General features: G+C 42.3%; 1 protein-coding gene across 1 annotated transcript; it reads right to left on the bottom strand.

Moving 5' to 3' along the window:
• Positions 1–11,982: 11,982 nt before the first annotated feature.
• Positions 11,983–40,646, bottom strand: ISX (intestine specific homeobox). The gene is made up of 5 exons (XM_061466166.1): positions 40,371–40,646; positions 32,334–32,576; positions 18,383–18,534; positions 14,205–14,321; positions 11,983–13,533 (listed from the first exon to the last, which is right to left on the bottom strand). Exons 1-5 carry the CDS (start codon positions 40,540–40,542, stop codon positions 13,297–13,299), a joined length of 921 nt encoding a protein of 306 aa, XP_061322150.1. The 5' UTR covers positions 40,543–40,646; the 3' UTR covers positions 11,983–13,296.
• Positions 40,647–72,089: the final 31,443 nt, after the last annotated feature.

The raw sequence follows: 72,089 nt of genomic DNA on the forward strand, positions 1-72,089 counted from the left end.
AGCCAGTTACTTCTCCTTGGAGTACATGCAGATTAACTTGTAATGCTGTAGTATTGATATAGCAGCTACTCATCTCTTGGGCATCGTGGCTGCTGGCATTTCTGGAGAAATTTTCCTTTCCCTAAATTCATTTAGATGATTTCTTCTGAATCTTCACACATGAGCAGGATGCAGGTGACCAGGCTGGTGGCTGAGAAACAAGATCTTTCAGAGATCAGCCAAGGAAAAGGTCTTTGGCTTCTGTTCAGAAATTAGTGTGGTCTAGATACTACCAGAAGATTTGCTGTTTGTGTTGTATTTAGGCAGCAAAACTCATCATTGTCAACGGAGAAACTCTGAGGCCTGCTTGACCTACCTAGAGTTTTTTCAAGTTGAACATTATTGGTACATAGATCTCAAAGTTGATGGCCTGTGCAGGGAGGGATTTTATTCAGTTCAAGTACAGGCAAGAGGGAAGTAAGAAAGGATGTATGTGTGACACAGGGATGGACAGGCAGTGTTCAGGGAGCGGTCTGTCAGCCACCTGAGCCAAGGGGAGGACCTCTTAGCTCATATGCAGCTCCTGGGCTTGTGTGCCTAAATGGCTTGTAGGCTGACCCTTGCTGCTGTCTCACCAGTTTATTATAGAATCATAGAATCACAGAATAGTTAGGGTTGGAAAGGACCTTAAGATCATCTAGTTCGAACCCCCCTGTGGGCAGGAACACCTCACATTAAACCATGTCACCCAAGGCTCTGTCCAACCTGGCCTTAAACACCGCCAGGGATGGAGCATTCACAGCTTCCCTGGGCAGCCCATTCCACTGCCTCACCACCCTTACAGTAAAGAACTTCCTCCTTATATCCAATCTAAATTGCTCTGCATTGGCCAAAACTAAGCACACCTTGACTGTGATGCCAGCTTACTGTAAGGTGACATTTAGCACGACTGGTGCCTATGCTCTATGCTACCTAACAATGTCAGCATGCCATTTGGCTACTTCGGAGCTGGAAGAGCAGGTCCTGTCCCTAGGAGATGTAATCGATTTGATTTATTTAGCACCTGTGCTCCTGCTTTTAGTTTTCCTGACATGAGTTTAGTGAGTTAAAATCAGATTTTCAAGGGTGGCTTTTCACTGCTAGTGAAAGAGGGCAAAAAAAATTCATCAAGAGTTTCTTGTCTACTGCTAGAAAATGCTTTCCATCACCCCTAGGGAACTGTGCCTGCTGGAGACTGTGAGTGATTCTGGAAGCAGCAGGCAGGCAAATCACCTACTTTATTAGCTATATTTTGCAGTCCAGTATGTTTGTACAGTAAATAATATTTTGCATAAAGTCAATGGCTGATGCTGTGCCTTTTATCATGGACTGCTGTTTTTTACAGCTGCTCTTTTAAGTGTCAGCACTGAGCATTTGTTGGTGTCATCATCCTCACTTTATGTTGCTACGTGTGGCGATATAACCGTTGCAAAGCTTTGTACTGTGACAGGGGTGTCACAGTTATTTGGGAAAGATGCAACCACACTTTGAACATTTTTCACTCTTTGCATGGCCACGTTTATGGCGTTTGTAAAATTCTGTGCGATTTTATGGCAGCTGGGAGATGCTGTGATTTCAGTGAAAAATGGACTACACTGGTTGCAGTGGGAGAGTATTCCAGTGCCACTGAGAGACAAAAAACACACCCCAACTTTCTGAGCATAGCAGAAAACTCTTCTGAGGACAGCAGCAATTAAAGTGTTTTCTGCCTTTGGCATGTAAGTGATTACTCTTTTTGTGGTAAACAGTATTTGCTGCTTTGCACCATATGTATGAGAAAAGAGTGTTGGAAGAAAACCTCTGTAGTTACAAATTTTAATAAAGCAGAACCTCAAGGAAATTATATATTTATAGTCACATATGTAAAGGAGTAATCATGTTCAAAGGCTGCCAAGTCCCTAACGTCAATAATGGCAAAATTTAGTTTGGCGCAAAGGGACGGAGAAGGGGCTTTGGGGCTTGTCTCTGTTTAGGATCCTCCACATTAATTTGTCCCTATTTGCAGGATGTTAACACTCTTGATTGTCAGAATTAAACAGGAGCGTTGTTAAATCCTGCAGTCATTTTTATTCTTTGCAGCTGTGTAACCTTCAATAACTATGGTCTCACCTCTGCTTCTTGCAGGCTTTACTGTTAGCCATAATTGGAGAAAAATGCAGCAAGGAGCTGGGGGTGAGGTTTGCTAAGGCTGCTAATTAGCTGATGCCATCACATCAGAATTACAACCCAATTCCTTGGAGGACTCCGGAGCCTCTTCTCTCCAGCTCTGAGACGCATGCCGAATTTACCTTCAGAAAACAGGGGCAGATGGTTAGCGCTGACACCCTCCAGTTCCCTCGTGGAACGACCTGGCACAGGGTGGTTGGTTTAAGTGCCTTGGCTGGAAATAGAGTTTTCTTTCAAGTTGGTTTATGGGGGCTTTTTTGTGTGCGTTTGTTTTTTGGGTGGTTTTGGTTTTTTTAATTATTATTTTTTGTTTTTATTAACAAGATTCCCAGACTAATTCAACTGAATGTGAAATTTGATGAGGGAAATTTCCTTTCCAGAGCTTCTAATTTTGGGAGGAAAGGCAAAAGAGCAGCAGCAGACCTTCTGACGATGAAACTCAACTGCCATTGATTGTTTTGATTTCATTTGTGTCTATCTTTCAATTAAGCTATCCTCATTGATTTTTCATTTTTTAAAAAGACTTTTTTTTGTCCTCTTTCTTTACGTGTGATTCTCTGCAGGAGCGAGTGTTTCGTGAGCCTGAATGAAAAGATATAGTGCTGCATCCCTTATTTACCATGGTGGATGTTGAAGATAGCCTTCTATGAAGATAAGTATTGCTAAAATATACATGTTACATTGAGGACAATATCCAGACCATGCCTGATATAGGCATTGTGGAGCCATAGTTTAGTGGCTGTATCTGGGCTGCCTGAATTACATAGTCTCCCTATAGACTCTGTGGAGAGATTAAGGCATGCTTGAAATCCAAGAGGCACTGCCACTTACCAATTCGTCTTGGAGGTGGGAGCAGCCAACACCACTGAGGGTATGCGCCACCACCAGTGCTGAAGGTGTGATTTTGTCACTGTTGCACCTCCCACATAAAAAGCCATGGCAAGACCTCAGACCTATTGATTACAGGTTTTATTCACCAGGATGTGCTCCCTAAGTTTTCTCTGCCTTGAGGAAGATCGGATGCACAGCTCTGGTATGGGGCAAAAGAGTAATTCCTTTACAGGCTGTGTCATTAGGAATGACAGGCAGGAATACAAATGCTGTGAGGCCAGAAGGAGAGGAAACATCAAAGTGCCCAAGCAAGACCCAGTAGTCATGGTAGTCTGGCGGGAGAAGCAGGACTGCGGTTTGTCTCCCTGATTCCATGGAAAACAAAAGCACAAGATTAGTTTTCTAGTAAATTCTTACACTAAGAACCAGTTGCTACATAACAGTGTGATAAAACATTTTCTGGGCTAGTGCCTTCCATGTGCTGCAACAGATCCTACAAGAGCTGAGAAGGCTTGGCTTCCAAGAAGAGGAGGAGCTAACTCTCACAGTTCCTTCAGCACTATCGTTCATTGTAACATGAGTACAAATTCAGCTTTATTAAAGCAGGATTTCTAAGGTAGCTCAGTTAAACACAGAAAATATGAGACACACTGTTGTTTTCATAAGAACAGCAGCTTTAATACTGGAGAACAATAAATTGCCTGGAATGATATTAAGTCCTGGAATGCTGTGCTGTGCTGGTCTGCACTCCTAGTGCAACATCAATAGGCCTCCGGCTGTAGTTTTGTTCAGTGAGTAGGTGTTAGAGGTGATTTTTTTTTCCAGTATACACCAATCTCTGGTTCTGCCAAAGATGATGGATGTTTTCCTGTTTTCCTACTAGTAACAACAGGGACTGAAACAGACTCCCACAGCCAAACTCACCATCCTTCCCAGAGCAGTCCCTAGCACCAAGTTACAAAGAGCGGAACAGTGGATTTTTAGCAGGTATAGATCAGAAGGTAGTGTTTTCCACATAGGCCCCTGCTTGTTTTGTGACTAGTCATAGAAAATTGTTTTCTGTGTAATTTAGGGGTTTTAAGAGTCAGCAGAAGCTCATGAGATATGGGGACCATTTTGGATATTTGGGGGTTGAAAATGGATCTACTTTTTTCTTAAGACACCTTGCATCCAATTCAGACTTCAGTCAGTCCTCAGCAAGTCTGGATGAAAACTGGGTGCACTGTGACTACCCAGGGAGGCAGGTGCTTGTGCAAGATGGGGAGATATTACAGGTGGGTGTTTTGTTCTGAAATAGATATAGTCAGTAGGCTGTGACTGAATGTTTTTCACAGAGGAGGAAAAGGATAGTCTTGGTCATGGAGGTTTTCTGGTGGCTGGAGAGACACCACAACTGTCTCACTTGACACAACCCTCATAACAAGATGATGTCAAGGAAAGAGAGGCTGCCTGAGAAGTGACAGCATGTTGGGTTGTTTGCTTGAGCTGGGTGAATGCACAGGAATAACCTGATGCACACAACACAACATGGAATAGCACACGCTGAGAATATCCAGTGCTGATCACCTGGGAGCTGTCTGGTACTGGGCTGGGAGTTAATTTGGGGTTTGATGTAATGTGGCTCGTTTTATGTTCTATCACTCCCAGTTTCTATAAAATAAGCAGTTTTATCAGTGGGATTCACCAGTAGACTGTAAACAGTGTCATTCGAGAAATGTACACGTACATACACACCCATGTTTAAAACACAGGTACATTCATCAGAGTGTTTATTATTCTATATGTTATTCTATCACTGCTTTTTAGTAATGAATGATATAATAGACACTAAAATACCTGCTAGTTTGGTCAATTTTTTTCCATCAGTCAACAAGAGCTTTTTGCTCTGTATGGCACAAAGGATTCTTCTCTCCTCACCATTCAGTCTCTCCAGTGATGCTCTGCACAGCACCACAGGCAAAAGCTGAATAAAGAAAAAGCTATCAAGGTAGATAAATCAGGCACTGAAAAGGGTAGGAAACCCCAAGAGGGTGAAGTGAATGTTCAGCTCTGCCCCTTTTTGTGTTTGAATTGTGTCAGAGTCCTTAATTCCTTAATTAAATGATTACACAATGTTTTGTTGTTTTTTTTTTCCTTTGGGACCAGACTTCATTGAATGCACAAGATGGAAGGATTTACTGAAAAACAGGCCTTAGGTAGGACTTGTTTTATTTTTCCTTATTATTAATAGTGAGCTTTCGTGCCTTAGCTGCTGCTCTGATGTTAGAAGTATTCCCAGCTCACTGGGTTCTCTACAGTGCTCCACTTTGGGGGTGTGAGCCCCACAAACTCACGTTCTTCAAGGGTATGCACCCCCTGTATTGCAGACAGGAACTGGGACACAGGCTGGCGAAGGCCAGGAGCACTTCTGAGCTTGGCATGCCACTGTCAGAGTTTGGGGATCTTACATCTCCAGGCAGGCAGTGCCAAATAGGGTTGTAGTGTGATGCAGCTGAGCCAGGCATATGGAAAAGGAGCCTTGCATATGTGAAACCTGCAGTTCAAGCCATTAGCTGAGCATCACATAGGAACATGTAGGGCCATACCTGCCCCTCACCCTGCCTCAGATCAGCTCTTTTTCCCTGTGTGGTCCACTGCTACCTGCCCATCCTGGCTTCATGAACCCACAGGCATCACCTCTGGTAACACATCCCCAGCAGAGACTCCTCTGCCTATGCCAGTTTTTGTCCTATATTTCCTCTCCAGCCACAGCCCCTCCTTGCCACCTCACCTTCTTTGGTATTGCACTCATGCTATTAGGCTTGAGGAGGTTGCTCCATCATTGTGGTCCTGCAATTGAGGTGATGGGGCATTTAGAAACCAGGGGAAAAAGGCTCTGGTGGCTATCATGACAGTCTGGGCCATGTGTAGGTTCACAGCAAACTAAGAACTGAGCTTGTGGGAAGTTGTGCTGAGGTACCAGAATAAGCATTGTTAGGGAGCATTAACTCCACAAGGAATGTAATTGCTATAATCCGAAGGATACAAAATAAACCTGTGCAAAATTTTACTTTTCAAAAACTGATACTTTGGCCAGATGTCAGTAGCTGGCAAATGAGCACAATTAACAGAAAAGGCCACCTCCATGCCAGATTTCAAGCTTCTGCTCTAAGTGCTGTTCTAAAAATGGGACCAGAATTTTGTCATCATGAGCAAAAGAATGCACTTTCCCCAGCCTCAAGGATGGAATTGATTAGATTTAAGACATTAGCATGAGGCAGACAGATAATGCACAAAAATGTTAAATTTTAAAAGTTAAAATTTAGTAAAATTCAAAGTGTCAGAAAATAGAGGAATTGCACTGAGGAGCACTGTGAAAAGCCATCAGTAAAAGATTAAGTAAACACCTGTGATGCAGGCTGAGATTTAAGACCCCTGGGTGGGGACGTGCTTTTCCTTAATTGTAAGGGTAACCCTGGGAATCATATGGTAGACCCTGAACACTGGATCCTTATCTATTTCTCCTCCACGCAAGAAAGGGAGAAAGCCTCTCCTGAATAGCTCCCTACACCAGCAACTGCTTCACGGCAGTGAGGAAGTCTTTTGCCCTAACTGGTGCCTCTGAAAGTGTGCGCACCTATTGCTGCTGGGAAATCCTGGTAGCATTGTCCAGGACAGCCCTAAGTTCAGAGCAGCAAAAAGAGATTAGCCAAGGGAATAAAGCAAAAGCAGCAATAGCATTTGTTCTGTTAATATGTGGGGGAGACAAAAGAATAGAGCTCGGGAATAGCAAGGCTTCAGAGAGTAGAAAATTATTGCCAGGCAGGGTTGATATTGCTGAGAGCTCTAAACATATTCCTAGCTTCAGCAGTCACAAACAAAGCAAAGGGTGCCATCATAGAGTCAGGAACACGCTTCCTGCAGGGAAAGAAAGAAAAGTGTTAAATTGGCTTTTCCTACTGTTGAGTAGCAGATGAAATGGCTCTTTTCTGCTATTGGAAGTTTTCTAAACATTAAAAGCTTGACAAGGCCTGGGGTCGGTAAGGCTGTAAATAGCAGCATCTATCTTTAATTGAAGATGCTGAAGGATTCAGTGAATTTCTGTCCTGTAAGCTCTACATCATCTGTGTGACAAAGATGAGGAACGCAAAGGCAAAGAATGCAACTATGAGAGTTTTGAAATGCAGAAGAAGGGGCAGCTTCTATGAATTCCTGGCACACAGTTTCTGGCTGGTAGTCTTTAATTCTATAACAGGCTGCAGATCATTCAGGTGGCCAACACATATTGCTTGATACGTTGGTCCCAGAAACTGTCACAGTGCCAATGCAAGCTACCCCATAAGGGGACATCCTCTCCTTGGACGCCTCTGAAAATGGCTGTCAGAGTAATGAATCATTTGCTACTTTGAAACACAGATTTTTTGTTTTCTTTGAGCTTATTGGAAAAAAAATAAATATCTGTTTGGGTTTCCTTTTAAAGCATTTAATCTAAACCCCCTTTGTGGCTTTGACAGCAGGTTCACTTTGATCAAACTCAAGAGTCCTTTCAGAAGCTCTGAAGAGCTGGAATGAAAGGTGTTTTCCCTTCCCATCCTCCTCATTCTGCTGGGCTTCAGGAGGTCAGGGGGTGAGTTTTTATTGCTAACCACTTGAAAATAAAATTAGTCTGTGCAGATATCTTTGGATAGACACTGTAAATGATGGATTTCAGCAAAAGCAAGAACATGTCATGGAAATGGAGTAAAAACTGGCTCAGGAACAGAGCAGGTTTTCATAAAGATTCAAGAAAGGAAAAAGTGCCACAAGAGGCATTCTTGAAATAATCATGCTTTCCCGGTTGGATAAAAGCCCCACTGAATTATTGCACTAACCAGTATTTTTTGAATTAAACCCTTATTTACACCCAGTCTTTTTGGTTGATATCCCTGAGATACCCAGATGTGGGCTAGAAGTGATAGCATTTTCTCATAACACAAAAATGCACGAAGCTACCAAGGGGCAAAAAGGGAGCAGAACAAGGAAACAGAAGTAGACACTTTAGTGAAACCTAAGGCTAAGGGGTGACACGAGGTAACAGAGGAAAGACACTTACAGTCACTTAGCAGAGTTAGATCAGAGCAGGAAAAGGACAGAGAGCTTGATCAACAGGCATGAAGAACCAGATTTTTGGCTGCTTTAAATAATAGCCTTTTTTGACCAAAGGTGTAGTGTGTACCTGTTTGGAGTTGCAGAGCAGGCAGCACCCTCTCTGCATGCTTGGTTTCTGACTGTGATCAGAGCATGTGGTAATCACAGGGGCAAATAAACAAATAAACAAAGTAAAAAAGAAGAAACTTCTAAAAGTAAGCAACCCTCCCCAAGCCCCAGCTCTCTTTTCTGGCCACCCCCACAAACCAACAGCAGCAACAATAACACAAAAGCTTTCTAGAGGCCCCTGGGCTCTCTTACTGTCATACAGTTAAAAGCCAGCCCATCTGAAAATTCCAGTTAAGAGTAAAAAAGAACCCCAAAATGAGTTTTTGATCAGAAGAGCAACCATTGCATATGTGTTTTCTTGCTTGCCCACTGATGTACCTTTCAGTCTGATATGCAGCAAGTTTTCCATATTAAATTGTCTAAGTAAGAATCAGGTAGCCTCATCATCCATTTTTCATGTGTGGTCCTTTTCAAGCCCAGTTTTCCTTCTGTACAGTCATGCCCTCTTCCCCTTCAGTAGCACAGGGCCCCTTCTCCCTGGTAGCTGATACGTGGGCAAAGCTGGTCCCAACCCTGCCAACTTGTTGTGCTCCCCATCCCCTTCTCTCCAATGCATATTTACCACCCCTTCGGACTTTGTCCCAGTCTCCGCCCTCTTGATTGGTGCTAATTAACGTTGGTTCTCGAACCTTGGTCGTCCATCTAATTGTTTTCAATCCAATTGAGAATTTTGCCCTCAATATCTATGTCCCAGAGGGATTTACAAGGAAAGATTAAGGACGACAGATAGCTAGGTGAGCTAAAGAACAAGCTAAGGAAGTCTGAGGGCTCAGAGGTGTCTGTGGTGTGCAAACAGCATCAGCAGGATCATGTCTTCCTTGTACTGAAGAGGACTAATTGCCTTGAAATCGGTGTCCTGGCTTACTGAGGAAAGTCAGTGTAAAAATGGAAATCAAGGCTATAAGCCGGAAGGAGGAATTGTTCAGGTTACAAGGGGTTTTGTGGGGGATTGAAGGATGAAACTGTCACATGAATAATGGAAGCAAAATGTCATGGAGAGCTGTGACACTGCAGCAGGGTCTCCCCCGAGGGGGCTGTAAGCCCTGTCTCTTGAGTCACTTGAAATCAGGTGAGGCAAAACCTCTAAGCATCTACCAGAAATAATGGCCCTTCATTTTTGCCGGGGACTAGGATAAGATGGGTCTCTCCTGTCACTCGTTTCTGAGATGCTATTAGGTTAATGTGACCTGAACCAGCAGACTGTGGCAACAACCTTCCAGGATGGCCATCAATGAAGAGCGCATAGCTCCACGTTGTCATCTCTCATTGCCAATGCCTTGGAAAATTGATTGTCATCTGCTGAGGGAACAAAATGTTATCACAACTGGATTTGAGCCCAAGCTCTATGCCAGGCCCTTTGGATAGAGATGACAGCCACACATTTTTGTTTGAGAAGTAGGATGCGTCTGTTGCGAGATGGTCAAAGTGTTTCTGGCTGGGACAAGGCTGGGACATGTTCTGGGAGATCAGATGGACTGTCTCACTCTGAGACAGTACAGACAGACCCATACACCAGTGGTGAGAAATCTGATGATTGCTTTTTTTTCCACTCACATGCTCAGGGAATGCCACAAACTATTACTCTTAAGTTAGGATGAAACTACGACTGCATTGCTATATGCAGGTCTTGCTATTGTGTGACCAGCTTCCTTGAATGACTTGCGCTAGCAACCCTTTGGCAGGTTTAAGATACATTTATGCCCAAAGCAGTCCTATATGTGTGAAGGACAACGGAGTTTAGGGTGTCACAAAGACTGGTGTGCTCAACCTGGCACTTTCTGGAAACATCAAAGCAAAAAGAAGTGCAAAAAGCAACAGTGCAAAAATAGCATCCTGAAAACCATCAAAACTGTGAAATAAGTGGACTTTCTTGCATGGAAGATAGGTAGAGGGTGCAGAGGGATGGTGTCGTGGTTTAAGCCCAGCCGTAACTCAGACCCATGCAGTCTCTCTCTCACTCCCCCCCTTCCTCCACCCTGCTCCTAGAGGGATGGGGAGGAGCATGGAAAGAATGTAACTCCCACAGGTTGAGATAAGAACAGTCCAGTAACTAAGGTATAACACAAATCACTACTGCTACCACCAATAATAATAATGATAAGGGAAATAACAAGGGAAGAGAATACAGCCACTCACCACCTGCCAACCGATACCCAGCCTGACTGAGCAGTGATCCAGTCCTTCTGGGTAACTGCCCCCAGTTTATATAGTGGGCATGATGTGCTGTGGTATGGAATACCTCTTTGGCTAGTTTGGGTCAGGTGTCCTGTCTCTGCTTCCTCCCAGCTTCCCCTCCTCCCTGGCAGAGCATGAAACTCAGAAAGGACTTGGTCAGACTAAACACTGCTTAGCAACAACTAAAAACATTGGTGTTATCAGCGCTGTTCCCAGGCTGAAAGTCAAAACCACAGCACTGTACCAGCTGCTAAGAAGGAGAAAAATGACTGCTACTGCTGAACCCAGGACAGAGGGAAATCTGCCACTATTAGGTGAGAGGGGATGAAAGCTGGAAGACTAGGAGGTGTTGGGTTTTAACAAGATGCCAGTGCCAGAAACTGCCCCACTCTGTGTCCATTTGTTCTGGTTGCATCCCAAAATAAAATAATGAAATTGGTGAAAAAGAAGTAATAATATGAATTATTATGGCATTTGAACAGCTGCATGTGGATGGAGATGCTACACATATCTGGAAAAATAGATTTTCAGTGGGAAATTCTGAAACTTCATAAATACACAAGAAAGCCCAAGCAAAATTGTTATATGTCAAAACAAACTCCCCAAGTACTGAACTTGCTAGCAAAACAGGAATTCTAAGGCTTTGGTTTTTCAAAATGAAGTTGATGGTATTTGCTCATGACATGAAGCAGTTTCCAGATTCTGGTCAGGCATCATGGCCATGCAGTTATCAGACAGACACATCAAGAGGACAGAAAGTAAGCAATAACCCTAGAAAGCAGTTTGGTTTCTATTAAAAGACTGGTGAAATTAAACCACTCCATATACTGACGAAGAAAAACTGTCACATTATGATAATCCCAGAATCCTCCTCTATGCTACACAAATATTCCCACACAATGATAAGTTGTCCCAGTGTGGGTGCTGGCTTGCAGCCCTTGTCTACTTGGGCTAAGAATCATGGCCCCTTAGCATTAGATGATTACAATGCCAGTGTTTATATTCCAGCTAATCATTGCACAGGGACAATTCACTCCCTGGAAACTGCACTAATGCACAGACTTTGTCTAACCCGGAAACCTTAGCATGAAGACTTTTACTTCTTTAAAGTGAGCCCAGGATTCTTAATCCAGGTGTGTGTGGCTGCAGTTCAGTCACCTAAAGTTGTATGAGGTGAGCACCATTGATAATCCCTGTTGACTTTAATCAGTTAGGTGCTTAAATCCCTTTGTTGGAGCTGAAGTTTAGTCCTGTATCTAACTGGACTGCCCTTTAGTTGACATAAAATGATAGGGATGAAGAGGATATTAAGATCCAAGCAGGGGTGGGAAAAGTCTTGTTTAATATCTGTAAGAGGAGGGACACAGTATATCTGACTTCTGCTGAATAGTTGTGGCCTGGAGAAATGAACCTGTATAGGGTAGGATTTATCTTTTCTTTCTTTTCCTTGAAACAATCACCTACTGCATAGCATACAAGACTCCCAAACCTGAAGTACCAGCCAGACAAGAAAGCTATTGACTCACTGTGATCCACTATGTAACTAAATTAGCAGCTAGAAGAAGGCTGAAGACCTGGCAGCTGTGGTCTGGCTGGAGGGATTTCTGAAGTAAGCAACCTATTCAGAGTCATTAACCTACCTGCACTCCCATGTGCACAGGACAGCCTCCCCAGCAAGCCTTTGGGTCACGATTTGCACTGCTTTTGGACTCTGTCATGAATGGCCACCCTTACAAGTGGTATGTCTGGGAGGGAGACCACATTTTAATGGCTTTGCTCAGTAGCTTGCCCTATGTGTATGCAGTATGTGCTGTGACTGCAAGACAAAAGATTGTTCAACCCTTTAAACAATGCTTTCCAACAGTGCTTCTCATGAAAGTCAGTGCAGAAATTAGTGGTAGGATTGGACTCTGAATAAGCAGGGGGAAAAAAAGCACCATATGTTGGAAGGAGATTAATATTATGTAAATAATAACCCATAGAGTCATCTTGTAAGTGGGCAGGCTGATCTCATTATTGATGTACAATTAAACCAAACTGTGGGGTCAAACCATCCTATTATGTCTAGCAGATTAAGACTGTCTCTTTTCGTTATTGTTTCTGAGAGAGTTTTGGAGCTTTCTTAATTTGGGTCAAAAATGAGAGGCTTCCTAATAAGCATTTTAATTAACCAGCTGAAGAATTCTATTGCCCCCAGAGACTCAAAGTACCAAATCCAGAGCTCAGCACTGCTACGCCTCTCAGACTGTTGTATTTCAGCTCAAACTGTGTTCGTGCCCCTTTATTCAAGTCACCAACACAGCATATCAAACCCACCTCCCTCACACATTGACTACTTTGGGGAAGAAAAGTATCTTCAAAGTCTGATTTTTGACCTAAGCATGTTCTTTGCTCTCCCCAGCGCATGAGGACCAGCATACATGAGGAAAGCAGCATAAACCTGAGGAGGAAAGCCCCTTTGGCTGGACTGTGGGGCTATGCACACCTTGGCAGGCATCTTGCCTGCTTCAATCCACCAATACAATTGGGTCATCCAGCATTGTCTCAGGGCTGAGTAAAACCCCAGTTCTTTTGCAGGGCTGCTCCATGCACCATTCCCTCAGGAAGAGGCTATCATTTGAGTGGGTGGGTTTCTGCAGAGCATGCTGCTCCTCTAGCAGATGGGGAATTCCTTCTTGGTCCATGGTGGCTCTTGCCTGTGCTTGCTAGGCTGCTGTTGCTCATGGTGGCACTCCTGCAGCAAGCTGTCTTTGCATCACAGGCCACCCATCGTCCCAGCAGTCTTGTTCAAGGAGAGGAACCGCACACTCCCAAATTAGTCATGGGTGAGAAAAACATGCCCCAGACTTCCCCTGCTCCCCGTATTCTTCTCTATGTGGAACTGGTGCAGGCACTGCTCCTTTCCAACTTGTGGGGTAGCGGCACACCGTAAGCGGGGAGGACATTGAAAAGCAAGTATGGTTTTGGGAAGGGCAGGAGCTCTAAGTGGTGAGGGATGAAGGAGAGCGTGCTGGGCAGCCAGGCAGTAGTCAGCTGCCCTTGCAGCGGTGAGTAGTATCCCACGGCAGGGATGGTAGCAGCGAGCTTTCTTGGCATCAAGCTTGGAGCCTTTCAAGAGTAAAAATGAAGTCTCAGGTGAATCAATGCAGACTTTTAGTTAAATACAATTTACAGTCAACCTTATCTGCTTCCCTGGTGCTCAGTAATTAAGAAGAAAAGTTTAAGAAGAATAGACTCCCTAAACCCAGTGGTGTGCTGTCACTCAAGTATCAAGGCAAAATACCCTTTTTCTAGCCATAGAAAAACTCCTGAGAGGGAAAGCGCATGTGCCAGCCTAGATCATATTAACTGTCCTGGACTTGGCAAGGATGTAGGTCAGAGGCAAAAATTGCTGGTCAACTTAACAAGGCTGGACGTTGTAAAGAGACACTCTATAAGGAAACATGGCTTTGTCCCTGAAAAAGTCATATTACTTCCTCTTTAGGAAATTTCTGATGGTAAAGATATTTTCAATCAAAATATAATTTAGGGAAGTGATTCAGAAGTAAAAGCGGAAGGACCATCCTGCAAGAGGCACCTCACATCATATTTACAAAACAGAATTAATTTAATGAAGAAATGTGTTATTTAACCATATTTGGCAGTATTTCTCTAAATCATATTTCCATGTTTGTCTTTTCCAGTCCTTCTTCACTGGTATACTCCCATGTGAAGAGATGACCTGGTGAATGATAGCTATCTCTCCCTTAGTGGCTTTTTATGTAGCCTCTGGTACTCACTGTGATACACGACTTGGGAGCAGGGATGAAATCAACTTCTGTCAGATGCTGAAGGCCACCAAAGTTGCCAAATTTTTCATGTTTCCTCCACTTGGCTCGCTGGTTCTGGAACCAGATCTGAATACAGGAAAGAAAGAACGGGTACAGAAATGAACAGGAGATGAAGGAGGAACTGCTCACATCCAACTAATTTTCCTATTCTCTAAGTGAATATCAAAAAAACGTTAACCTCCAGCTCAGCAGAACCAGTGACTGAATCTAAAGGAAAACATCGGGCTTGACACAGCAGCTTTCACAGTTCACATGGGATGACATGGGGGATGTGGGATGACATCCATTTTTCTCTTGCAACTCACAGAAGAGCTAAGATCTACCTATGAAAGAGCTAGGATCTACTGGAAAGACAGAGTCACAGGAAGGAGTATGCCTTACAGGGCTCTCCTGGGGAAGCAGATTCTTTTGCGGTGAAAGCTTTGCGGCAATCAAGGCAAATGGCATTCTGTTTTCCCTAGGAGGTGTGATTTGTCGCGTGACATGGCTTTTTCGCCCTGTTCCCAATTCCCAAATGAATAGACTGGGAAAAGACACACTTAGATGTTTTGCTGGGCTGCAATAAAAATGTGTCGCCAGTGAAGATGTAGTAGCAGGGCTCTTTCTATATTTAACTGGTAACATTTTGAAGTTCACAGAAGAGAACTAAGCACAGACCCAAGGGGATCACTCAGCAGTCTTGAGTGTGTTATCTGACATCTCTTTTTCACTTGAAAGCAGACAGCTAATTTTCTGAGGGGAAGTTTCTTTCATCTGACCAGTCTGGTTTCTGGTGCGGGTACGCAAGTAGTGACTGTGCAGCCACCGTAATGCATCTTGCTGCATTGCTGTGAAAAGTTGAATCCCCCTTTCACAGTAGTTTCTAGCTGGCTTAGGAACTTGCTGCTTGGATGTGCTGCTGCAAGTGTTTCACACAAACACAAGGTGTTAGTGATCAGAACCAGATGCTACTGGATGTAAATATATATGTATTTTAAATCAAATAATGAGCAGCTCAATAATTTCTGCATCTGTTGCCCAGGAAGCAATGCGAATGTCAGGAGCCCTCTGCTATATTGCTGATAGTTAGCAGTATCTGAGGTTACTGAAAGGACAGTTTTGTTTATCTGGGTTTGCATGTGTATGAGAACTGCTTAGTCTGTATAAACTGCTACATTCCCTTTCTACCATGCAAGAATTATATGGTGAAACAGCACCATAAAAATGGCTCCTCTTTAACAGCAACAAAGTGATTGAGGGCAGATGGGGGACTGAAGCCAAAATTCAACCTTTGAAGTGCTCCTTCCGAAGTCTGCACATGGGATAAAGTCCTCACTTCAGGATTTTTTTTTAATTATTATTTTTTATTTCATAAAGGCAAAACAGTATTCACAGACCAAGTGCCTCCTTGTTTTTGCCCATCCAGCTCTCCAATACTCTTACCCGTAAAATGGTTCTTTGTTTTCTTGTGTTTCAGGTCTATTAAGTATCAACATTGATGACCCGAAGTGCTTCTCAAGCAACTTTTTAAGAACTACTGGAGGTAAGTCACCTAGATGTCTGGATTTAAAAATATCTGTCTGTAGCAGCTGCTGTTCAACATTGTCCTTATGGATAAGTGTTTCATCATCGTGTGATACTGTCACCTTACCTGACATTTCCAAGGATAGAGCAGAAATTATGACTGAATATCTATGCCATTTCTGCATTATCCCTGGCAGCCCCACAGTTTCTAGAAAGTAGCAGATCAATATAATTGTTGACTTGATTGTTTGTTTTTTTTATTTTTAATGGACTTTTATTGAGTTTCTAACAATCCTTAATTTTCCCGACCAAAGCTTTGGCCTGTATCCTTCTGCTTTGCTTATTAATTTTTTATAATTTCTTTTTTCTAATATTTACTCATACAGCATTCTTCACTTTGTGTTGCATGTAGGCATGCACACATGCAGGAATATAATTCCATCTATCCACTTAAACTGTTTCACATCAATGATACCTTTGTTTCTTGATTGGAGGACAGAGGCTTTTTCACAGTTATGAAATGCTTCACTTGGTTACCCAATAGTTGCTCACTTGTTTTTTTTGTTTCCAGTTAAATTATCTTTCTGAGGTGATTTGGCTTATTCTGCTTTTAAGTTTGTCAAAACTATTATTTCAAAGTACAAGAGCATGTACAAACTCTTTGCATGCTGTTTTGTTTATATGTGACAAATACAATCAATCAAAATTATAGAATCATAGAATCGTTAGGGTTGGAAAGGACCTTAAGATCATCTAGTTCCAACCCCCCTGCCGTGGGCAGGGACACCTTACGCTAAACCGTATCACCCAAGGCCTCATCCAACCTGGTCTTGAACATTGCCAGGGATGGAGCATTCACAACCTCCCTGGGCAACCCATTCCAGTGCCTCACCACCCTAACAGGAAAGAATTTCCTCCTTATATCCAATCTAAACTTCCCCTGTTTAAGTTTGAACCCGTTACCCCTTGTCCTATCACTACAGTCCCTAATGAAGAGTCCCTCCCTAGCGTCCCTATAGGCCCCCTTCAGATACTGGAAGGCTGCTATGAGGTCTCCATGCAGCCTTCTCTTCTCCAGGCTGAACAGCCCCAACTTCCTCAGCCTGTCTTCATACTGGAAGTGCTCCAGTCCCCTGATCATCCTCGTGGCCCTCCTCTGGACTTGTTCCAACAGTTCCATGTCCTTTTTATGTTGAGGACACCAGAACTGCACACAATACTCCAGGTGAGGTCTCACAAGAGCAGAGTAGAGGGGCAGGATCACCTCCTTCGGCCTGCTGGTCACGCTCCTTTTGATGCAGCCCAGGATACGGTTGGCTTTCTGGGCTGCAAGCGCACACTGCCAGCTCATGTTCATTTTCTCATCAACCAACACCCCCAATTATAACAACTTGTAACTTGTGCTAAGATACTGCTTATTTTGAGTCCTGTAGCTGGTTTTCCCTTGATCCCTTGGTTGACCTTGATTCCCAAGATGAGGTCAAACACAGAATTTCCCATGTCATGTATAACACTGTAAACTGGGAATTCGCCATCTGCCGTTCATACATGAGGGGCTTTTTCTTCTTTTGTCTACATCTCAGGTTGATGTTTCCCACGATAACTCTTCTTTATTTTTCAGCCTACAGATTATAAATATTTTCTAAACAGAAGATTGCCCTGTTCTTTCATGTGATTTGCTGTTCTGTTGGGAACACTGACTAGTAGCCCGGCTTGTGCTTTATACCGTTGGAAATGCATTGTGGGTACAATGATATTGTTAATGGGCATATTATGGCTATGCTGTTCTAATTCTCCCTGTCACCTAACTATAAAGTAATGTCATCATGGTTAGTCAATAGTCCCAGACATGTCATAATCAATAAACTGCTTGGTGTTGAAATTTAATTGTTACAGTGGAATATGTGCATGGAAGTACACTGATGATTCTAGCCTTATGGCAAATACAGAAACTGACTCACGCAAAAATCATCACAACAGTGCCTGGTAAACAACACCAAATTCCAATACACAGTGGAATGTATATTTTAATGTAGCAGATTTCATATGCAGTAAACATTTGGGGTCAATTTTAAGCACAGTCAGCAAGACTACATTACAGCTGGGGGGAACTGAATTAGTTTTCATGCACTGAAATTACAGCCAGGGCATTTATAGCCTGTGATATCAAAACACAGAACATTAAGAAAGCATTTTCATTTGGGCAGTTATTTTTATTTTCTTGAAACCCTGTAGAAGATGGATGTGAATGACAGTTTGTACTGGATGTACATTAGTCTATAAAAGGTTGAAAAATGATTAATAATTATTTTCATAAATGGCCCTTCTGTCAGTACAGAGTCCAACAGGTTGCTCATAACCATCTGTAACTCCTATTTGCTATGCATTTAGTATGCTTAGAGCTCCTGTTAACCCTTTGATTAATCCCATTTGGTTAGTACCAGCTGAGTGACAAATACTTTTTTCCCTATTTGTAAAAGCAGAGCAGTGATACTGGCCTCTTCTGTAAGGTAACAGAGAGGTCACGTATTTCATTAGTGTTGTCAGCCAGGCATAAACTATTAAGAATGTACTCTGAATAAAGAATTGCTGCAGTGAGCATAGCCTTTTGGAGACAAATGTACCTGAACTCTGGCTTCTGGGAGGTTTATCTTTGCTGCCAGTTGATTGCGAATATGGACATCTGGGTAGTGAGTCACTTGGAAAATCTTCTCCAGTTCCTGGAGCTGCTCGGCTGTGAATGTTGTCCGGATTCTCCGCTTGCCTTTCCTCTCAACTGTGTAAACAAGAAAAGGTGTATTGCATTTTATAGGAAAGCGCCAGAGGCCCACAAGAAGATTCAGAAATCCAGCAATCTCTGTAAATTGCTATGCAGGTGGGATGGCACCTCCAGCACCTTCTAGAGATACGCTTACAATAGGTGACTGTCTCCTGAGCCAGCAGTGAATGTGAATGAATTACTTTGTCATTCAAGTCAAAGGAGCCCATTTGCAGTGCTAATTCCATGGATCCACTGCACGTAAAAGGCTAGAAACCCCTATGTATTTTAACCACACTAGCCCTGGATTTGTCATGAAATTCCATTAGTATTGGACCAAACTTTGAACCCTTTTTGTTCCTGTCACATGCACACATCTGTTGCTAATATGCAATCCTGTATTAACTATTTGTGAAGAAACCCTTAATGTAAAGAGAATGGAAGAGTAGATACTGTATTTTGTCTTGGCACTGTTCTCATGCCTGTAAGAAATCACCATCTTTCAGCTCATAAATTTTCCATTCCTATCTTTTCCCATCATGCTGGTCTGTCTTACTTTCCTCAAGCTGTGAGGTATTATTTTATTCCATTGTCACTCTACTCATTTTGATGAATTTTCTCATCCTGCAATATCAAAGAGTACTCAAAATGCATGAATGCTGTAGAGAGAAGTCAAGCATTCCAAACTGACTGATGTTTTCTTCCCATACCGTTCCTCTGGCAGTATTTAGGCATAGCCAGCATTTTCACTTCAGTGTGACAGTGTCATTAAAAATGTTACCTTACAAAGAAAATTCATGGTATACTCCTCATTGCACTATTGTGGTGCGGGGACTTTCTAAACAAGCTTATCCTTAAGAACTGCAAGGCCTTAAAAAACATGGAGCAGCCTACCGGGAACTTTGGCTGCTGTGAATTCCTAAGGGGACTCCCAGGCTGCTCTATTGCTTCACCTGCAGTAGTGGGACCACACTAAACACTTCTCTCAGCACTCCTACACATGTGCTCATACACCAGAGTACGTTATTCAAATTATGAACTCAGTATGCCACATGGTGTAAATTTGAATATAGTCTAGGTTGCTCTGAAATGATGCTTGAAGGCCTGATATCTCGCAAGGATGAGGAGAAAGGAGCAACAGAAGTGAGCTCTAAGGCAGATGATCTGCAGAACGTGGAGTTCCGCCTCATCCCAAAGCTGGAATCCTCTCTGATGCACAAATGGCACTGGAAGTATCTTCTAGCCAATATTGAATGACCAGTGTAGAAAACTATCCCCTAAGTGTTGTGAGTCACAGGATTTTTTTCTGCTGAGGTTGGAAAACTGCAGCCTGATAGGAGCATAAAAATTCTAATATCACTTGTAACTATGATAAGCTTGCTACTCAACGACCTGAAGTAATTGGCAATGACACCACATTGCTTGAGAAAATTACCTTTTTGAATAACTGCTTTGGTCGTATATGGTCTCATGACAACTACCAATTTATACTCTGTAACTAGATGCAATACACTTCCTAAAGGGAATGGTTAACCAGAGAAGATTACCTTAGTCCCTCAAAGAGACTTTGCTTTATGTGCCCCTTTTGCTCAACCATTGGCATAAACTTTTCCTTTCGGAGGCTAAAATGGTGAAAAAAGGTAACTAAATACCTTGGCCAATATAACCTGGGCACTGTGCCAATCAGAAAATGACATTTTTCGTTCTGTAATTGAAACCTCATTGTAACTCTGTTGAGACAGAAAATAAGGGATTAAAAAAATCTGTCCACTGACTTAGTACGAAGGTGCCTAGGACACAGTACCTGGGGACCAGTAAAGAGAATACATTCCATTGTATTTCATCTTCACTAAAACCTCTTGGGTACTTTGAAAGGAAATCAGACATGTAAGAATAACAGAGGAGCATTATTTATCATAAATAACTGTCAATACTCATGTATCCCAGAAGCAGCCTAATAAAGATGATGTCCAACACAGTTAAATCTGTATCATTAGACTTTTCACTGGGCTGTGAAGTACTACACATTAGACTGCAGTGCTGGCTTCAGCCTCAAGAGAAAAATGTTATTTACATTGAATCTTGCTGGCACTACTCTGACAGACATCTGAAATGAGAAATAATTTTGTGCGTTTATGCTGAAGTTAGCAATGGGCACCCTCTCCTAAGAAGCCCTGATTACAAAGCTGCATCTACTTGAACCTTCCCAAAAAAAGGCTGTAAGGGGATTTATTGCTATATAGATTAAAAGGGAAATATCAGTGTTGATAATATAAATCTCAGGGCACTATATGTCCCCTGTAAATATGAAAGAGCTAACAGTTCATAAAGGTGTGTCTTGTCAGGAAGACTTTCACCTCATACCTCTCTGGTGTGAGGCTGGCCTCCATATCGTTCTGGGAGATACTGCGGAGAGGTAAGTTGGAGTACCAAACTTATATTTTGTCAAGCACGTCATGTTCTGTGATATGGTAATAAATCTCTCAGCTGTATGTGCATCATGACAACATATGGTATTTAGATTTCTCTAGCACAAGGCATTTCATATAGCAGATCTTGCAGCAAGTGAAATTTGCCCCAACCTTGTCATGGTCTCAGAAATTTGAGGCCTCCCTGAGATGCCCTTTATGTATCCCTGAACACTGAGCTGAGCTCCTGCTTCAATGCAAGATAGAAGAGTGGCTCCACAAACCTCGGAGAAGCTGCAGTCTACTTCCATCCCTTCAAGAGTGGAGCAAGAGATCCAAGCTCAAACTGTGATCACCTCCTTGCTCCTGTGGTCTCCACTGTACATAAACATCTGGGATGCTGGCAGGGTTCTTGTCCTGACAGGTTTTGTACACCCTGGCATTCTATTCAAGCAATCAGAAAGCCTTCACGAGAATGAGAACAAACCTGCCCAGCTCCTGGAAGATTTCTGAACTAGCAAAAAATCCCAATGCTCCTTTTAAAAAAAAGTATTAATGAACTGAAATACAATTTCATGACTAAGCAAATTAAGAACCAACTGTCTACATTTTAAAACCTAAGATGTCACATCAAATAATAAGTAAAAAAGGTAGATTTTAGTATTCCATCAGAATGTATCAGCCAACTGTATGAGCCCTCATTGTAGCAGACACCATACAAACAGCATTTATTAGTTCTTGCCTGTAAGCACATATGATGACAGCTATCGTCTCCTCTTCCTAATGGGGAATCAAAGCTAAGGCAAGTGCCCAAACCAGAAACTACTACCTGAACTAGAAAGGAATGGTCTACTCTATTAGACCATGCTAGCTGGAGGACTTCTCCATAGAGAGTATGTTCATACACACCAGAGACAATTATGCCACTATCTATCCTTGGTTACCACCATAAGAACTTGTGGGTGCTGGCAGGGCACTTGGTACAGAGCTTATTGGATTAATCAACCTAGATGATCTCAAGAAATCAGCTGCTACAAGCAATGCAATACCATCTCCACAGGGCCAAGGTGTGGAGCAAACTCAGTACTGAAGATCATGAATTTAGAAGGAGCTACAAAGTCTACCCTACAATGAAAATACAAGAATGAGATAACAAAGTCTGTGCACAGCTAGTGTAGGTTTGAGAAGAAACTTTTAGTTGAGCTGGAACATCTTATGGTACCTAGGAGGCAGATCTATTGCCTTGAACCCCACAGTATTTTAAACTGCTGGAGATGGGATGGGAAATTGATCTGTCAGATAATCGCTTACAGCATTCTGTCCCACCTGTAGCTAAGAAGTGTCCAGAACTAGAGAGCATAGCTTCAGAGAGAACAGGTTTGTGAGTTTCTGGTGTCTCATAACACCTTCTTTTGGTATGAAAATGACCCAGATAACTTGGTGATGGGCAAAAGAAACTCCCTGTCAGTTCACTCTTACATCCTCCACATCTTTCCCTCTTGAAAGGCGAACTTTTTTACAGATGAGACTCTTACATAAGGAAAAGGTCTACACAGTGCTCAGAAGTGTCAACCCTTCTGAAATCAGATTTTTCAAAGCTGAAACTCATCATATTAAACAAAATACAATAACATGACATCAGCTATGGGCCAGTAGAGACTGAAAGACAGGATTTGATTTCAACTGGAAATTAAATTGCTAACTCCTGTGAACTAATCAAGGCTTTTGACAGGAGGAAATCTAGAAAAGTGCATTTTTTTCTGTCATTCTATTTTTGTTTATTATAAAACAACCCCTATAAAAATACAAAAAATCCGGAGCTATCCATTAACATTTTTTCTTGCAAGATAAAACTTTTTCTGACTGTAGTGTTGATACTTCTCTTTGCCTTTGGACCTTAGCTTAGAGATCCCATAGCAAACAACTGCATTCAGAATTACAGTCTAATAAAGAATGTGGGTGGAAGATATAAGGCTAGAAAGTGTTGGAAGTGTAACACTTGCTTTACAAACGTGGCTCTAGAGTCTCTGGGGAAATAAGATTCTGTCTGAGTTTCCTGAGCTATTTTCTATGTAAAAGCGGGAGATATTCAAGTGTGTTTTTGTGCTCTCTTGAAAGTCACTTGCAGGTTAGCTGAAACCAAGCCTGAAAATATCAGGCAGCTAAATATGTCAGCATTTGCAGACACTTAGAGATACAGCTGTCTATACATTGCCTTGGCAATTGGAAAATTGGCATTGGAAGGACCAAGATTCTCTACAACAGTAGAGCAGTATAGATCCTTTAAATTCAGTCACAGGCTCCATTTGACCCTGCAGATCCTGCTTTATTACTAGGTCAGACTTGGAGCAAGTTGAAACATCTGATCTTCATAGAAATACAGATTCTTCTTGAAGGTGCATGGTGAAAGGATGAGATCAATGGGTAAAAATTGCAGCAAATAAAATTCTGGTTGCACAACAGGATGGTTTCCACCATGAAGGTGGCCTGACATGGGCCTGGAGAGTCTGAGAAGTCTCAGTCCTTGGAGATATTCTAAACTTGACTGGACAAAGATCTAAGTAACCTGATTTAAGCTGGCTGTGCTTCGAGCTGGGGTTGGGCAAGATGGTCTCCAGAGGTCCCTCCCAACTTACTTCATTATCTGATCTCTGATCTCCAAATATCCACATGGAATGAAGCCTTACCCCTCATCATTCCTTTCCGAATGAGTAAGGGAATTTAAGGCTCTGATACTATGCATAGCTCAAGGAGTCTTATTTGCAATTGCTTGTTTACACAGTTTTAGCTTAGTGTATTACAACTTATTTCCACTGCCTAGTATAACATAGTCACAAGATATTAGAGGTATGAACAAACCAGTACTGAAGACTACTGCTTGTACCTGAGTTTGCTAAGTAAAAGATGTGCAGCTGCAGCAATGCCATGCCTGGGCAAATTCATCCTGGACTATAGTCTATAGTTGGCATATAGCCTATGGTACACCTTGTACTTCTGTTTCTCAGCTTCTCAGTGTTCCTGAACCAGACAGATAAATGCTACTTCAGGGAGATCTTTGCAATTGCATCTCCCATTTGCACTTAGCCCATTAGCAGTCTAAGACTACCATATCAAGACTACTTGGTCTTGTTATAAGGGTACATACTTATCGCCTGTAGGGATAAGAAATTAAAAATCCAAGAGGAAGGCTGGAAGTCAGTGGTGGCACATATCTGCTTTGGAGTATGTAATGTAGGTAGATGAAAGATGGTGGGATCAGTTTATCTTGCTGCAATACTCTTTGTCATTTCTGGACAGATACCCTCTCATGGTATGCAATAACCAGATCCAAAGATTTTGCTGCTTCTTTGACAAGAAGAGAGAATGTAGTCACATAAGCAAGAAAGTGGCTTTAGTTACATATTCTCAGAAATATATTTTTCTTTATGTCATAAAGTTGTATCATTTGTTTCTCAAAAAAAAACTCAAAAGCACTGAAAAAGGGCTTCATTATACCTGTTTAAGTTCTATTTTTTTCCTTTTTAGACCCTTTAAAAGGTGTTTCTCTGTCTCTTTAATTCATCCAATTACACGTATGTGGGTTTCCCAGCCGATTCCTTCATGTGTCTTTTCTGAATGTTGCCTCTTGTGGTGACACTGCCACCAAGCCCATAGCAAAAAAAAACCCCAATTGCTATTCTATCAGAGTTATTACAGGGTGCTGATGGCATCAGGACAAAATGTGCTTGCCTGTGTACAGAGATGTGCCCATTGTAGTCCCTCTCCTAGTTAAGGAGGTGGCTTGTGGCTTTCAAAAGAGCTTGCACTGCAATATTTAAGTGGGAGTATGGCAGCATGGTAATCTTTATTAAAGTGGCTTTTCTGCCTTTGTTAGGAAGGACTGGCATAGCCAGTGATACTGCTCCTAATTGGATAGGTACAATGTGCTCTGGATAGAGCCTCCTGCTAGCAAAATGCAGCGTTTAGGATCCAGCTGCTGGCTATTTAGGCACTGCCAAAGATAAGACAGAGCAGCACAACTTGAACTTGCAAAGGCATGACTTCTTACCTTCAATCCACAACTCTTTGATGGAGAGTTGCTTCCACCCTGGCACTAAGTTCAGTGCCTAATCACCCGGCAGCATGGCTGGAATGCAGACAGGTACAGACTTTAGGTGGAATGAGCAGGGATTCTAAAAATATCAGGCTAATGGTGACCACGTGAGCTTCTCAGTCTGATTGTCAGAATAGATGCTATGTATGAAACCATTCATTTGGAAGTTGGTGGTGGAGGATGGTGCTTGCCATCAGCTTGAGCCCTTGGTGAGTTTAACCCTTCCCATCTGCCTGCAAAATTACGACAGTGTCTACAAATGCTGCTGCCCTGAAATGGTGCTGTGTGTAACTCTGGCACAGCCAGCAGTCAGTGATGTATCTGGAGGAAGAAGCATGCAGGCCATGGTATGAGGGACCCCAACTGACAGGAGTGTGTGTTCAAATCTGTACTTAGGCTAAATGACCTGCATCTTCATGAACTTCTTCAGATCCAAATGGATTTGGGGTAGGTATATATGTAGTTTCTCCATTCAGCTGAATATCAAGCTTGAAATGTACTTTCTGTGAAGGTTCAGCAGTTGTCAAACTTCACCTTAGAAGCAGTGCCCAGCCTCATCTGATAATGGTTCTCACTGGGTTCCCCACTACTCTCCCCACACTGTTTGATCAATTGCCTTTGTTAGAAAACAGTCATCTGCCCATGGAGAAAGCTGAGCTTATTGCAGGCTGCAGGCAGCCTGTTTTCGACTGTTCTTCGTGGTTATTTGTACCTGCAAACCTCTAGACATCAATCAGACATGCTTGTTTACATCCCTGCCTCAGAGTCTGCACTCCCTAGTTTCCCATTTCGGCATAAAACACTTGCTAATACAGTAGGTAAAGGCTTGCCCTCAATTTCAAAGAACAGTAATTAAAAGTACTAAATCCTGGGGATGTAATGAAAAATTCTCAGACAAATCTCAGGAGTGGTGCATCCCAGCAAAGAGAAAGTCAGGCAAAGATGCCAGGAGGCCTGCATGGATGAACCACAAGCTCCCAGAGAAATTCCAACACAAAAAGAAAACCTACAGAGGGTAGAAGCAGGGAGAGGATTACAGAGAAATTGCCTAAACAGCCAGGGATCAGGTTCGGAAACCTAAAGTCCTGGTAAAAATAAATCTGGTCAGGGACATCAAGAGCAACAAGGAAAGCTTCTATAGGTATGTCAATGGTGAAAGGAAGACTGGAAAAATGTGATCCTTCTCTGGAAGGAAACAGGAGACCTGGTTACCTGGGATATGGAGAAGGCTGAGATATTCAGGAACATTTTTGTCTCAGTCTTCACTGGCAAGTGCTCCAGCCACACTGCCCAAGTTGCAGAAGGCAAAGGCAGGGACTGGGAGAATGAAGAATCACCCACTGTCAGAGCAGATCAGGACCGTCTAAGGAACCTGAAGGTGCACAAGTCCCTGTGACCTCCTGAGATGTGTCTGCAGGTCCTGAGGGAACTGGTGGATGAAGTGGATTAGCCACTATCCATCATATTTGAGATGGTGTGGCAATCTGGTGAAGTTCCCACTGACTGGAACAAGGGAAACATAACCCCTCTTTTTAAAAAGGGAAAAAAGGAAGACCCAGGGAACTACAGGCCAGACAGTGTCACCTCAATGCCTGTCAAGTTCATGGAGCAAATCCTCCAGGAAATTATGCTGGAGTGCATGGAAAATAAGGAGGAGATTGGTGACAGCTAGCATGGCTTCACAATCACGTCTGACAAATTTGGTGGCCTTCCATGATGGGGTTACAGCGTTGGTGTATGTGAGTTAGGACAATCCCAAGCACAGATAGAGGCTGGGCAGAGAATGCATTGAGAGCAGCCGTGAGGAGAAGGACTTGGGGGCGTTGACTGATGAGAATCTCAACATGAGCCACTTCAGTGTGTGCTTGAGCCCAGAGACCAGCCATATCCTGGGCTCCATCAAGAGGAGCGTGACCAGCAGGTTGAGGGAGATTTTGCCCCTCTGCTCCACTCTAGTGGGACCTGGTAACTGCAGTAATGCATCCCGCTCTGGGACCCCCAACATAAGAAGGAAGTGGACCTGTTGGAGTGAGTCCAGAGGAGGTCCATGAAGATGATCAAAGGGCTGGAGCACCTCTCCTATGGAGACAGGCTGACAGAGTTGGACTTGCTCAGCCTGGAGAAGAGAAGGCTCCAGGGAGTCCTTATTGCACCCTTTCAATACCTAAAGGGGCCTACAAGAAAGCTGGAGAGGACATGTAGTGACAGGACAAGTTGGAATGGCTTCAAGCTGAAAGAGGGTAGATTTATATTGGCTATTAGGATGAAATTCTTCACTATGATGGTGGTGAGGCGCTGGCACAGGTTGCCCAGAGAAGCTGTGGCTGCTCCATTCCTGACAGTGTTCAAGGCCAGGTTTGACAGGGCTCGGAGCAACCTGGTCTAGTGGAAAGTGTCCATGCTTTCCACTAGAAGGGGTGGCAGGAGGTTGGAACTGGATGAGCTTTAAGGTCCCTTCCAATGCAAACAATTCAATGATTCTATGATACTAATTTAGGAGAAGCTAAATAAGTACTCATAAGACCTTTGAAATAAGCTTATCAAGGTGTGCAATTAGTTTTACAAATGGTCACATTACACAGATTTGATTAGCAGGAACAAATTAATCTCCGGGTCCTGTGTAATATACCCTTCGGATCCAGAGTTCCTGGGAAAGCAGAGGCTGATAGAGGAAAGCATTGAATGCTAACACTTGCTCTAAGTAAAAAAAAACCAAACAAATACAAAACAACCCAAAACCACAAATCCACAAAGAAACAATACAAGCAGTATTTATTGTAGTCCCCCCAACTGCTGACAGCTTTGCTTTCTTCAGTGCTCACTTGTATCAGTGAGACTTCTATGTGAACAGAATCTGAAGGGTGGGAGTAAAGGATTCAGGTGTCATGACTTTCTTTTAATATCCAGGGTGTGATTATAAACAGTCAGTCTTCAAAGAGGGAGAAAAGCAAAGAACCAGCCTTCAACAGTGCCTCAGGTAAACGCACCAAAACAAGGTCAATGGTCTGCTGCATTTCTAAATGTATATAGGAATACAGCACTTCAGAGACACATGGCTGCAGGGTCTATTCATGCTGATAAACAGAAGACTGCTAAGACAGCTAATGGTAGCCAAATTATACATATAGGCATGTATTTTTTCCTTCTGCTTTTCCTTTTCATTTAGAATTGCTTCCTTTTGTTCTGCAGGATAATGGGATGCTTATGCCCTTTCTTGCAGTCCCTTTGGCATGTTCTGGACAGCTGATATTTATCTGGGATTGTGATTACACAGTGCTTCATAGTCTCTTGGCTGCTTTATAAATGCATTAAGATAAGTCAGCATATTGGGGAAAAGACTGTTCTGCAAGAGATAAACCATGCTGTTTCACAGGGGTACATGGATTTAACCATATTGTCCACAAGTGAACAGTACAAATTAATTTATGGAGTTAAAGAGAACATTAACAGTAAGCTAAAGATGCATGCAACTGACATCAGTACAGAGGGGACATCACTGACTTACACTGGAAGTTCTCCAGAACTGAGATCATCTCTAAATTTCCCATTGTCTTTATAATTGCCACCAGAATTTGTCAGTATGCTTTGGGATCAAAGATACTATCATAATAATAAAATAATTTGATTAATAAAAAGATCCCTGGGCTTCCAGTCAGCAATGTGCAGAGGATATCTGCTATGGAAATATTTGGGTGACATTGACTCATTATGGCATCCTCCTCTACAGTGAATAAAGGAGACATGAGCTGAAGGAAACAACATATTCCAGTTTTTCCGATGACCTGAAAACCTCAATTTCTGCTGGAATTAGGAGTCAGCTCCATTTATTGAAGCCTGTTCTACCTTGTACTTGAATTATTTCTCAGAGAAGAAATCTAACAAGACTGTGCGTCTGCCAGTGTCTTAAGGTGATGCTGCTATCTGTCTGGCTTCTCCAAGGCATGGACTGCTCCCTTGCTGGAATAAAGGACTGCATCTATTGCCTATGTGCAGTGCTGGGCACACTCATTTGGATGTAAATAGTTACAGCACACACACATGGATGTATGCAACCAGACCCAGCATGTGTAGAACACATTGCAAAAGAATTGCCCATAAGGATGTGAACTAGGCTGGGATTTTGTACGTGGCAGTCTCCAGCAGGTCACACAGGCATGGGGGCAGGTAATCCTCCCAGGCTCCAGCGCTTGGCTGCAAGTCTCAGGGGTGTCATGTAGGGTAGAGAGAAGGAATTAAATGGAAAGTGGGAGCTCACAACTTGGGATGTGTTGTTGTGATGCTGACTGACAGCCCCAAGAGCTTGTCCTCCTTGTTCATAAGTTTTGAAGACCCTAGCAATGATGGTTGTACACAGCAAACCAGCAGCACTTAATCATTTCACAGGGAGCTGACCCAAGCACAGCCTGTACCCAGCTCCAAAGTAAAGGCGTCTCTCAGAGTGGTCTCCTAAACCAGATTTTATAAGCACTGCTCCCAGGAATGAGTTTTTCTGAACAGGTTCTGCTATTTTTCATGCAGAAGGCTACAGGTGAGAGCACCCAACATTCAGAACAAAGGCTTCAAAATTCAAATGGGAGCTTAACAAAACTAAATGTCACTGTCAGCATGTCTCCTGCATGTGAGGGCTTTTATCTTTCTTTTGCTTATGATGCAGCCTCTAAGTTCAAAGTGCAAGAGGCATTGCTTCCTGTAAATGGTTTGTGATAAGGGCATAAATCTGTTAAGTTTAGAAGACACTGCATTTCTAAACCACTTTGCCACAGAAGGCATTTTTTGGGAGAAAAAAATTTTTAGGAACACTACAGAGTTACAGAGTTTGCTGGAAATACCCTCCAAATTCACACTCACAACACAGTTGGGGTGCTCTTGCTATCTCAGACTACCTGCCCATGAAGGGCATAATGTAACAGCCTCCTCCCCATCTTTCTCTTCCTATCCAAGAAAGCACTAAACAAACCCCAGTTCTCCTGCCACCTAGGTGATTTCATAGCCCTTTTGATTTCTTCTGCTCCATGACAGCTGTACAGACGTGTGTTCTTAGCCAGAGCCTAGTGCCCTTCCTCACAAATTATGCAGGTATTTTATAGAGATAGAGGTGGGCTATGAGAAAGAGGGAAGGGAATGCCCAGCCAAGGACTTCTGGTGTCTTTCACATCAGAAAGTTCTCCTGGTGCAGAGGGTTGGTGCCATTGCCCTGGCCACTTGTTGGCATCCTCAATGCAGATGTGAGGGAGGTCCTGGGGACACCTCCATGGCACATGCTATGGGCATTTGGCACTGCCCTTGTGCCTTGTTAGATGACCGATAATCAGACTATAGTTACCATGCCGAGAGTGTGTCTGAAGCGCCACAGAGTTGATAGGCATTGAAACGGAAGTTAATTTGCTATCAGCACAAAATGTAAGGATTAGAGACTGTTTTCAAGGGTGGTGCAGTCTACCTCTCCTGCAGGGAATGCTACTGACCTTGTCTGGCAAAGATGACTCATGCCACAGCCAGCGGCAGGAGAAAAAGAGCCGCTAGCTCTTCTTCCCTAATGTAAAGTAGAGAAAGAAGGCTGAAGCTTATGATGCTGGAAAGGATTTTAAGCCCAGGCCTCCAGCTCTCTACTAAGAATGACACAGTGTATGAATGGGATATGAAACATCACTGTGCACTGCAGGGAAAATGCAAACCCAGTGCTTCAGGATCTTCCTCCCTCCTTGAGCCAGTTTCTATCAAAGGCTCAGCAACTGCAGGAACCATTAGCCTAGAAAATGGCAGATCATTAAACCTCTGCTTGGTTTCAAATCCCCACTGCCACCAGGAAACAGAGGGATTTTGTTTAAATGTCTTTAAAACATGTTTCCATTGAAAGGACCTGCTCAGATTGGCTTGGCTTTGTGCAGATAATTACATCCTCTCCAGCCTGCTTTGCTGATGAGGCTGGTACCAACCACTGTGCTGGTCAATGAGGCTAAGTGCTGAGTCGGGATAGCTGCCACCCTCCTCTATCACCCTGGGAAAGCCACCAGCCAGCTCCGGTGTGATCCCTGTGGCTGGGGACTCCCTCCTGCATGAAATATACTCCTTTTTAGTACTCATGGGCAACTCCAAATCCAGATACTTACAGCCCTAGCTGGTCTGTGAGGAACTTGATTTTGTCCTGATGCCATCAGCTGCATGCAGCTTACAGGTCAGAGATAGGCTAAAATATCCAGTTATCTTACAAGACTTCTGTCTGTGTCAAGACAGATGCTGTCTCATGCAGGAGAAGGAGGTGACAGCCGCTCATCACAAGACTCGTATGTACCATACCAGCAGCAGCAGGAACAAGGCTTTTCTTTCAAATATATTTCACAGAGAGAAATGTTTCCTTTGGCACCTTGCAGAGTATGGGCTGAGGAAGATGTGTGAATCTCAGTGAAGCCAGCTGAACAAGTGCATCTGTGGTCACATGAGCTCCATTAGGAGTCTTCCATGGCCTTAATTGGAATTGTCTTTTTTTTCTTTCTTTCAGAAAGGAGTGAATAATAACAGACTATGAAGGAAACACCTTATTGCTGCTACTGAGTTGTTTTCTCAGTTAGTATGATAATCTGTATTAACCTTTCCTAAAACCCAAAGAACTTAAAGCAGTTTTTGCCACAAGCTCCAAATAAGCTGCAGTCTGTCTGTTAGGAACTTGTCTTGTCCAGGTACCATGCACCCTGCTTCGTTTAAAGCCTCTGTGCAACATATTGGAAAAATATATTTGTATTGCCCTTTTCTTTGGTTAAGAGATATACTGCTCTTCACCAGTGCTCACAACTAATGAAATTACCAGACCTGCCAACATAGCCAGGCTTGAAAATTGTGCCTGGCCCATCCTGCATGCCAGACCGACTGCACATGGACAGTTTGCCTATGTGCATGCTGATGACCTCATCACCTGCACAGTGGGTCCAAGGTGTATGGAACACATGGAGCTGATTTGTCATGCTCAGTAGCCTTGTTCCCCACGTTGTGCAATGCCTATTTGTCGGGAAACGGGCGTTGCACAACCCGGGAAGAGACGCCGCTGAACATGGTAACTGTAGATTGCCACCCCAACTAGAAGGGCAATAACCACCCCAAGCAGTCCCTATCACTAAAATTGGTAGGGTTGGCAGGCCAGATCTAGATCTTTAGCTCAAAGGGTGAGTCTCCATGTTTTCGATGGCAGCACTGAAGAATCATCCCTGTGACTCAGCCATATTTGTGACGTCTGTTACTAGGTATTGCCATGTACATCACTGTAAGATAGCATCTGTGGTTTTGGGTACTCTGGGAGAAAGTTTGGATGTAGAAGCACTCACCATGAAGTGGATGGTCCACAGGAAAATCACATATCTGATCTTCTTCTTCCTCGTGTTTTCTTTTGCCTTCCAGGTGTTGATGTCGTTCATCCTCACCCAGGAGGGAAGCTGGGCTGCCAGTAGGTCTTCTGCAGTGAGCTGCCTGCATATTCTTTGCCCTGGCTATGTGTGTAGCACACATGGCAGGGAGAAGCATTTTGGCTGAATATAAGTCACAGTCTAACTGACTCCTGCTGCTGGAATCTGTGAAGGACATAGCACAAAATAGCTTTGAATAAACCAGCCATTGTTCAGTGCATCTTCTAGTTTGTGTGAAAAAATAGAATCATGGATGTGTGCTAAATACTGTAGCATTCAAACCTGATAATATTTAAAATGGCCTTGATCGTTCTGTACTGTGCATCAATGCCAAGATGAACCCATGCTGCAGAGGCATGATCCTGGTGAATTTGACCCCAAAATCCAGCCTGTTCTCTGCTTCCTTCCACCTTAAAACTTTCAATGGTCCTTGTGGAATATTTTCAAGAAGGGACTGTAGAAGTAAGGAGGCACACCCAATGTCAAGAAAGCTCAGCTGCCATGTCGGTACCCAAATCAGTGGCTGCCTTTTCTAACAACTCGGAAGTGCAGTAGATGTGGAGTGTTTTGAAAATCTGTCAGCAAGATCACTATGGAATTTGCTGTATGTCAAATGCTTTTAAAAATTGTTCCTTTCTTAAATGTCCCTGTAAGTACATCTACCCTACAGGAAAATGAGCCAGAATAAGCTAAAGGTCATTGTCTTCCCTGATTTAGGTCCATTTGTTCTTTCTTCTACATCTGGGCTGCCTGCCTCTCAGATTTAGGCATTGGATAATTCTAAAAGCAGCCTTTGCCCATGATGTCAACATTATCCATCTGCCTTTGTGACAGGTGACACTGGTGATATCTAGGAAAGTACTGACAGCCAACTCATCTTCATGAAATCCCCTGCATGCTCTTGGACAGGACAAACATAAGAGAAGTGCATATTGGCTCATTTTCAGGAAGTGCAGCCATATGGTTATCTTAGATTTGAACATGGGCACTACAAACAGTCGCCGTGGGAGCTGAAGGTAACCTCAGTAGCAGCCAGTGGTGACATGTGCTAGGATTCCTGTCACTGATTGGTGATGAAATTGATCACAGAAGCCATAATCTTTCTTCTGCCTCATTACAAACACTGTCAGCTCTGTGTGTACAGGGGTACTGCAAATATCTTTCAGATTAATTTTCTGCTCTTGTAGACGTAGTGAGTCCTTACTCTTCTTTAAGAGTAAGTGGAGCTTAAAAAGACATACACTGAAGTATAACATGCTGGGAAGCTTCACTGTTCAGGCTGGGGTCTGTTAGTGGCTGTTAGTATCCCAAGAGAGGATGCTAGACCAAATACTCCCACTCACTTACCTCCTCTCTTCTACACTAAAGCCTCACCAAAATCCCTGGTTCCTAGTGCTTTATGTGCTGCCCCTGATAGATGCAATCAAGGCTTGACTCTTCAGAGACAAGATAACTGGGTGTGTGCTGTTTTAATGGCAAACCTAGAATTTGATCTAGTTTTCCTCCATGCCTGGATTTCTTTGCTGGGAAAGGCAGAAGAAGAGGCAACACATAAACATAATGGACTCATTAGGCTCCATGTTTAACGTAACACTGAAGTGAACGTGGCAGCACAGTTTTGGCTGCTGTTACCACCAAAGAACTTTAAAATCTTAATGCATTAATGGACTGCAAGCATCTTTTTATAGAGGAGTTACCCATACCTAGGTTCTGGGGTTTGCAGCACCTGTGGCTGTTCCCCTCTTATATCTAAATAGCAGCATGCATGAACCCCAACAGGTTATACTGGAAGAAACTCCATTATTTTAATACATATTTTACTTCTGGTGCATTGAAAAACATCTAACTTTTTAGACTTGTCAAGAGCTTATTTTCTGAACAAATAACAGTTCTATTTGTAACCAGCCTTGGAGCAATGATATTTATAACATCCGGAGACAAAGTGCCCCTTTTTGCCCTTAGTGAAAGCCCACACAAGAGGAATTTTACAGAGGGCTGACAGTGACATGAAGAAAATGCAGTTACAAGAGCACTGGAAATTAGCCAAAGCCTCATGTCAATAAAGAATGACTGTTCAAATATTATCTTTTCAAATTATCACCAATCTTTGGGTAAACTTCTAAACACAATTGCCTGTGAACCTTAAAAACCTGGTATGAGGTCCACCTCTGTGTTTGAGGCGTATTGTGCAAAACAAGGTTAATTTAATTCCTTTTGGATCAACTAGGTTTGAATTTTCTGGTAAGAAAACAGGTGAGGTTTTGAACAATATTTGCGGAATGAAGGAGAGGGATAGACCTGGCAGTGGTCACCGGCTCGTGGCTGGTGTTAAATGATTTATTCATTATTCATCAGAGAATATTAGTGTTGGCATAGGTTTTTATATCTCAATCCCCCATCCTTATATTAAGGACTAGGTGCACTCCTTTGCTAGATGCGATGCTGAGAAAATGGGTATGCTACAGAATCAGTGGTGCTTATATCCTACAGTAATGAAGAACGTAACAGTACCTGAGCAAGGTGCTCTTATGAGCAGTGATTAAAGCTTCCTGAGAATGACACTGGCATTTTCTAAATTATAGAAGACTTTTCACATATCTTCATCCTTCATACACAGCTTTCCTCCCTCTGACTTTTTTTCTGAGATGCTTACATACTCCAGTGATGAGCACAACTTTTGTGTGTGCATGGATAGAATAATTATAGACTGAAGAGGAGAAAACAGGGAGGGAATGGAAGACTGCCCTTGGCAGATGGGAAAATACCAATGTTGATGTGAACTGGTGAAAAGGAGTGGGAGGATCGGTTGTTTGAGATAGAAGCAGTAATTAGAATGCTATGAGCCCTAAAGAGAGTCAGAAAAGATCAAGAAGTTTTCTGGAGAATAAGATTGAAGGTAGATGATATTGAGTTTAAAGCACATATCTGAGACTTAGGAACCCTAAAGTCTAGTCCTGTTTGCACTGCAACCTTCTCTGGTGTTTGTTGTCCTGAACAAGCAAGGAGACTGTCTGAAGTGATAACTCTTTAGGACAGACAGTATTTTTTAGTGCATATTCATGTGACTCCAGCAGAGAGCTATGAAAAATACCTACAAATTGGCATGGGGTGAAATTTCCTCCAATTAATTTTCTTTTCTCCTTTTCTTTTCTTTTCTTTTCTTTTCTTTTCTTTTCTTTTCTTCTCTTTCCTTTTCTTTTTCTATTTTTTTTTTTTTTTTTCAGGGATGGCTATGACATTTCAGCCTGGCACAACATGAGACACTTTTTACTGTCATGCACAGAAATTACTTTGACTTATGGCTCAAAATGGTCTTTTTAGTTTAACTTTCAATTGCATAGAAAAGGATGGGAAATTTCTTGCAAGATAGTAAGATTTCCTTTTGGAAGTGGGAGGTTATTTCAGATAGCCTAAGTTCCATTTAAGCCTTTCTGTGTAATCACTGAAGAGAAAGACCTGTTGGAGGCATAGGGCTTATGACTTTAGGATCTTACTACAACTCTGAACAGAGAAGGCTGTCACTGAGATATGCAAGCATCTTTTTATTGTGTTGTTTTTCTCTTGCTTCTTTGCCTTTTTTTTTAAGGTGCATTGTTTTGCCTTGTAAAAGGTGGGATGAACTGGTGATATTGGCCAGGTGGTATCTGTTCAGTTTTATTCCTTCAGCTTGTTTCCTCTTTTGCAATAAAGCTGGGTGGGGTGTTGCTAAGGGTGAAGTAAACAATCACCATATTGACTGTGTGTGAAGCAGCAGTTGTATTCCTATTAATTTGCATGTCCTTAACATAATGGGGCATAACAGGCAGAATGACAAAACTGCTGTATCTGTTACTGCTTTTACTATTAATTTCCCAGGTGTAATGTACTCATCCCAAACTCTCCTTGACTAGATAAAGAACCTCCTGCTGGTGGAACTTCAGTGGTGGTGGAGTAATGAACAATTATTTCAGATGTACTTTCAAGCACATTGAAATCAAGTTCCTAGGGATTTCAGAAGAAGGATTTCTTCTGAAATAAACCTCCTAGTCTTCTTTGTTTAAAATGAAAGATTTGGCACTAGGGAGGAGATCAGCACTTGGTGGATGCTCATTTGTGTCACTTGCAAAGGACATGGTTACCCTCCTGAGGCATTGTGACAAAAAGAAGAGATGGAAAGCATAGACTGAATACTAAAATGTCTTCTTGTTCACTGTTCCTTTTTTAACTTAGTAAGAGTCTTTCAGTAGATGTCAGATCAACAGATGCAGTTTCAGGCCACCTAGTAGTTGTGTTTGTATGCAGTAAACTCACTAAAACTGAAAAGTCACACACTCCTGGGAAGACTGCACACTCCTTATTCCAAGTCCCACAGGAATTACACTCAGAAAAACCTGCAAACTTCAAAGTCAGGCCCAGAGATCTCATACATCATCAAATCCTGCCCCAGCTTTCCATAAGAGGCTGCAACTGTACATCACAACATCCTTTTTGTTAAAGAGTCACATAATAATTTAGGTTAGGAGCAACCTCTAGAAGCCATCTGATCTAGCACTCCCAGGTTTTCCTGGGAAATTACTCCAGGGCAAACTTTGTGTCCCTAATTTCTGACATTCTGCATCTTCTGGTTCTCTGGTATTACCCATCTCCTCAGCTCTGAATTCTAGATTTAGACAAGTGTGATCTCAGTACCTAGGCTGCCTAGATTAGCAGATGAGGTGGATGATAATTTCTGGCCCTGGTATTTAACTTTTGGTAGCCATGAGTATGTGTGTGATGCCAGTTCGCTTTCATATGGATCATGGCTTGGTTCAGATACATACCATATGGGATATGGGAAATGTTCTTAAAATCCATCGTAAGGTATAACTCAGGTCTGACCTGTAATACTTCCTTCTTTGCTGAAAAGTGCTGAACTGTTCTGGGAAAGGAGCTGGATGTGTGTCCCCTCCTGGAATTTCCAACAAGTTTCCTTGCGCATTTCAGTGCCCTGACCTTGGCCAGCACTGAGGCAAATTAGATATAGCTGACTATTTACACAACTTGTTTAATGGCAGTTATATGGCATGAAGTTGAATGACTGATGAAATACAGCAATTATCCCAAGATGTACAGCATAGGGTATTGCACTTCTGAACTAAATAAACCTTATCTGCAAAAATCGGCAGTTCTGCTGGGAAAGCAAAGGGTAATAAGCCTAAGTATCAATTTGGTGTTAGTGAGAAGCCAACAGTGAAAAAGATTCATTTTCAGGCTTTTTTTTTTAAACACCCTTGGTCAATAGCAAAAGCAACGTACAACAACAGTTTGGAATATCTCTACAGCTTTCCTGTTTGCTCAGATACAGTGACAGCTAAATGAATCTACTATTTTCATAAGTTAACATTTTACACTGCTTTAAGTGTATTAATCCAACCTGGCTTTCTAGCAGGGGAGAAAAGAGTTAGTATACTCTCTTGATACAGCTACAGTCTGTCTCTTGGCTAGGTGATGAAGCGAAGTCAATGGCAAGGCCTGGCTTTTCTGCCTGCATTGCTTTCAAGGTGAAAAACTGACTGTACTCTCAGGTGGAGCAATTTGGGATGAGACAGTACTGGCAGTGCAGTAATGCAGTCCTAGGAACCCATTATGTCCTGCATACAGATTTGTCAGACCTTGCGCTTGGAGCAGCACGCTTAGCTGAAGCATACAACGAAACAGGGCTTCAACATATTGATCACAAAACAGACATAATATAAAAAGGTCCTGTCTCTGCACGCTTCTCTGTTCTCAGAGAAGAGTTTCATGCTGTTAAAATGCAGTTCTATGGTCCATGTTATGAACAGCACTGACTTCATTTTCAGTGGTGTTATCTGTCTCACTTTGGATCCAGTGGCACAGAAACTGCCCTCTGGAAAGGACTTTGAGTTCACAAAATCTCACTCCCATGGAGCTCACACCAGCATTTCCCCCCCTTCACAATGTAGCACCTGGGCTCCTTCAGCACTCAAGCTCTATTATGCTTGCACCAGCAAGCGTAATATCCAGGACACTGGATGAATCACCAGCAAGCATAATATGTTGCCCACCCCTACAAACTGCCAAGCTCTTACTTGTTTCAGGGCCATATTTAAAACATGACCTGGGCCTGCTGTTGTTCCAGTCCAATCTGCACTGGCAGCCTTAGGAGGCCTCTAAATGCTGCAGTCCTCCAACAGTACCAGTAGTGAAACAGCCAAGCAGTGCTCACCGTGGCAGCTTCAAAGATAGACAACCTTGTCTGTCTTCAAAGCTGTCCTTTCTTTGAGCAGCAAGCTGGAGTTCCACATGATCTCAATAGCTCCCATCCAACCTCAGCTAGCCTATGTTCTGGGAAAATTCAGCAGCATGCTATCCTTCTTCCCCACACATGGGTTTCTGTGGAAAGCGGCAGATACCGGCGCAAAGGCAGCAGTCACATACTCAGCCCCATGCTTGAGGCTTCCACAGCTGTGAGGTGTTTTGTGGGCTGGCTCTGCCCCATGGTTAGGAAACAAGTTCTGTACAGAGTGAATGAAATTGCCCTGTGTCAGAGCTGAACAAGAAAGGGCAAATCTCTTGCGCAAAGAATGGCTGAGAGGCAGCGTTAGTGGGACTGGTGACTAATGTTACAGTAGTAAGTGAGGTGCTCACTTTATTGTAGTTTCCTTCCCGATTTAGGTCTTGTTTTCTTTCTAGTCCAGGTCAGTATCAACTTACAGACATGAAAAGAGCTGAAGCTATGCAAATAAACAATGATTACTTGGACTGCCAGAGTTTTGGAAAAAGTCTCTCCCTTACTGCTGGGTGATTCATCCAGTGTCCTGGGAAATGGGGTCCTGAACCATGAAAGAATGCCTGCGTGTTACAAAAATTGAAGTGGAGCCTTAAGCTTTGTTAAAAGCAGTTGAGCGAGAGGTGAGTGAAACTTTTCTCTCAAAACTACAGGTCATTTTCCAGTTAAGTGGATGTGTTTGTATGCTTAAAAAATCTCCATTTCATGGACGATGTAAATTAAAAAAGAAGAAGGAATACTAAATCCTGAAAGTTCTGGCCATTGGTCTTTGTTTAAGGAAAATAAAAGAGAGAATTTCTGGGGGGTAAAGGTTCACTCAAGGCCAAAGTAACTAAACTGTGGAAACTGAAGTTAAATAGGCTAATGCATTGCTGGTTTGCTAAGATTGAAGTCATGCTAGTTTTCTACTAGCTGGTTTTCTTTAGTTCATGAAAAAAACTAGTGTCCCTGATGATAAGGAGAAATGATTAAACACAAATGTTTTCTCTTTTCTTGTTCCAGCAATTGAGTTTTAACACTCCTTAGCTACCATTACCTTTGCAGACCATTTCTCCTCCTTGAGGATGAGTAGTCGAATTTATCAGAGAATGTACTAATGTGAGATTTGGCTGTAATTCCAGACAACACTCAGCTCTTGATTTAAGTGAAACTGCAACAACTTCAGTATGTTTCAGCAATTTTAGGTAACTTCCTGAATTTGAATGGCTGTCCTTCTTTATGACAGGGGATTTTTTTCTTTTAATAACAAGAATATTTTTTTTTAAAGGGAAAGACACTGGGATGATATTGTATTTGTTTACTATAAGCAATTCTCACTGCTATTGAAGAGAGCTACCTGCAGTAACTGTTCAGGTTGCATACCCACCTCTCCAACGACACTGGGACTTCATAATGTATGAAATCCCACCAAAGCCTGGGAACAGAGCCCAGTCTACTGCAAGGTTGAAAGCAAATTATTTTTTAAGGATCATTTCTGTATATACAATTAATGATTTGTACCTGATTCAGGAAATCCTAGACTCCTACAAAAGCTAAAGAATAAAAATTCTACATAATCATAGAATCACAAAATGGTTTGAGTTGGACAGGACCTTAAGATCACCTAGTTCCGCCCCCCTGCATCAAATGTGATAGCTCTAGGGGTTAAAAAGAAAGGAGCATTTTCATTAAGTGTTATAATTGGTACTTACCAAAGGCCAGTGGTGACACTGCTTTTAGGGCTTGTGGCCTCTCTGCGTAGCTACTTCTGTTCCTGGTTTCCCTGCTTAGGGCAGTGCTGGCAGAAGGTTTCTTTAAGATCTCCTCTATGGAAAAGGACAGGCTGGGCTTCCCCTGGCCAGCACACCCCTGGGGGTCTGTCATCTTCTTGCCAAAGTGGCTACAGGGCAGAGAGTGCTCTCCTGCTCTCCTGGCTCCCGGTGTGCCCCAAGACGCATGTGCCTGTCTCTCTTCACCCGTGCCCAGCCGACCTGCAGCAGTACTCAGAGGGAAAACAAAGGCCACTCAGAGTGAGCACATGCGCCTGCTCCTCTCTGCTGATCAGCTTGGGATCAAGACATACGCTCCTGTGTCTGGGGAAGACAGCATTACAAGTGGGGGTGTAAAGTCTTGCCCATCCTACCCACTGCCCAGCATCCCCCAGCCAGTGCAGATTACAGAGCTACGAACCTCTTGGGAAGATGTGTGCTCCTCACAGACCCAGGGGGAAAATGCTCCGGGAAGGATTGCTTCTTGTTGGTAAATCCTGTTGGTGGGGCAGTTATCCTCTTCTGCTTTCAGGCTGAAATCTTCGGCAAGCCCATTGGATTTGTACTATTAGAGAGTTAACCAGCAGGACGAATACTTGACCCTTGCTTGTTTTACTAGTAAGAAAGGAACCTTGTGAACTTCTCTTGCATACAAGAGAGAAACCTCCCTCACTAGGAATTCCCAGGTTATCCTTCAGCTACGTCCCCCACCCATAAGCTTCAGTTCAGATTCTCTTTTCTTCTACTTTGGAAACCCTTTGAACTTTCCAAACAGGTGCTTTTCAACATCATCCCATCTTATCAGTCACAAGAGAAAAAGCGATGGCTTCTGCAACATGCTTAGGAATAGGAATTAGTGCCCTCTGCTCCCCACCTATAATCCTAAAGATAAAACCTGTTTTTCTTCCCCTTCTGAGCTATGAGGGAAGCTAGTTTGGTAATTATCCCACCAGTTGCTTGTGTCTCCCAGTCTGGCATCCACTGAAGGAGAGATTTCCTGGATAATGAGAATGAATGCCAATGATTCCTTTCCTGAGCCTTTTCCGTCTTGTTAATTCTTATTTGGGGAGAATGTGTGGTTAGATACACTCCCGTTCCTTCCCTTTCCCTGCCCCCACTGGCATTTCTTGCCTTCTTCTGGGATTGCCCCTCACCTTTTAAATTGCTATGGTTGAGTCTCCCTCTCCTGCTGGTTCTTCTCTGTGTCTTCCTTATCGGGCTCTTATAATTGTATTGGCAGGCCCTGCCTTATTTGTCCAGTGAACTGACAATTCTTGTGCTGATATCCCATCATATGACCTCTCCAAGGAGTGGAGACCAAAATTACTGTGTAACCAGGGGGCAATAAACCACACCTGATAAGATGAAAGGCTTTCGGCTTATTCCAGATTCAAGATACTGGTAAAGCAGTGGGGTCGGTGGGGAAAAGAACAATGAAAGAGGTAAAAAATGGTGCAGCCAGTGGTGATGAAGAATATTAATTGTCTGATTTTATTAGTCAAGCTTCTTCCCAGACGAGAGGGTAGACAAGAGAGTGTCTTTCACACTGATGAAATGCATGGGATAGAGAGTGGGAAGTGCTTTTCTTTGTTCCCTTTTCATCCCTCTGCCCGGTGGCTCAGTGGAGCTGTCTGTGTAAAGGAGGATTTCATGCCTCCCTGGTTCTGTGATGTGCAGCTGTTCTGTGGGTGCAAAAGGGCTTGTGGCCCTCTCCGTAAGCAGAGGACACCTTGCCATTTAAATTGATACACATAGGAGGAATGCTGTTCTAGGTAAGCCATCCTCTGCTGCTTTTCTGCCAGTGCCTGTAACTCTGGCTGAGGACACAAAGAGGGATGTCTTCCTCTAGAGTGGGTAATTTTATGGGCTGAGAAGAGGTGAGCGTGTCATCTGTACGGAGAGGGAATGGAAAGAAAGATGCTCTGAATCTACACCCTGCATGAAAGCTGTTTATTTAACGACAGAGTTGCCCTTTTCCCTCGTGATTTCTGATTCAAGACCCATGAAAAAGCACAAGGAAAAACCTGGTGCATTCTTTTACAGACACCTTACTTTCCCTACTCAGCTTGCCTAAAGCACTAAAAACTGGCCACTCTTCTTGCTTTTACCAGCTTTCCACAGAGCATGGCTTTAAACCGTACTTCCCAGATGTCTTGAGTTGTATGTCCAGCCTTCAGTGTATTAATTCAGCACACATGAAAGTGTCTGAACTCTCTGATTTTACTGTGCTACCATTTATTTAAAGGAAGCTTTCAAGCACAAGGCAACCACCTCTAGGGACTTGGAGCCTCTGTTTTTTAAGCCTCCCCTGCTGTTCATTTTTCCAAAGGCTCTGTGTAGGTGAAGGAGTGAAGACTATGGATTTGTCTGTTCCAGTTGCCAAGTGAAGGCCAAGAAAGGATACGCTTTCCATTGCTGCGGAAATGTTTGGCTTTGATTTGTTATTAAAGTCTCTTTGTGTTCAAGGAGCTAATTTTTTGCTGTACGGGGAGGAGGATTTCACAGGAAAGTCTGACAGGTCCCATACTCTTTATGAGAGGCCTCATATCTTTGGAGGTCACTGACTGGGTAAATTATCCTAAAGCATCTCAGGGGAAAAACCATACTTCCTGTCTTTCCTCTTTGCTCCAGCTCTGTTTTAGCCGAGTTAAATACACACCGTTTTGAAAGGAAGAAATGTAGCCTTTTGGCAGTTATGTCTCTATGAACGCTCACACCAGCTGCCAACAAAATACATGAGCCTCTGTGTTAGAAAATTTCTGAAGAAGAGAGAGGTGAGGCAGGCACACTCCAAGTTTTCATCTCAGTGAAATACCTTTATTCAATGATCACGCTGACATCATGTACCAAGTGAAACCGGAGTATCTCTGTATTCAGAGTATGCGCTGCCTGTCTTCACTGCCACCAACTCGCTCTGGGTAGGTACCTGCTGAGATAACACTGTAGTCCAATGTCACAAAATCAAATTGTGCCTGTTTGTATAACTATTCTCTCTTAGTCTGCAACTTTAAACTCCCTGCTGTTCACAGGGACAAGTTGATTTTCTATGTGTGCTTAAATGAGATGCTCTCATGCAAATTTACAACTTGAAAGCTTCCTTGTGAAGGCTTTATTTTTGTTCTGTCTTATTGTATTGTTCTTTTTATTGCAACTGGAAGCAATGCCAACTTAGAAATATATTTTTGTTCTATATAGAAAAACCAGCAAGCACCAGAGTAGGAAACTGGGTGAATAAGTGACAGCTCTTGAAAGGGGATTAGAAAGCAGCAGTGTAATGGTGTATAAATCCCATGTTTTGTGTATAAAAGTTTCTTCAGAAAAGAATGTAGACTTGATATCAAAATGTTTAAGTAATACTAAAAGACTTGAACATTTTAATATTTTTAAATAAAAAAAAGGAAAAATAGTGATAAATACTATTTCATTAAACTAAAAAAAAACCCCAACTTTATTCCTTTGCTTTGTATTAGGTTAAAATAAAGATGACTGGCAAAAAATAGAACTTGAAATGCATTTTTGCCAATTAAAATAGTTAAGTTGACCCCCTTTTTTAAATGATAGAGTTGCTGAAATGTAATAAATCATTTATGTTCAAACCAAGAAATAATATACTTTAAAATTGCCAAAGAATGAAGAAATTATTGTTGAGCCAAGTTCTAATGTGATGGATTTTGAAGGCTATTTTAGGGATATTTTTGCATTTATGCTTGACCTAGAAATGCGTATGACTTTCATTCATGACAATTATTGCGCTACCTGTCTAATTTAGTCTATAAATTCCTTGAGGCAGGAAACATCTTCTTTTAGGGTTGCTGAGCTCTGAAGGCAACTCTTTACACCAGAAGACAGCTGTCTAGGACAAAATCATGCTGTGTTGATTTTCTCAACCCGCCCTGCCTGTGCCAGGCAAATCTAAAGGCCCACAAAGCCTTTAAAAATATGGTTTTTAAAATACTATGTGCTTTCAGAAAGTGAAGAATCCTGGATGTACGGACTGGAAATCAACTGGGGATCAATACTTGGTAGTTTTCTGTCCTATATTGCCTGTCTCAAAGAGGAAGAAGTATTGTATTTATGCTGTTAGTAGGGAAGCACAACCGTTCCAGCCCTGCTGGTCTTTTCCTCTGGATAAAGACGATAGAGATGATAACAGGACAACACCCCACACAACACCTCTGAAACATCTTAAACCCTTAAGTTTTCAGGTGTTTAAGGAAATCACACTTCTTTATGTGACACAGTGTCAGAGCTGTCCAATGTTTATGCACAGCATGAACTGCAGCTCACAACACTTCTCGTCTATGGGCTTGTGCTCAATCGGCTGTACAGAGCAAGTCTACAAGCTCAGGCAGTCAGAGGCACTGGTGCATAGGTGCACTGGCAGGTGCCAGGGACGATGCAGCTGCAAATTGCCCACATTACCTCTGGAGCCTCATATCCTTGTATGTTTGTCCTCCATCCTTTACGCCTTACTGGACTCTGACAACTTCCCCAGTGACAGCCAAGCTGCTCTGCTCTTCTCAAAGTTCAACAGCTGCCTATGATCTAGCAGAAAGCCTATGCATGCTACCTTCTGGAGTCCTTTTAGCCTCAGATTTATTAGTCCTGCTGTCTCCATAGATTTCTCAACAAGCTTATATATTACAAATATTAATAAAAGGGACACCATAGGTTTAAACTAATAACTTTTTTTTTTTTTATGGCACAATTATTATCAATTGACATTTAAAATGGCATCATAATCCATCAAGGTGAAATGGACTCAGAAAGATATTTCTCCCAGGCAAAAAATAATAACAGCAGCAGCAGGAGAACTGCAAGAGAGGAAGCACAAAACCAGTTTGAGTCAGGTCACTGATTACATAGTCTGGAGGTGATTTTTAGCAACCTCACCCTCAGTTTAATCCATTCCTGTATTTCATAATGATTATTCTTTCCTGCCAGGCCCCTTGAGCCCTTCGTAGAGTTATTTCTAGCAAAAATCTTTAGTTAATCCATGATGGGGAGCTCTTTGCTTCAAACAGAGCAGGAGTTGTTATATGTGGGAAGGGCTGGAGAGATCAAAGGTTGTCCTTTTCACAGCAATTCAGGCCTCTGAGCAGCAATTGCCATGGAGTACTGTCCGGCATGGCTATAAACTGGCTTTGATCTGTCTGCTCTTTAGCTGACTGAAAGTTAAAAATAAAGAAGGAATGTGCTTAACATAGCCCACCCTTGCAAACATGGGAAGAACAATTCTCTCTCCAACTGCTGAAGAAGGCTACAGAGGCTGCATGTAAAGAAATAACAACATTTCTCCAGGAAAAAATAAAATGCTCCAGGAATTGATAACAGAGTAAAACAGAAAGTCCATGACCTCTAGATCATCATTTCAAATAGGATGCAGTTTGGTGGTGAATAAATGTCCATAGTGATGCATGAAAATGAACTTCCCGTGTTCCAGAATGGTTCTTCATCACCAGATGTGGAGAAGGCACTGAATCCTTTCATGAATCACTAGTGCTATGCTGGACTGCTGTTGTTTTGTAAAGGTATCTGCAATTACAGAATTAGGCCTTCCCAATTCCCATTGTGGAGATGTCCAGCAGAAGATAATCTTTTAAACAGTGCCATGGCAAGCTGTCTCAATCACCAGTGGGGAGGAAAACGGCACTTCCAAATCATAGAATCATGGGCAACTCAAGCTATCCCCAGGTCAGTGTCTGAAAGGTGTTCCTAACCTCCCTCAGGAGGCACTTTTTCTCTACATTTTCAACAGAGAAAGTCTCAAGAAGTAGTTTAGATTCATTATCTAGAAGTTAGGTGTCTAGAGTGTGGTTAAACACACACACACATACACACCCCCACCCCCCATCAAATAGGTCATGCAATACTGATGGGGAGTGTAAGATTGACCTTCTTTGTCCTGTGCTCTTAACGATGTGTGCACTGGATTGTTTTGTTTTGGTAGACAGCTTTTTCAATGTGCTTCTATGAGAAAAAGTACACACAAACAGTAGCAGTAGGCAGAAGTCAATGAGATTGAGCTGACTATCAGTGTCTGTATGGGAAATGTTTATGCTGCTCTAATGGGGTGGAGCTGCTAGATATTGTCTCATTCTTGAGAAGACTGGTCTAGAGTTATTTACCTCCTAGGTACAGTTTCATGAGAAGTAGCCTTCTCATGCTGGGAGTATTTTGAGATTCCAAGAGATGCACCTATTCCAAATCAGAACAAAAAGTCAAACTCTCAAGGACTCAAAAAAACTTCCAGCTCATGAGTCTCAGCTCAAAAAAACCCACTTCATTTTGATCATAATAAAACGCTTTGTGTTGCTTCTGAACTTTCAATTATTTATTTTCACCATAATTAATTTATTTTTAAACAAAGAAGTAATCTCAAACACAGAAAAACAACCTTTTAAAAAACTATTGGAACAAGTTTAAACAATTTGAAGTATTTTAATAATACTTTTTTATTTAATTAAAAGTGAATCCAAACACCACCAGCCTGGTGGTGTAGTGCTCTGTGTCTGCAGAACAAATGTGTTTGCCACTGACCTAGTGCACTGACCTAGCTCTCCTAGATGTAATGGGAAAATCAGCTGTTTGTCAGAAACCATTCAGAAGTATATTATTTATGCTTTTCCTAAGGTTGGTACCTGTCTTGATTAAGATGTGATGCAGTTAATTATCAACCCCCTTTCTTAAAAGGCTTTTCCTCTAGTTCCATAGATATTTTTCTCAAATCCAGCAGCGCAGTCTGTGAGGCATCCTAGAAAGCAGCTGTTGCAGAGATAGTTTATGTTGGGAATAAATAAATTCTATATTGCATGAATAACAGGGCATTTATCTGTCTGGAATAGTCATAGATTTCAGTGTATAAAGGTTTGCCACCCTTACCTTTCTCTAAAAATGTTCTGATTTCCACAAGAAAAGAGCAATACTGTGTCATAAAGATCCCAACTGGCTCTGACACCCTGCATGGGTTTTAATCAGTCAACATCCTCCACGTGATAGGCTTTGCAAACACTATTTTACAACAGTGCTCTAGTTACAGTGATTAGTTCAATGTTTGGCTGAGCCAGTATCAGGTGATAACTGCTTGAACTATTTCTGCTTCTCAAAGCCAAGCAGGAGAGGGCAGCATGTCCCGTGGGACAGCACACTGGGATTGCAACAGCCCAGGAAGGGAAGTGAAAATTGTCCTACATCCTTGTTTTCCGCTTTGAGTCACTTCCGTGGTGAAAAGATGTCACAGAATGCAAAGGATGTCACAGAATGCAAAGAAGTGATACTCTTATCCACCTTATTTCCATGCAAAGATTCTCCTGCAATTACTTGACATAGTAAACCCCAAGCCAAGAACAGCCTTGACTTTTTGTATGTATGGCTTCTGCAGCTTTGCAGGGTAGGAAAGAATTACAGACATGATTGGAACAGAACAGAGCAGAGCAGAACAGAACAGGACTGCTTCAGCTGGAAGGGATCTACAACAATCATGTAGCACAACTGTCTGACCAACACAGGGCTTACCAAGTAAAGCATGTTATTAATGGCATCGTCCAAATGCCTCTTAAACACTGACAGGCATGGGGCATCAACCAGGAAGCCCGTTGCAGTGTTCAACCACCCTCTCAGTAAACCAATGCTTCCTAACGTCCAGCCTAAACCTCCCTTCAGGAGGTGCATCCTTGAACCATTCCCACATGCCTTATCACTGGATGGATACCAGCTGGAAAAAATCAGCGCCTCCCTTTTCACTTCCCCTCCTCAGGAAGCTGCAGAGAGCACACTATCCATAAAGACAGCTAGTAAATTAAAAATCGATAAAGGCTAGTCACTAAAGCCAATTTTTTTTCTAGAGAGCACAAGGGAAGCTGCGAGTTGTCCTGTCTTTTTTAAACTTCAGAATTCCCAGCACTTAGACATGCAGTTTTAAAGAAATTAATAATGGGAAATGTTGTCACTCATTTTTTTTTTGTCAAATACCCCAAACTCTTTTTATCCAAGAAAGAATAGGGAGTGAATTGATCCTGATCCAGGCCTGCTGGGCCAAACAGCCATTTGCCTGATGAGACTTTAACTGTTATCTCAGGATAAGCTGGGAGCTAGAATGGTTTGTATTATCAAATTTCTCTTAGGTCTAGAACAGGAATGGCAGGAGGTCAGGAAGATGTATTCTCAGAGCCATACAAAGGGGGTCCTGAGAAGAGAATAAACTCTTTGCTGATGGAGGAGTGAGAGCAGTAAACAAAAAAGTACTGATAGCAGGATAAGATACTGAGCAGGAGCAAGATACCTCAGCAGAGCAGACTGGGAAATATCCTTGCAACCTGTCCTGTCAACACATAATTTTCATCAGTGCTAAATTCAGGTCAATTCCATGAAGCAAGAGTGAAAGAGATTGCACTGCACTGATTCATTAGTTCTGCTTACAAAACCTGGGGAAAATGTCACTTCCAAATTTAGACAATACATTGAGATTTCAACTTCCGCCAGGGACAGCCGTGTTAGGCTGGCCAGATGGCAGAATGGCAAAACAAGCAAGAAGTCCACTGAGGCCCTGCAAAATCTTGGGAGAGCACAAGATATCTGTGTACAGACTAGAGAAGGAAAAGTATCACCTGCAGGCACAAAAAAGGAGACGTTCATCCACTTACTGAGGAGACATGAGCCTCTCTCATCTTGCACTGCTCTCCCTTCCTAAGCCAGTCCTCTCCCAGGCTCCTTCACTTTGGTAGCATTGCAGCTTTCACTGCCCTCTCCCTGGGGATACTGGAAAAATGATAAAGTGCACAATATTCCTAGGCTTTCAGTATTTTGTTTTGTTTAATAGGCTCCAGTGGGAGATCCTATTAATCCACTCTAGAGAGAAGACCTTTTTTGCTGTCGCTGCTGCTGTTGTTGTTTGTCCCCTTCTGCCTGAGGCAGGTCATGAATGATGTGCCTGGTGTTCTTCCTCACTCCTGGACTTCTCTGTGATATCCCACAGGGGCCCATTAAAAGCTTCCTTGCTGCATCCCTCCAGAGAAAGGCCAGGTGCTGAAGTGGCATAGGAAGGGGTAGAGAGAGGCTCTTGTGGCTCTGGGAATTACAGGATTTTTGGAGGGAAGCAGCAAGCCCACTTCAGCCTTTGGATAAAGGCATGACATCTCTAAAGCTACATGAGCACATAGGGGTCTGCTGGGGGGGTTGAGTTGCATACTGGAATAAGTAGTCCGATTACAGGGCAAAAGTATGTTTTGGGTGTTTTTCCTTCTAAGTTGCTCTCTGAGCCATGGTGTTTCCACTCATGTAGTGGCACAAGAACTTCAGCTTCAGGGAAATACACACTTCTTGCCTGCTGACTGCAAGTTCTTCTACGGTCTGGCCCACAAACAGCGAACACTCGAGCCAAAGGTTAGCTCCAGCTGCTAAAGCTGCCTATTCCTTTGGGTCAGAAAAGCCCTAGTTTGATTCTCCTGGGAGGCACCTAATGTAGCATGCGCTTCAAATAAATTTCCTGCAAGAAGCCATCCTGTGTTTTCATAGCCGTGGATATTTCAAACATGCTTCTGTATTTTGTGATGTGCTGCTGTCACAGGCTGTGAAAATTGTCTGGGCTATATAGTTGTCTCTTTTTCTTTTTTTCCCCTTGCAGTTTTTAGCAAGAAAACAACTTTTCTGTAGTTGTGTGCCAACCTGGCCTCTCTTCAAGTGCACTCTCTGCTTTTTATCCCTAAAATCACACTCCAAAAAGTCCATCTAAAGAGCACTATTAGCTGAGGCTGCATAATCAAGTACTGGAAAGTTAAGGCAATGCCAGACTTGAGAGTGCTTCTGCTCATATATTAAGAGACAGATGCGTCAGGACATCCTAAAAGCTCTTTTATATGGTCAGACTCCTGCAGATGGTGGGAGGATCTGTCTCACAGGCAGGACTGATGAATTACTTGAAAAGAGACTCATTTGCATGAACTTTTTGTTCCTCAGCCCTGGCCCCCAAGCCCTTTCCCTCTGCTCATTTTGGTCTGCTGTTCGTGTCCTCCACAACTCCAAATAGATACTAAAACTAGGGGGGCTGTAAGAACTTCACTGCAGACCAGGAAAGACGAGAAGAAGGCAGAAGGTGAAGACTGCTTGGTTCAAACATCCTCTGAGGGATGAAAGGGCATTTTTTAGCCCTGAAGGTAACAGACAGGAGCTGCTGGGTAGATTAAACCCTTTCTGTGGTTTATTCCTGGCTCATTCAGCCTCCTTTGGTGAGGTCATTGCTGCCAGTCATTGGTGAGGCACTGAAAAGGGCTACAAAAGTAGTGCTATTTTCTGATCCACTAAATGTTTCCATTGCCCATTCTGGGGAGAAAATGAAAATTTATCCCCACCACATGTCAACAGAGTGTAGCTGGGCTGTACACGGGCAAAACAAAGCACCAAGAAGCCCCCTTGCATAGCCAAAGCGAAACTTAGTCAAGGATGGGTGAGCGCTGTTAGGGGCAGCTAGGGCAGGTTCTCTGCCTCTGACTACATTAGTGGTAATGTAAGAGGGCAGTGAGTTTCCTTCCTGAATGATTACTGAAGCTTATTCACAATTTCGGTTGCCAAAAATAAAACTAATTGGCTGAAATGTTCTATTTAGTTGTATTGCTATGGCAGTAAGGTTTGAAAAATTAAAACATATTCAGATTGTCAGTGCTCTTTTGCAAAATTTATAAAAAGAGCATTTTTAAAAATGAAAAATCTCTTCTGTCCTCTTTATTTACTTAGGGGGGAAAAAAAGTCCTTGTAATTTTCCTTTAGCTTTAGGTACAGCCCTTCCCTCTGCTGGACACTGGCAGCAGATTTAAGTGCATGTTGCTGTATCCGTGACATGCAGGTTGCCATTTCCAGGTTTTCTTCATGTGCAGGAGGGCTAAAAGCATTTCTCAATAATGCAAACAGAGATGTTGTTGTCATCAAAGCAGAGCTGGAGCCCCAGGCACATGCCTGTGCATTAATCTGTCCCAGGCATCACGTAGATTTGTTCCTCAGGCTCTGCAAAGGCAGGTACAGCCTTGTACGTGCTTTATATACAGGAACTTCCCTGCAGACACCACATACTAATTGCCATCCCTATGCTGTTGACATGACTAGGTGAATACACAAGACAGTCACTGTCAGCTTTGACAAGTTTTTTGTAAACACTTTTCTAAGTTTTGTTTACATGCTAGTACACTAATAGTAGAGGTGAGATGAGGTTAAGAATCAGTTCATAATTACATATCACTTCCTATTTTAAATAATAAGGATGGTGGGCTGGTTTTTTTTCACTCCTTTGAAGAACTACGAAGAATGTGGAGTACAAACTCACATTATTTTTACATATCCAAATCTGTCACCTTTAAACCAGTGCTCAGTTAATAATACTTGGCTAACAATAGTGACACAAGCAGTAAGCCTAGATCCCATTTCATATTCTAGCACTGGTTATTTAGAAACTGCATTAAATAAACAAAGCTGTACTGCCAAGGTCTTTGAATGCTGCATTCAGGCATTCTCCTGCTTATACCTGAAGATCTATAGTTTCACTAAAACATTTAAAACAAAATTTGAAACACTGTATTTTCAGGGCCCAACTTAGCTCTCATAAAAGTCAGATAAATAGTTCCTTTGATTGAAATGGTGGCTGGATCAAGCTTGCAGCATGTCGGTGCATTTTCATTAATACCCAAGTGTTAGAACTAACAAATGCATCTGAAATATTAATTTTCTGAGACTGCATGTATTTTGAATTCAAGAATTCTGAAGATGCACATTTTGGACTTTGGGGCTTGTAGTTTATTATAGAAATATCGCATTCCAGTAAAAATCCACCTCAGGCATAACAAGCTAAACGGCTAAATATTCATTTGGCTCCACCTTAATACATCACAGAGCTACAGAGCACAAAAAAATTGCACACACACATAAACAGAGAGTCATACGCAGCCAAGGACTTTTTTATCTTGATAATGCAAGGTAATAGTGATACAGATGGCATAACACAATCCAGAAAAAGCAGTAAGACAGCTTCACGGAATGCATTTGAAATAGGGTAGAGATGCAATAGAGAAGAGAATGCAGTTAAGGGACCATGTCAGTGCAGACATCGTCAAGGCAATGTCCAGCAGAGACAATGTCTGACTTTGGACCACGCCAATGTCCTCTGTGGATATGGAAATGGCATATCTGTTCAAGTGGAGCATCCACAGGTGACTGAACAGTTAATATCCAACCTGCATAATGGGCATACAGAGAATCAAGGAGAGTCTTTCTATCTCCTGTTTCACCCTCAATAAAGATAGTCTTTGCTTTCCACAAAAATATTTCCATTAAGAACTTTTCACCATATGTAACTGAGCTAATCAAATTCAGGATACTTCAGTCCAAAGAGAGTGCAATGTCCTTAGGCCATGAACACCTCCAGAATCCACTTTTTTATAACAATGATTAGTCCAGCTTGCATATCTCTTCTATTTGCAGCTGGAGGAGGGAGAAAGACAGGGAAACATTTTTAACCTCATGTACAAGCTGGTTGCTTAACATGACTCGTGCCATCCTAGTTTGAAGTTGCTCTTTAGTGCTAATGGTCAGCTTCATCTTCAGCTTTTGTCTCCACAGTGAATTGTTGACGAATTTTCCCAATGATTTTTTAGAAGACCAAATACATAAAGTGTTTTAAAGACATGGAGAGAGACAAAGAATTTTCACAGGCATGTGTCTGTGATGAGGAAGCTGTGATGAATATAGCTTGAGATCATTTTTCTTTGCTTCCTGAGAGAAAAAGAGAACAACACGCATTTGCTTAGCTACCTTCTGCTTGACAAAACATGACCAGCAAGTGATCTGTGTACTCTTTATAACCATGCAGTCAAGATTCCTGCCCGGGGTTCTGGCTGAGTATCCCTGGACCACAGCTCACATACTGGACTTCCAGTGCACTAGGACCTTCATAAGCGAAGGAAATAAGGTTTATGCATGTTCTGCATTGCTCATATAGACTTAGTTCATGGCTGAGAAAAGCACTAGGGTTTGGCTCACACTAGCATAATGCAGTGGGAGCATTTGGAGGAACATAGACAAAAGGAGTGAAGCCATTAGCAGTTTGTGCAGTGTACCTGATTCACGTGTTGGCTGGCCTGAAATATTGATCAGGTTTTTGGCTTAGTCACAACTGTTACAAAGCTTTCTGACTGAGGATGATTTAATGCCTCATTTGGCACCTGAAGTTTCACCCAGGCCAAACAGAATACATACTAGGCCAGAGGAAAACAGAATGGCTCTGTGTGTTCGCGGATGCTCCTGGACATCGTGGCTGCATTCAGCTTTCCAGTGTACCCTCTTCACGAAGAGTCCAAGCATGTAGCCTTCAGACCAATACCCTGAGGTCACAAACAGAGATTGGAAGCTATCAGCTTGGAAATATGCTCCAAACTGTTTCAGTTTTCTATTAATGTGGCGAATGTGGTCATATTCACTGAGTTTGCATTCTGTGTTTGTTTAATTATCTGAAATGCAACTTCCACCTGGACTTCTCAAGGCACTAGACTGAGTTTAGAGCTCACATTTAGTACCTAAGAATCTCTTTGTAGTAGGTGCTGTAAAAGGAGACACTTAGGTGTGTAAGTTGAGAGGTGCCAAAATAATGCAGTGATCTTATCAAAACAAGAATGTTACAAAAATCTTGTATCTTCATGCTGCCCTTGGTGGAGTGGGCTGTAACTGAGCTAAACCGTGGACGTAGTTTAAGCATTTGTATCTGAACTTCCATCCAGGTGCATCAGGGCATGTCAGCACCATGCAATGCAGAGATTCTATGTATGGGCCAGTTTCAAACCTGCTGGCTCCTCCAGGGGAGATTGTGCTGAACTTTGGTGTACTGAGATGCTGCTTCTAAGACCAGTGCAACTATCTCAGTTAATAGAGTTCTAAACATGCTACTTAGTCCCATTCCTTGTTGTGAGCCTGACGAAGTAATTACCTTTTACAGCACTGTCTTTTATATCAACACACAGTGTTGCCCAAAGTGATGGAGATGAACCCTCCACTCCCAGTGCCCTCTCTGTGAGCAAGTGAAGAATTAACTAGAAATTTACTTCTTTCTCAGCTTCTCTCACTCTGCACTGTACAGCACAGACAGGTAGTCTGCCAGCAGTTAGCAGTATGCTAACAAAAGCACTGAGCTCTGAGTTATGGCAGGTAAGTTCCCAGGCAAGAACTACTCTGGCAGGGTCCTTGGCTTCCTGTTCATCAGCTATTCCTCTTCAGAATCTTCAGTTTAATTTTCTTCTCCCATCTCCCTTTGGGGAAGATATGAACAGAACAGCAAAGAGGATTTGTATTTTTCCTCCCTGTAAAAACATTCAACTCCCATTGTTGCTGAGATCCACAAAAATTCTAAAGCGCTGTGACAGTGCCATGGCTTGGGAACAACTATGGCAGGGAATGACTGACACTGCTAGTGGGGATCTGGGACCATACCAGCAACAACCTTTCTCCAAAAGCTTCAAACGTCAAGCTCCGAGGTGCTTCCTGCACTGCCCATGCGATCTCGGAGATCAGTCATGGAGGCTGGCTGCTTCCCTACCCCTCCCTGCAGAGCAGCCCGTTTCCAGCTCGCTCTGTCGTGTAGCGCTGAGGTGCCGCGGGGGTGCCTACCATCCTGACCCAGCTGAGGGTGCAGCCGGGGAGCCATGCCGGTCGCGGCCGCCAGAGGGAGCCATGCGCCCGCCCGGGCCGGTGCTCCGCCGATGGGCTGGTCCGGCCAAGCCGCGACGGCGAGGGGCACCGCAGGCTTGGAGGTAGCGGGGGGGTGCTTCCGCGCCGAAAGGGGTTTCTTAGGGGGACCTGGGAGGGAAGTAAACTATAACTGTGCTCCTCCCTGGGCTGGGACTAGGAGGCCTGGCTCTGGGAGTGGGCAAAGGGAGTTTTAGTACGGGGAGACGTTGTGGATGAGGGTGAGTATCTAGAAGGAGAAGGGAAAAGCCACATTGCCTGGGTACCTCAAGATAGAGGACAGTTTGAAGTGTGTCAGTTTGGAGACCTTAGAAAGTAGGGGCAGTTTCACAGAAGAGGGAGGTTTTTGGTGTGGACCCATAGTATTTAGAGGCGAATAGTAAATTGGCATAGCCAGCTGCTGACATCAAGTTATCTACAGCAGTCAGAGCTAAAACTGTTTGTGAAGGCTTGCAGAAGGAGTTCGAGAAACTGAGTGATTGGGTAATAAAATAGCAGCTGAAATTCAGTGTCAATAAATGCAAAGTAATGCACACAGAAGAAAACAGCCTTAACTGTACACTCACAGTGATGGACTCTAAATGAGCTATTACCACTCAGAAGACAGATTTGGGAATCATTACACATAATTCTTCAAAAGCGTCATCTCAAAGGTAGCAGTGGTCAAAAAGACAAATGGAATATTAGAAGAAAGAAATAAGAAACATGATAAAACCATACGTTTTGTTACCGTGCAAACCTATGCTGTGCTCACATCTTGAATGCTACTGCAGTTCTGATCTCCTGGTAGAATAAAAAAAAAAAGCGTGAGGTAGGTATGGAAATACAGAACTAGAAATTTCATTAAGAAAATGACAAGGTTCACTGGAGGGAGGGAACAATTTATTAGGCAGCAGGTTTAAAAGAAGCACTGTAAGAATTCAAGAGCCCATTCAAGTATTCAGGTATTCCACACCACTGTGGAACTCATTGCCACAGGATATTCTGAAACCCCAAATGTATAGAAATTAAGCCACCAACAATTAAACAAAGGTCAAACAAAGGTTGTATTGTGTAGACACAACTACAAGCTCAGGAAACAACATTGTTTCTAGCTGCTGGAAAGTCATATGGGAATAAGGAACAATCACTCTATTCCAGCCTTGCTTCTAACACTTTTGTTTATCTTTTGGGCTGCACAGACCTTTGCTTTTAACCAGCAAGGCCATACTTATATCATTATGCTAAAGATAAAGAAATATTTTAGTCCTAAGGAAAATCAATGGCAAAATTCATTGATTTAAAGAACAGGGAAATCAGTTCTGCCTCTAGCTGGGTCATGTCTCACTGTTTGAGGTGTTGCATTGATTGAAGCGAGTGCTGGCACAGCATGAGCAGCTTATAGCAGGTAGCTTTGAGCTACCCAGAAAGTAGCAGTGACTATGAGTGGAATTCATTTCAGCTAACTTTAGCTGGTGTTGAGAACTAGGTGAGAACTAGGTGCTTATTCTTTAGGCAACTGAGGTATGTGTTCCTGTCACAGTGTGTCTACAGTGGTACCAAGTTTGCCAGAGGAAACAAGGACAAAATACATATCATGTTCCCAGATTAAAAAAAGAACAACTAAAGCATAAGTCACCTTGCCTGTTCTCTGGCACCTGAAATAGGAAATGAAGATGATGGTGTTTGGGTACCTTGGGGTAAAGACATGAGTGGAGAAATTAATTTTCCCGAGGAGAATAAATGTGATAGTGTTTGCCTTTGGGATGTAACGTAGTACCCATTTTTTTCAGTGTCTCAGTGACAGAACGAGTGAGCAAAAACCCAGAAACAGTATTTACATTAGAAGCGTAAATATTTCTTTTTGGTGCAGGATTATGGAATAGGGATCCCACTTTAGGTTATTAGTGAATTGTTGCAGAGCTGTAATTGCTTTGTCTAGCCAGGATTTCATCGTCTTCTAGGTAAGAAAGGCCTTCTGACAGTGAGGAAGTAGCATTCCTCAGAATTAGGTTAGGTTAGCAAGAGTTAGCAAGTTAACTTGAGCAAAAGTGTTTTAGATTAATAACGGGCAGAACCAAAGCAGAATATTGCAGAAGGTAATGCAAATGCAAGAATACTTTAACCTGTATGTTCTAGGAAGGCAGGAAGGAGGGGACTAGCTTTATGTGAATCTGTTCCAGGGACACAGATTATTTCTCTCATTTTCTTCTTCTTTTTTTCTTTTCTTTTTAATTGCTTCTGTAGCAGCTGATCTCCTTCCCTTTGCACTGAGTCTTTTTCTGTTTTCAACAGAAAAGCTTAATGGATCAGAGACTTGAGCAGTAATGAATACTGAGTATGTTTGTTCCAGAAATAATTAAAGAAATGGAAGACACCATTTCAACATCCTGAAAATGTCATGGTTTAAGAACATTCCTTTCATTCTCTCCAGATCTGAAGCCTTATATACGTTATATACCTTTTTAAATGGTCAATCACTATTTTTTTTCCTGTGGAAAAGAAATGCGTATATACACTTATGTATATATTTATAAGCAGAGAGAAAAACAAAGGGCTAATCATCTTTTCAGAAGTCAGTACATGGGGCCTGCTAGTCAGCTGGTTTCTTTGGTATACACAATTAATTCATATTAATTATCATGTATTGCAGTGGTGCTTAACAGCTGCTGCTGAAATTGAAGCTTCCTTATGCTGTATCTGCAAAACACTAAGGAAGAGTCCTAGCCTTGAAGCCGTCAAAGCCTAACTAGACAAGAGAAGACATGGCAAGAAAGAGCAGACATCTCCCCTGTTTAATTCCTCTGACTATCCTTGTAATTTCTAAAGAACTTTTACACAAAGCAGTTCTTGGTTAGATATCCCTGACCAAGCTAGTGCCTTGAACTGTCCCACAGTAATACTGTGCAGACAGTAGCCTAGAGCAAGGACCCAGAAAAGCCTCACAGATGGGATGCTGTGCTTGTACCAGAGGCCCTCCTTTGATGTGGGATTGCTCCACAGCAAGTCTGTGGGGCACTGGCAGCAGAGCCATCACTCATTTTGCCTTCAGTGACAAATACACCTAGTGTCTTAGCTGAGGGCACACAGAGGGGCAGTGCTAGAATTGCCTAAATCTTCCAAATGAAGAGCTCCCAGTCCAGCAAACCTTATCCACAAGTTTGGTCACATCTAATTCCGTGCTTTTCACTATACTATGCACGGCACATCATCTCTGGGGAAAGAAAAAATAAATATGTTTTTGCAGTGTAAATCAGTTTTGGCTACACCTCCTGTTTCAATATAGATTCTGGGTACTGCCTTTTATTTGCTAAAATACAGAAGAGTTGCCATTAGCGTTCTGTGTTATTTTAATATTATGGTAATGCATTAAAAATCCATAGGTAGATTAGATATTTAGCATTCAGTTGGAGTTCTGGCACAGTCTGAGGGCATGAACTGTAGCCAAGAATATATGGATTCTTGAAACTGTTTCCTGTGCTAAATCTCAGCGTCAGCCTGTCCATAAATAATGAGAAGGATGATGTAAAATAATTGTATTGTTAAAATAGTGTCAACTCTCCCTCCCCTACTTTTTTTTACAGAAATATATTGCAAAAAATTCATAATGCAACTGGCCATCTTGTTCACGTCTTTCTTTCTTCCTCATCCTGATGGAATCAGTGCTCTATATTACTCCTTAGATTCAAGAGATTATGGCAATCTTCTCTGCTTTTTCATTAGTTGAGCTGATTCTGTGCAAAAGCTGTTTAAGATTCATGAGTGATTTTGCCTCTGCAAAGAATAGGAATGCAGCTGAAGAAAAAAAATAAAAAAGGAGATGTTTCCAGTATTCTAGTCTGACCATGGGATGCTGATGAGAAATATGCACACAATTAACATGAAATAAAATGCAACTATATCTTCCTTCAGGACTGTCTTCATAAACTGAAGTGTGCTTTGCTTACTGCATCCTTCCTCTTGTGCAGACTGATGTTATACAGGCATGCTTCTGCTTTACTGGGTCTCTGCAGAGCCATAATCTCCCAAGTATCACAGATTTCCCTCAGTCTCGGAACCTTGAGGTCTGTGGTTTCTGCGGCCAGACCCCGTTGCTTCAGGCTAAAGTTTCTTATCTTCTCACACCAGAAGGCTTGCAGAATCAGGCAGATCAGGGCATCAGATTCTATTGATCAATGGTCCTGAGAAGCTAGAGAGAGAAGAATCCCTTCTCTGCCCATAGATCACCATACCTACACCATGGATAGGGGCATGGTGTACGCTGTTCTGGCATGAACAAACTGCTAGAACTGGTCAAATGGTGAATTTGGGAGTAGATAATTACTAGGCTCCACATCTGCAGTTCCCACTTCACACCTCTCAGTGGATGCAGGGATCATTTTAACTGAGTGATTTTAGGCTGATTGTCATAGATCTCACAGGAAGAAAAGCAGAACTAGTAACAGGATCCCTGCTCCAGTGGGTTTAATGTGCTTAGAGGTGCCAGCTGCAGCAATCCAACGTAGTGAACTGCAGTTCACTACAACGGCTTTGTGCCTCCTGATCTTCCAAACAATTAAGGAGACTGATGTGTATGATTTACATACCCTGGATGTGCTCAGGAGACCACCACTCCTGGTGATGCGTGAGCACTTCCCCGCTGAGATCCATTTGTCAAAAGTGTTTGCAAATAACGCCCACCTCCCCTTCCTCCTGGCTTTCCCATCCTGTTTCTGCAAGGTACTCAGAGCAGGAGCATGGCATTGAGCATAAGATAGTCTGAAGAATTACCTTCAGGCTTATTTCTAGGCACATTTGCTTCATTACTATCTTGGATCAGGGCCTTAGCAATCTGCAGTCACTAAGAGAACAACTCTAATGTGAAGCCAGAGCCAACTTTGAGTGCCTAAGCAACAGAACTGGCACATTGTATTGCTGCTCTCTTCTTCATTAAGAAAGATGATTCAAATATCATTATTTCTTGAAAAGCATCCAGCCTGTGAAAAGATTCAGACACTGTTGATCAAGTTACCATGGATTTCTTTCGAGACATTCAAGCTATTAAGAGCAGGAATGTTTTGTCTGAAATGCTATACAGAAACCTACTGATAGAAATAATCACTTGCTAGCTGTTACCTTTCATCTTTTGTACACGAGTAGAAGTTTACCATGTTCCTAATTACAGTGAATTAGATTAATTTGTCTTAGAAAATCAGGCCATTCAGAGTATGAATGTTTTCTGGAAAGGGAAGAGCAAAAAAGACTTCAAAGGGTCAGTCCAGAAGAAAAGGTTGTGAAGATAGGCGTACATGAGTCATAAAGGAGGGATACTGTAGGTGTCCTTCATACCTCTGCATGATGTTTCTTCTTCTTGTACGAAGGAAATTGGTAACGTTGGACACAGACAGCAGAACATCTTCATTTGAGGACATAATTTATTGGAGCTTTTTAAGGAGCCACTCATTATTTCATAATGCACAGACACATTTTATCAGCCACAAGATCATTTCTACTTTCTAATGTCACTCTAGAAAGTTTCCAAGATGAACTGTGTAACACATCTGTAACTGTAAGAATAATATTTTTCACTACCTGTTGTAAGATAAAACAAAAGAGGAACTGATCAAGACAAAAAAAAAAGTATATTGCTTTGTCTTCTAATTTAGAGAAAGGTCTTTCTACAACTTTTGGTGGTGTAGAGGTGACTGGAATATGTCCACAACCTAAGAAACTGCAGAAGAGGAGCAGCTGCTTTCCAACCTGATGCTAAGAGGATACATGGCATCCAGTATATGCTGTAAGCAGAGCTATAGCTCCATCAACCCTTCTCCCTACAAGTCTGACTCTGCTGTAACAGCAAGGAAGAATTGTGCAAAATAATATTTACCTTCATCTTACAGTCCATTGTAAGGGGAGTGGAAATGAGAATCAGTGTCTGTCTACATAGAAGAGTATACATACTGGTTACTGTAAGCCATCGCCCTGTCTTCCTCAGGGTTACAAAGAGTAACTGTGCCTTGTAGCACAACTGCAGAATGTCTCTCTGAAGCTGTCTGAGGTTTCAAATTGTTTAAATCCTTCCCCAGGTTATGAGGAAAGTTAACACAAATATGTCTCCTTTAATTTTTAATTCAGAGGACACTGAAACAGAGAAGGCCAGATTTGCTCACTCCTCTGAATGCAGCTAGCTCTGAGGCAGAATATAGTCACTACTTAAAAGTCTCTATCATAACTGCATAATTTGGCTGAGGCAGGACAGGAGGTGACTGAAAATGTAAGAATAGCTCCTTGGTGGATGTTCCCTCCCCTTCTGGGTTTTAGGGAAGAATCTGTAAGTTCACTGCAATTCCTTGGGAATCAAATTGCTGCAGAGAACAAGCTGAGGAGCAGAAAGAGGTGTTGCATCTCACAAAGGAGACTTTAAGATTCATTATTTAAGCTCTTATGTCCCCACTGGGATGCAAAGAGGATTACGACCTGTCCTCGCTGAGAGCAAGGCGGTTATAATTACTATCTTGATCTGGTTTCCCACGGATTGCCATTCCTTCCCATGCCCTAGGTCTCCAGCCTGGCCTGCTGATTTGGATGGGGATTCCCAACTTCTCTGAAGCTGAGCTTCACTTGATGAGAAAGTTGCTGGTGTGCTTCATGCATCACTGGGCACAGCTCCCCAAATACAAGGGTGAGGAGACCGGGCTGTCTCTCACACAGGTGCTGTTGTCACCATTTTAACACGTTAGTATCATTAGCAAACACTGCATAGCAGCATCTTCAAACAGTTCATGGTGGGCAAAGGGAAGAGAGGAGGAAGTCAGGCTGAATCATCTCCTACATGTGAAGGGCTACAAGATCTGCTGTTCTGAGGCACTGACTGAAAGAGAACATGTATTGCAAGTGCAAATGCTGTGTCCCCAAACATAGCGCAGCGGGTGGTTTTGGGACCAGTCAAGATTTCTAGGTTATATGTGTCATCCAGGTAATGCTGCCACATTTCTGAATGGGATTTCCTGGATGGGAAGCACACCACATATGGGGAGCTAGACACTCCCTGGCTGCATCACAGCTAGCTGCTCGGTATGTATCTTAGGGGCAGCAAATCCTTTCTGGACTGATTGTGCCAAGTGACAATTCTTGACTAGCAATGTTTGCCTGATTCCCTGAAAAATATCAAATATGAATGATCTGAAAGGTCACTGGTACAGCATTTACAAACAGAGGAATAAAGGATGTAGCTATACTGGAACAGTGTATTTCATTCATGGCAGGTGGGACACCTCAGATCATGGGAGAGCCTGGAAAACCATATATAAAGGATGGCATGAGATAAGGAGGTCCCACCTAAGGGAACAACCAATGCAGATAGTCCTGCTTCTCCCTCCCCCCACAGACCCCAGCACCACTAAAGGATTAAATAGCTCTGAATTGGTACTCTACCTTTGCTCTCCACCTGAGCTTCTTAGTTCTCTTCATGAGCTCCCAGGCTGCTGATGGCTTGCCATTTATCCTTGCCTTGCTGTCCAAAATCCGGTGCCTTTCCAGGCTACAGTCACTACTGCCACCCATTTAAACTGATTAAACTAACATGGATGAATTTACTTGGCACAAATAAAGGAATGCTGACACAAACTGCTGTGTAGGCTGGTTCTAAAGGGTGCTTAGCACTAGGGGAGGGAAGGGATGGGAAGATGACACAGATGAGCAGCTACAGTGGTAACATAGAATAGTTAGGGTTGGAAAGGACATTAAGATCATCCAACCCCCTGCCATGGGCAGGAACGCCTCACACTAAACCATGTCACCCACGACTCCATCCAACCTGTCCTTGAAGACTGCCAGGTATGGCGCACTCACAACTTCCCTGGGCAACCCATTCCAGTGCCTCACCACCCTAACAGTAAAGAACATCCTCCTTATATCTAACTTGAACATCCCCGTTTAAATTTGAACCTGTTACCCTTTGTCCTATCACTACAGTCCCTGTCCCTGATGAAGAGTCCCTCCCCTTGTATCCTTATAAGTCCCCTTCAGATAGTGGAAGGCTGCTGTGAGATCCCCAGCAGCACAGCTGGATTTGAGTTTGTTTGTCCACAGCCCCTGAATGCAATTAAACTGGAGCCTTGGGTGGTCTGGTACATCTGAGAATAAATGCTACGTATTGAGTTAACTAAATAGAGATTTGGATATTTGTCCTTATTTCCAGATTGTAACATTCATAGGCTTGTGTGTGCTGAGTAAGTATTGAAGATTTGGCTGCTGTAATTACAGGTGGCAGCTCCATTAAATGTTGTGTAACACATGAGAAGACAATGACGCCTATTTCTAATATGTAGTAAGAGGAAGGGGAGTTCTGCTGTGACTTCCATCAATCCGTGAAGTGCCTTTTATTCCAAATCAGGCTGTCTAAACTCAAGAAGACACAACATTTCTGAAAATTCAGCTTTGGAACCTGCTTTTTTTTTTTTTAAATTTCTTTCAGATTTCTGCATTATCCTTGCTTTGCTAAGGTGCCCTTGACTGTTATATTCAAGAACACTCATCTCAGGACATCCACGTGAAGTGCAGCAGCCTAAGATAGCCATCTTTCAAACGCTTCTATACACAGTGAATTGTACTATGATGAATTGTTCCTTCACCATCTAAGTGCATAGTCCCTTATACAGGTTTGTAACTTTTCATTATTTTCTTTTTATGTTATTTCATTTTGAGAAATTTCTTTTTGAGGTAAATGTCAAAGTTTGGAAAATGCTGCTTAGAACTGAAAAATATTACTTCAGTTGTCTTTTAGAATATAGTAATTTACTAAAATCAAAGTATTTTATTTTTTTAGGATTTATCCATTTCATCAACATCACCTTATGTGAAATTACCTTAGCACAATGGAAATGTTTTTGTTAAGCATTGTCAAAAGAGCTTTTAGGTCAGTCTGATATCTAAGCCACACTATTTTGGCTTCTAATATTGAAAGTTCATCTGAGCCTGCCATATAAAATAAAACGATATGGCCAAAATGGCACTATTCATATGTAAATAGGATCCTTTTCTTGTTTACCTACAGCTGTGGTTACACTGTCCAAGGGATCTGGATTGCTTTTCTCAGAAGGGTACATGTCAATTAACTGCACCAACTGAACATCCTGCACTGTTTTGAACACTGATGTCAGACCTGACCAATGGGTAACATCTAAAATATACCAAACCAAGGTACGCAAGGAAATTGCTTGCAGGTTCCTTAACACCCTTGAAAAAGGGATATTAGTTTCCTGCTGGTCAGTACAGACTTTGCTGGTATTTCTTCAAAGCTTCTATGCATGATATTTTCAGCACTGTGTCTGGTCCCACCAAGACATGTTTCTTCCACATCTTTAGGCATGGTGACATGACTTTACCCAGCCCAGCAGGCACCCATGAGAGGCTTCATTGAAAAGTTATTAAGCAATCTCCTTAGAGCGTGTAGCAAGACTTGGTGGAGGCCTATAGAGCTTGACCATGCAGGGAAACCTGTCCTCCCACTTCCTCACTGCCTGTGACCATTTCTGACTTCCCCCAATCACAAGGCCAAAGGGCCGATGGTATACATCCTCTTAAAGATTAAAAATGGTCAATGTTATTGATAATTATAACATTTTAGGCTATTTTTATCGTTTACTATGCAGCTATAGCAAATGATTTAATTGTGTGCTACCCCTTTGCCCCTCACAGTGAGCGCATAACACTTATTAGCTTCAGTAGGAATTATGCAAGAAATGAATATACCCTTTTGATTACAATAAGGTTATAAGCAGCAGGAGTCCATTATGATTAGCAGTAAAATGAAGATTTCTTTAGAAATCATGAATGTTACTTTATAATTTCCATTTCTCCTTTTTCTCTGTGTGCGTCTACACATTTATGTTTTGTCTTAATTCAGGCACCTTGCAATCATCCCATAAACTGTTATTCATTATAATCCAAAATGAATTTGCTGAATCTTTCTTTTTTAATTTCCTAAGGATCAATTACACCATCAAGAAAGTAAAAAAAAAAAAAAAAAGAGGAAAAAATACCAAGAGCAACATATGTATTAAAATCACTCAATAATATTTGTCTGAATTCACTTTCTGCTTCCCTGCCCTAGGGCTAGATGTGATTGAATGTCACTTTGCATCCTTGCAAAGTCTGCCATATCCAAAACTCTTCATACTCCCAAATGGTAACAAAGGTGCTGTTAGCATCACCTTAGCCACTGCAAAGCAGTACAAAGTCTAGTGGGGAGGAAGAAAATGCTAATGGCAGCTCTACTGTTACAGCTGCTACCACGGTATCTGCCTCAGGTGGTACAGTGTGAACTTCTGTTCTGAAAAGGTATTTTTCCTGCCATTCTGTCACCTAGGAGAGATTCTGGGAGGCCACAGTTTGTGCAGCATAAATGAGGGATGTGTCTTTTGTACAGGCAGGATGTAAGATCCCTGATGACAGTGAAAGCTTTGAGGCAGTGTTGGAAAAAAGGTGCAATGGTTCTGAGGTGAGGGTGGGATTAGGGCTGTCTCTTTTAGATATAGCTGCATCCATGGCTGTTTGAGGTAGGAAAGTGGACTAGGCAGTCTGCAGCTCTACTGTGTCAGCTCCTGTGTTTCACACACATCTGCAGGAAATTGTAATTCAGGCCAGTGCATATGCCGTGTAAATGGCCAAGAATTACATCCATCTTTGGCATTACAGAACACGTTTATTCTGAGAGTACAGGGAAGCAAAAATCAACAATCTCTGGCACTTTAGGTGAAGTTACATATCTCAGCAAAGAAGGTGGCATTTGTCTTCTGACAAACAAAGCAAATGAAAGCAAGTTATATTTCGCAGGAGCGAATTATATCCTCTGGTACTGCATACTGACCAGTCGTTAGAAAGGACTGCTAAGTTTATTGCCATTTCTGATGTTTTTCTATAGCTGCTTTGGTCCTGGCTAAGGAATTTTATCTGGCAGAAGCCAGAGTTTGTGTGTGGTTCTGGAAAGTGCCTATCCTATCTTTACAAAGGACCAAGCCTTCCTATGGAGCATATCTGCTGCCCCAAGGAATCACACGGTATCTTCCATTAAAAATAAAAAAGAATTCCTACCAAATGCTATATGGGCTCATAGCAAGTATCAGACACAACATTAACTTGAAATAGAGGACTTGTCATGACCAGAGGGCTAAAAGGTGTGTTCAGCTACATGTATACAGACATATGGATATAACCTCAGGATACTACAGTGAGCCAAACCCTTCTGCAATTAACAGTGGCTGTGACATGTGTGAACAACATATCTGTCCACATATTGCTGCCATTTTGCACCATTTATCTTATCATCCCAAGTGTTCTCTGTAAGACTGACCACTTCCCATTCATCTGGGAGGAGGTTTTCCAATGACTTCAGCAAGTGTTAAGTCTTGTGACTAAGAAAATAATTCAGTTGAAACACTGCAGCATTAATCATCATCATCACCTCCAGATGAGTAAACCAGATGAATATTTGAATATTTGCTTTCTGTAGTGGCAGGGGCTTCTTTCTGAGAGGTGGAAAGGTAGCTTTCCTTCTGGAGTTTAAGGTATTGGCTTTTTGCTTTGCTGTTCTAGTTGATCCTCCAAAGAAGCTCTTGCAACACAGCAGAGGCTTGTGCTCAAGTTGGAGAATTTGGACTGTGATGATGGGGTCTCTTGTTTAGCATAGGAAAAAGCATGAGAAACTCCTTTACATTTATCACTCTAAAATCCTTGCAAGATTATAGCAGAATGATTCCTCTGTAAAACCAAGTAAGCCAATGTCTTACCAGTTCTTCCAATGCCTAGGAACACTAATATCTTTGTGCTTCTTGTGCTTCAAAAGTGAATGGAAAAAAAGCCCTGATTTTTTTTGTCACATTTCTTCATATGTTGTTAGTTTCTTCTTGCTAGAACTCTTAAAAGCCTAGAATCAAGGCACTATATGCAAACCAAAATGTTATTTGTATATTTATAAAACTGTATTACCAGGTATTAAGGTAAGTTACAGCTAGCTCTATATTTAAGATGGAAAATTGTTTTTATTATGAAACCCTGTTTTGCAATAGTTGTAGCTTGTGAAATACCCACCTTCTAGGCTGAAGTTTGCCATGGTTGCTGAATAGTTTGGAAAATTTTACATATAAGGCATTGAGACCATTTTCAAGTGTCAATGAGAAGCAGAATATATTTCTCCAATTGTAACTTGTGACCCATTTCAACAATTCATATGAGCAAAATAGCTGGCAGTTAAAAACTGTGATTTTCCATAGAAATAGCAATGCCTAAGTCTCAATGGCCAACCTTACTGTGAAGGAAATAGACTTTTATTTAACTCACATTTGAATGTTTGAAAAACCCATACCAACGATGTGTTGTAAAGGCTTTTTCTTCTTCCCTTTATTTTTTTTCCTTCCTAATTTTGCCTCATAATGCCGATCTTGGAGGCACTTGTACAAATTCTTAACTTTGCACACTCTGAGCAGTTCCCTTGGCTTCAGTAGAATGACCAAAACACATACAGTGTGTGTGGGGAGCGTGTCTTTATAAAATAGGATTACAGGCTTTTTTTTTTTTTTTTTTTTAACTACCAATATACCCTGTAACCCTAATCTTAATGCACAATGACCTGGCTATGTTTCAAATGCTTTAGAACTTTGAAGAGATTTAAAGGATGCAGACTTTCAGAAAAACAAACACTATTAGCACATACAGACTTCTCTCCTACTGTTGTGATCTACAGGAAAGAGACAGAAGACAGGGAAGAAAAATACTCCTGAACTTTATTCTTATCTTTTTTTGTGATTGGACTTCTTAGTTTTTGGTAACTTATGGCCTCTGCTGCACTTTGACAATGGGTGCAGTCTAAAATGTGGGAGCCAGAAAGCTGTAGTGAGGGATGGATGCTGGCTTCACTAAGCATCCATCCCTCTCTTTGTTCCTGAAAAAGCATTTGGCAGTTGATCAAAAGACGAACATTTGCAATTCCTGCATCGAAGCTGTAACAGTGAGCCTTTGGCAAGCCCAGTTAAAACACTAACAAAAAGAGGTCCAATCCCACAGCTATTAAAGGTGACAGGGAAGCTGCCTACTGCAGGAAAAGGCTGGGAAACTTTCTTTCGAGCACTGCCTTCTAGTCTTTGAGCAACTCTTGCAGGCATCTGCAAAAGGAGGTGGAGACAAAAGGCAATACATTAGCAACAGATTTTGAAAGGTACGTAATAAGCAAGGATTTGCTTAACAGGGCATGGTTGAAAATCTTATGGATGACGTTAGTATATATTTTTTATAAAGCTCTAGAAGCACATATCAGAGGGTCTGCCAGAGCACTGGCACTCATCTAGGGAATCTGAGCAAATAAAAAGCATATATGGTTTCCATACATGCTCTGTCCTCTGCTGTTGTATGACTCTTCCTGTAACAATGATGGACTTGCCCAGAGGCATCGAGGCCAACCGTTTGCCATCTGGGTCTCTCCACAATGCAGCATTGCATTGGGATATAAACTCCAGTTTAAAGGCGTTCAAATCATATTAATGTGACCAAGCTAATAAGCTCTGCCTTGGGAAACTGTTACCTAATGCATCAACAACTGTTTAGAGTAAAATGCCAAATTCAGTTATTCTCTCTGCCCAGGCAAATGCTTTGATCAGCAGAGTAGAGAGCAACAGTCCCTTGTACTTTCTTGCTGCCTGACCTGATGATTGACCATTCCCATTTGCTTCGTAGCCCATGCTGGATAAGGGTTGGGAAAGCCTAAAAGATGAGCAGGTTGTTAAGTGACTCGAATGCTGAGAAAGATAGATGTGAGTCTGTCCTTACTAGGCAGGGAAGTTAATTTGGGTTTTCCACTAGGAAAAGAGTGCCCCAAACCCACTACTGGATAGGGTCAAACCTTCTACTCTCCAGCTTTGGAAAGAGGGACTGGGAACATGTCCCTGTAGTGCTGAAGAGAGCACTCCTAAAAGACAGGAGACCCCAGTGCTAAGCCCTGCTCATTACATTGCTTGGTACTGTATTCGGGCTACTCTGACATACTGACCCTCTCTTTCCATGAACCCTTAGCACAGCTTTTGGGTGCCAGTCTGGGGATACCACACTAAAGTCTGGTGCTGTGTCTGCTGTGACTTCTCCCAGTTCTGGTCTCTAGGGACATCAGAGCCACAAGACAGAGCTGAGCATGGAGAGCCTTGTGTGAGTTATCCCACTCCTGAGTGACTTAGAAGCTCCTAGGATGGGAGGGAGGGAGGGAGGCAGATGGGAAGGGATGTGTGGAGATGGAGCAGGTGCATGATAGCACTGTGCTGGACACAAATAAGGCACATTTTTCATGATTTGCAAATGTCCATTTGTGATCCATCTCTCAGCACTTAAGTGGAAGGAAGAGAGTGGGTGCATTACAACATGTTGTCTCTCAGCTTGCAGCAGGGCAAATATCAAACCATTCCTCCCTATTACAGTCAATCAGAGGGTTTACTGGTAATAAAGCCAGCTTATCTAAACAAAGAGGCAATTGTGAATTACACACATATAATTTTATCCAGGGCCTATGATGACTCAAGCTTCCTTTCTTGCAGCTGATTGCATCATTAGAAGGTTTCTGCTTAGGATTAGGAACCTTTGAAGGCATAAGAGCCTCATGATTCATAGCCTCCTGTTATTTATTTGCTTTAGAAATTACTTAATCCCATTGTAGGGACATCAGGGTGAGACTGGGTATAGTGCAGGGGCTGCCAGCAAGCATTAAACCACTGGACTGGCAGGGTCTTGTGCATGAACACATACTGGGCTGCCTCTTTGGGGTAAACTTTAAGCTTTGGCAGCTTTGTTTTGGGGAACTTACTACCTGCACCTCTTACTGGTGTACATTTTCCTCCAACTTTAAGGAATGGTGAGATGAGATGGCCTCACTCCAGTTGAATTTAGTCACTCATAGCTCCTCTAATATTTCCTAGGCTCAGTGGGTTGTAGAAAACTGTCATTAAACATGCAAAAGCAACACTGACGTTTACTCTGCAAGGAAGGAGAGAACATATGGAGTGAGCCCACGCTTCGTGCACTGCAGCGCTTCAGAGACTGGATTAGCATCTCTTTTTTCAGTTGGTAGTCTGGCCTGGAAGGTTTGCTAATTGACTAGTGTTGTTAGCATGGCAAAAACATCAGTGTGTTATCCTGAATGCAGCTGCAAGCAGGATCCTAATGTAATTTTATACCTTCTGATGCTTGATTTCTAGCAACTTTCAGTAGATTATCACCAATATTTGGCTGCTGACATCAAAAATGAGGTCACACCTGTTCCCAAGATGGTTCTTTCATGGCATCTCTCATTTTTTTATCACTGAAGCCTTCCCTTGCTCCTCACCAACACCCAGTGATTGTGTGATAGAGTATTTGGTTTTGTGGCCTTTCTGCATGCTGTATAACTGGGGCCAAGAGACAAATATCACCTACAAAGGCTCCACAAATGATATATATTTTTTTTTTCACTGAAAATTCAATGAACATTTCAAATACTGTTCACAATAGATGCTTCTAGGAATTTCATTCTGAGCAAAATGGGAGTACCTTCCTTTAACCTCAGTTCTTCTGTGTTTGCAGTTTGATATTTCCTGTTTGAAGTGAGGATGCAAGTAGTAAATAACGATTCTCTGCTAGAGGGAATTACTGCAACGAGTATTTTAGAACTGGGGCTTAAGGCCTATTTTGCACTATAAATGGAAAAAATGGTAGGGGAAAAACAGAAGGGAAAAAAGTCAGTTGTAAATTCCTCATGGATTTTGCAGTTTCTTAGCTCTCTTTCTTTATAAATATATATATACATGTGTGTATATTTAATGTACTGAATTATTGCTATTTCATGGCTCCCCCTATGCCTTATAACACTAGAAGGGGAAAGAAAAAAGGTGTAAGCTCAGGCATCCTGATTTTAGGAAAGCCGCAGGAGAATCTCAGGCTTGCATCTAAACTTTACAGTTGCAACATCTTACAGAGCTGTTCCTGGGGCAATAGAAATGATGCAGTTACAGTGACAGTGCTTTTGGAGATAGCTCTGGAACTGTATTTGACATTAAAGTTAGGTTGGAGTTGGGTGGATTAGACTTCATCTGCATCTCCAAGCTTCACTCCTCATCTGTGCAACTCCCTTGTTCAGCACTCATTTCCAGAGTGCAAGAAATTAGGGTTATTTCTTTGACAGCTGACCTAGAAACTCAGGGTCAAGTTCTCCTACTTTTCTGTAGAGTTTTATATCGCATCCATCACCACAGCCTCCAAGCAGTTTTTCATGTAGAAAGAAGTCACTAGTCCCACATAGATTTCATGGGGGCTCTGGCAGTTTCCCTTTTTGGGGGTCAGCACTCTGCATGGATGACTGCTTTCTTTGGATAGGATGAGGGACTGAGAGCATGAGGTGGGGAGAACAGAGGTTTTTGTACTGTTAATGTCAGTGATGGCAGTAAAGTTGTCTTCAAGGAAAGACTAGTGACATCCCTTAGAGGCTCCCAGGCTTGGGAATACACTTGTTTCCCACTTGAATAATTTCCATAGAGATTCCCTTTTGATCAGAGCTGTTTTGTTGTCATTTCCTCTGAGGAGGCATTGGCTCAAAGGAGCCCAGCTGCCAGCGGGGACCACAGGCTGAAATTTGGTCCTTTGTGGAGCAGGGATTCAATCCTTCAGTTTGTTCAAAAAATGAGACTTTGAATTGATGGCAGAGGTTATCTACAAGCTAGGGAAGGGACTACATCAGAAGTTCTTCATGTCTGCTGTGTCTTCAGCCACACAGAAGGCAGCATTTTGTGCCGGCTGGAATTGAGTGGCAACTTCAAAGTGAGGTCCAGATATGGTTGTTCCTAATACTCCACACTGATGCTGAAAAATGCATAGAATACATTAGCCATGTCCCACTCCTGGGCGGAAGAGATAAAGTTGCCTTGCAAGCTGAAGACAAAAAAAAGAAAGGCATTTTTAGAAACTAATGATGTGAGTTGG

The sequence above is a fragment of the Pezoporus flaviventris genome, unplaced genomic scaffold (genome assembly GCF_033815535.1).
Source record: "Pezoporus flaviventris isolate CSIRO_AGI_PZ_B2104156 unplaced genomic scaffold, CSIRO_AGI_Pfla_v1 ptg000002l, whole genome shotgun sequence".
NCBI lineage: Eukaryota > Metazoa > Chordata > Aves > Psittaciformes > Psittacidae > Pezoporus > Pezoporus flaviventris.

Excerpts from the sequence above, each read along its gene's own strand:
- ISX (XM_061466166.1), bottom strand. The coding sequence starts at position 40,542 with ATGACAGACCCCCAGGGGTGTGCTGGCCAGGGGAAGCCCAGCCTGTCC. Across the intron at positions 18,535-32,333 it reads TGTGGACCATCCACTTCATG|TTGAGAGGAAAGGCAAGCGG; the intron begins GTGAGTGCTTCT and ends TTGTTTACACAG. Across the intron at positions 13,534-14,204 it reads CTCCCAAGTCGTGTATCACA|GCTCCAAGCTTGATGCCAAG; the intron begins GTGAGTACCAGA and ends TACTCTTGAAAG.